The sequence below is a fragment of the Peromyscus maniculatus genome, chromosome 14, assembly GCF_049852395.1.
Source record: "Peromyscus maniculatus bairdii isolate BWxNUB_F1_BW_parent chromosome 14, HU_Pman_BW_mat_3.1, whole genome shotgun sequence".
Taxonomy (NCBI): domain Eukaryota; kingdom Metazoa; phylum Chordata; class Mammalia; order Rodentia; family Cricetidae; genus Peromyscus; species Peromyscus maniculatus.
The window spans coordinates 26,669,640-26,741,728 of NC_134865.1; positions in this window are offsets into that span (position 1 = coordinate 26,669,640).

The window sequence follows — 72,089 nt, forward strand, 5'->3', positions numbered from 1 at the left end:
ACAAATGGATACCTAGTTTCACCTAACCAAAAGGCTAAGTATACCGTTAGAATCTGGGGCCTATAGCAAAGATTGCCCTCTTTGCAGCCTGCTTACCTGATATTTCCATGAGCAAATTTGAAAATTGTTTTTATTTATAGCTTTCTTTGTCCTATTACTATAAAAAAATTCATAAAATTATTGCCACATTGAATATGGAATCTGGGGTAATTGGTGTCCATTTTCCTGGCCATTGGTCACTTATATTTGTCTCCAGAACAAACTATCTCTCATTCTCTCTGAGGTAAGAGTTGTATTTTTGTGTTGACAACAGAATTGCCTAGTGGCTTCACAAGAGCAAGGGTTATTTCAAGAAGAAGAGCCTAAGAAATGGAATGATCTCTCACTCATAGAAGGTACTTTCTAGACATAGGATCAGTGTCCTGGAATGAAACGGTAATTGCACTGTAGGGTCTACATTGAGGCTGACAGCTAGCTATGAGATCACACTCCTGAATTTTGTCATTTTTACTTCCCTTTAACTCTTAGAAACACTTGTAATTTTAAATGAATTTTGTTTCCACCCCCATTGAAAATCAATGAAGAGATGCATTGATCAATCCAATGGTTCAGCTGGATTACTCTGTTATATATCATTCCAGTAATAGTGTTCCTAGAGAAAGCATTGAGTTAGCATTTTTTTTTCTTTTTATCTTGAAACTGGAGCAAATTGACAGGAATGTAGGGAGAGAGTTCAACAGCCAGGATTGCCATGGTCCAACTTTTAGGTGGTGCTAACAAGAACCACATCCTGCCTGGTCCCGTGTGCAGTGATGTTCACACACACACACACACACACACACACACACACACACACACACACACACACACACGGTGCATGCATCATATGGTTGCTCATACAGAGACATGTCAATTCTTTTTATAGATCTTCCAGTAGAAAAAACTTAGTTGAAGTTTCTAAACTATAAACTAACTGTCTTCTTAGGACACCCCTACATCTTTTTCTTGAAAGTTGGTAGCTAAATTCTCATTCATTTTCCAAAACTTGAAAATCTAGGTTAGTTTAAGGAAAATGTGAAGTTATTAAACCTGTGAAGTTATTAAACCTTGTGATGTTGAATAAAAGTATTAATATTTTAAAAAATAAGTGCATCTTGCCTGATTATCTGTAGTAGGACAGGCCCATAAGGTCAAGGAAATTGGCTCAAACCAGTTGCCAAGGCATGCACATAACATACTTTCTTATGAGCCAACCTGGAATCTGCCTGAGGACCTAGTATCAGGTGCTATCAGAGTTCTTGGTCACTGTCAGAGTTCATGATCATTCCTCATTGACTGGGCACGATCAGGAACTCTGACAGTGACCAGGAATTCTGACAGTGCCTGCTGCTAGGCCCTCAGGCAGATTCCAGTTTGGCTCATAAAGAAGTATGTTATGTGCACGCCTTGGCAACTGGTTTGAGCCAATTTCCTCGATCCTATGGGCCTGTCCTACTGCAGTTATTTTTGCCTTTAGAAAGTTAATTCGGTTCTTCATGACAGGAATATGTACTATAACCTATCTTTTGCCGTATCTAAAGTGGCTATGAATCTCATAGGATATTCAACATTTTAAATACACATTTCACATAATTGGAGCACATGGAATAGAAACTGAAACTGCTAAATTTTTTTTTAATTTATGCATTATCCATTATAGGAAATAAATCCCAGGTCAAAATGAAATTGGAGAAGGTATTGTATTAAAATTAGGGAATCTGCTGTGATATGAGGACAATATGTTTTAATAAAGCTCAAAGGATGACATGAAAAATCCAGTAGCCTAGAAAGTGTGTAAGAAAGTGAGAAACATCTTTCATTACTCATTATCATTAGAAAGAACTTTTCTAAATAAATGTTAATCCTCTGGAAAATGGGATGATTATTTGAAACTACCCAATACAAAGTAAATAAACATATCTTTCACTCTGTTTCCCTTGCAGGGCAGAACATCTTGGCTATTTTTAGGTAAAGGGTTTTGAAGTCTTGGGTGCTGGTTACTCTGACCTTCGTCAATGTTCTCTGTTGCCTTTATCTGGTAACTACATAGGAAAAGAGCTGTTCAAGTCTTCCTGAGACTCACTATGTCCCATATGATCAAGAGGAGAAAAGGTATCAGATATATTTTGATACACACAAACATATCTTAGAGTTATTTAAGAAAAAATTCAAAAATTTCTAAATGTAAAATGTAGGTTACTAATTTAGCAACTGATATTGAGATGAAAAATGTCCCAAAGTGAAGACAGAGCTGACAAATAGATCATGTTTGTTATTCAATTGTATTTGCCTGATTTTACAATGCAAGGCTGGCAGACTCAGATATGTCCTTTCAAGTCTTAAGCATAATGGGCTACCATAAGGGTGTTTGTGTTTATTAATTACTTAAAGTTACTGAAATTATCATTGAATTGAGTAACTGAGTGTCCAAATTGGAGCTACTTCATACTTAGCATCATTTTTACTAGTTAAATGGGACCTTCTGAAAATGATTTACAAATCAATTTGATTCAAAATGATGCAGTAACATTACTTTGGTCTGCTGCTGAGACACCAGTAGTCTCTGAACTTCATGAATGAAGTTGATTTAACATATTTGAAAAGGGGCTTTGATGCTAAATATCCAATAGTCAAATCTTTCCCTTTTAGTTACATTCTGATATTAGATTTCTCTTTTCACTCATTTTTGCTTTCTGTTGCTTAAACAATGGAAATATTGGGCATTGTGAGTAAAGTTTCACTGGAAATTCTTGTTATGATGTGTTTGGTGTCTATGAATTCATTCATTGTAGCTTCTACCTATGTGTTTGTGTAGATCAGCTTCTGTATCTGCCAGAGAACTCAAGAACATAACACAGTTGCAATAAGGTAGACTTCTGTGGTGCTTGCCTTTAAAATACTTGTCTCTAAAACGTAGATATTTTGTTGTTGCTTATATCTTCAGTTATCTCCTTGATTGCTTACTCTACAGGACACCCACAGATATTTGGCAGCAGTGAACTTGTAAGCATTTAAAATGAGCACAGCTATTAAAATTGTCTGTTATGAGGATATATATATATATATATATATATATATATATATATATATATATTATGTGAACTCCAGATGTGAATATATGTAAGCATATTAATAAATTCAGTGGCTGATGTTGTACAGTACAAGAACAAAAAGCTAAATCAGTGAAAATGAATAAAGGGTCTTGGCAACACCTAAAATATATTCAATATTTATAGACAAAACTCATATTTCCAATTACTCAAAAAGGAAAAGAATATTCATTCAGTAGTGGTATTCTAACAGTTGATTAATAACTTCATTGCAAAAAGACAGAGCTGTATCTTCTCCTTATAGCCTATGCCAAAATGAATGCTTAAATGTAAGAAAAAAATCAAAGAAATTGAAGAAAATGTGGTTGAACATACCCTGTGAATTCATTCTTGAGAGATAGCATTTAAACAAGGCATTATGACAATAGCTGGTAGAGTTTACAGTAAAAGACAATCTTACTAAAAAACATCATGAAATAAAAAATACAAAAATGAAGAGAAATTAATAAAATAGATGAAAAATGAAGGCTAAGTTTCTTAAAGTGATGAGTAATTCTTAACACTTCTTTAAAATTATAACCTGTACTGGAAAAGGGGCAAAAATGTTTAAAGAAGTTTACATAAATAAGTAACTAGATAAGTAAATGAAATAAAATGCCCAAAGGCCAATAATCTTAGGTTAAGAAGTCCAATTTGATTGCAGATCAAAGAAATAAAAATTAAAACAATGAAGTACCATTAAAGTACCATTTTTGTCACCAAATTTACATTTTTAAACACAAGAGTATGTTAGTGGCTTACATTTCTTATAATTTCCCTGGTGGGCAATTTGCTCTGATGGTTAAAACAATTCATTTCAATGAACATAGGCATCTATTATGTTCAGTATACATAACTCGTATTAATATTATCTTATTTTTTCCTGGATTGTGGTACACAAATAAGTTCATAAGTAAACTAAGTATTCCCTTTTAAAAATGAAAAGAATTAGTGTGTGTGTGTGTGTGTGTGTGTGTGTGTGTGTGTGTGTGTGTGTGTTACAGTGCACATGTGGAGGTCAGAGAACAAGTCTGGAGTCAGTTTTTGCTTTCCACCTTTACATGGGGTCTGGGAATTGAATCCAGGTTGACAGGCTCATGCAGGAAGTTCTTTAACCCACTGAGATATCTTGCTGGCACCCAAACATTCTTGATTAAGACTGTGAGGGTGCTTCAGGAACAATGTGTCTGATGTTAATATGCTCATACAGACATAAAAACATGTCTGACGGGGACCTAGGGAGAGCAAAATGAAAGTGTCTTACTTATTAAAAGCCACAAGATTGTTTCATTGGTTCAAATGTGATTGAAGTCTGATGATTTTCTGTTACCTTGCTTGTCTGCAGCTGTTGCACTTTCTAATTCTATCTAGATTACACGTGTCTGTCTTGCTTCTGGCAAACAAGTCCTAATCATTTAATATCCAGTTCCTGGATCTTCTTGTCTAAGACACATGTTCTCCACCAATGTGGAACCGACTGGCCATCTTCCTGATCTGTTTTCACTCACATGTGACTCTTTTCATAGAGGGCTGGCAGTATCAAATTCACCCCAGCAATCAGGAGAGAATCTGCCAGATGGCAAATGAATATTGGCTGAAAGAGTCAATAACATAAAAATATGTCAGCTTCACATTTAGGCATTTCGATATTCACAGGAGGATCACTAGAATGTAAGAAATAACGAGCAGGCAGTTTGTAAGTTGTTAGCATTTTTTTCTTTGGTATTTTCTTTTACAGTATCAGAAACATTATAGATTAGTTATAAATCCAAGAGCATGAATAAATAACTAAATAAATTCACAAATAAATATAATTCCCCAAGAGAAGAAGCCCATAGAAAAAGCCCACAGGCACATACTTTATAGTAGATTGTTATGAAAGCAATTACAAAGCATATGCATTAAGCAGAGGAGCTTGTCAAGAGGTGAAAGATGGGAAACAAATGAAGAACTAATGGTCGCTTTATAGATACATTTTACATAGGTATAGACTGGTGAATACTTGGCCTGGGTCTCTGAACACTGTCTGAGAGCCTAAGGCAAAGGCCAGCACCCCCAAAAGTTCATGGTTTAAAGCGGCTCACCTTAAAGATCAGCCTCAAGGGTAAAGGTGTGAGTGAAAACAAATGTCACCTTATTGTGGGATAATGCTTTTGTACACTGGTTTAATAAAACACTGATTGGCCAGTAGTCAGGCAGGAAGTATAGGTGGGAAAAGCAGACAAGGAGAATTCTGGAAGAGGAAGGCTGAGTCAAGAGACACCAGTCCACTATCCAGGGAGCAGCATGTAATGGCACACAGGTAAAGCCACAGAACATGTGGCAACATATAGATTAACAGAAATGGGCCAAGTTTAAGTGTAAGAGCTAGTCAGTAGTAAGCCTGAGCTAACAGCCAAGCAGTTTTAATTAATATAAGCCTCTGTGTGTTTACTTCCGTCTGAGTGGCTATGGACCCGGTGGGACACAGGAAAACTTTAGCTACATCACCACCTCCAACATCACTCACACCTAGCAGCCTACCATGCTGTGCACATATTACAGTATCAAACAAAGCATCAGATTAGACCCCAGCACTGTTGATCAAAAGGAATGTAGCTTGTTATTCTTACCCTTACTACATCTTGTTTCATACTTTAGTGTGTTTGGTTTATGTTGCCTCTGAATACTCTTTGCTATCATTAGCTTCTATAATATGTGGATTCCTCCTAAGTCATTTTCTCTCGGTTCATTGTGGGTTTCACTGCCTTTAGCTTCAACTATTTCTGCTGGCAGATCTCCTACCATGCTCCCTGTGGCTCCTTAATGAGGGTCCTGTATTTTCTGACTGGTTCTAAAATTACCTTGTGATTTTCAGCTCCCCCACAATGTGCCTAGGAAGGAGTCTAAAAAGGGTCTACTACTCTTTATCCTTCCACAGTTACAGATTGGAGTCCACTGTCTGAAAATTAAGAGAACCCAACAGTTCTGAAGATTTTCCACTCATGTCCTTGTCCTTTACGGCCCTTGTCTATTCTATTGTGCCCTTCTGAAATGACAAACTGGTTAAGCATCAGTCATTTTCACTGTCTTCTACTGTTTCTATTTGGCTTTCCTATTCTTTGTTTCTTTGGGATGGGGCAGGGGCTGCATTAGTCAGAATGTAGTCAGAATAATAAAACCCACAGCAGGTGATTCAATTGATGGAATTAAGTACAAATGTAATTGAAAGGCAAAAAGGGATGATGAGACAAATACCAGCTGATTTGAATACATACTGAAAAGTTGGAAGAGGTTGACTTGTCTTTACAAATATTTAAGGAAAATTGTTTTCCCTCCATCCAGCTCAGGTTTGTGGTGGTTTGGATGAGAAATGTCCCCCCCCAGTCTCCAGTGTCTGAACACTGGATGCCCAGCTGGTGGTGCTGTTTGGGGAGGTTAACAACATAGGGCCTTGCTGGAGGAAGTGCGTCACTAGGGGTGGGCTTTGAGAGCTTACAGCTTGCTCTTTCTCCATTTGTTTTCTCTGCTTTGTGTTAGAAGATTTCTGCTTCCTGTATCTGCCAACACGCTTCCACGCTTGTCATTTGCTGCTGTGCTCCCCTATGATGGACTCTTATCCCCCTGGGACCCTAAGCCCAAAGAAACTCTTCCTTCTGCAAGAAGTTGCTTCTGGTCATGGTGTTTTTTTTACAGAAACAGAAAAGTAACCAGTAGAAGGTTTAAAGCTGGTAATATTCTTTAAAGTCCACTTAACCACAAAGACTTTATTTCTTATTCTCTTTTATTTAATCCATGTGATATAAACCCATCACTTACAGCCTCGGCAGTGAAATGACAGGAAACTCACCCTATGGTCAGTGGCTGGGAGCAACACTAATTGATATTTTTTCTGTTCTCTTCATGTGTGATGATAGTTTGGTGACCAGGATGTTTATATATGGATTGGTTCTTAGTTTTACATTTCATTTTACTTGTGTATATATGGTGGTGGTGGTGGGGCAGATGTATGTGTGTGCATGTATGTAGAGGTTGTATGTCAAAATTGTCTTTCCTCAGCAACTTTCTGCTTATCTTTTGTTTTTGTTTGTTTTGAGACAGGGTCTCTTTGTTTTGTTGTTTGTTTTGAGACAGGGTCTCTCACTGAACTGGTAGCTTAGATTTGGCTTGAATGCCTGGCCAATGAGCTCTAAGAGTCCACCTATCTCTGCCTCCTTAGACTGGGGTTACAGCCATGCACTTCTACATCTGGCTTTTTTTTTTTTTTTTTTTTTTTTGCATGGGTCCTGAGATTTGAATCAGGCACTTATGCTTATATAGGAGACACCTATCTGACTAAACTGTCTTGCCAGTGCACAGCTTCTGACTTCTAGTCTGATGGCAGCAGTAAGACTCCAAGTTTTCCTTGTGGCCATAAAGCACAAGGGGCCCAGTTTGCCTATATAAGAACCAGTAAGGCTTTAGCCTGCATGACATTTTCTAACCTGCTGTTGGTCAAACTAAACTGTTCAACGAACCCTGATGTCACTATGGTTGCAAGTATTTGTTGAAGAACAATCCAAACAATTGAGACAGACTGAGTTCATTTAAGATTTTTATTGGACTGTTGGTCTAGAAAATTATACTTTTACTATTTTTTTATAGTGAGTGCTGTACAGCTGTCAATCAAAGTAAAAATGCCCAGGATTTACTAGAATCCTCCCCCCCCAAACTTAACTCCTAAGATCATGATGTTATTTAATATTGGTTTCTGTGCTATATAAGTGACATACCAAGAATATCTTTGAAGACATTTAATCAGATATTCTGAATATTTTCATTAGAAATTGGACTGAGTCTATAAAATGTTGCTTCCTAAAAGGATACCGACATCAAGCTTCCTTGTTAGAGAGCTGTAGTGATCATTTCATTTACTTTCATTAAATACCTGCCTAAGTTCTAGTTAGGTAAGTGATGGCACTTTTTCTACTTCCACACTGAGAATTAACTTGCTTTTGTTTAGTTCACAGATAGGTAAGTCTTTCAGAACAGCACGTGGTCCTGGAAGCTCTATATTAATTACCATTCACATCACTGTGAGAATTTGTCTGACAGAAGCAACTTAAGGATGGACTGTTCTCTTCATTGTTTAGAGAGATTTCAGTCTTTCCTTGTGGAAAAGGCACTGCTGGGTGACTCCATAAATTCCAGTCTGTCATAGTGGGGAAGGCATGGGAAGATGTCACAGAAGTGTCATAGTGGGGACAATATAGCAGGTGGCATCACAGAGGCAAGGCACATGTTAGGGAGGTGAAGCAGATGGCTCCACAGAGGTGCTATAGTGGGGAAGGCATGGCAGATGGCTCCATGGGGTAGGATTTTCACATTTTTACAGGAAGTGCAGCAGCAGCAGTAGCAGCCGTGAACGGATCCAAGCAGGTTGCCACTTTTGAAGAACTACCTGTACCATTTGGTTTCCATTGATCTAATATGGCACCGGTAGTTGGGGAACCAAGTCTTCAGACATATATGAGTCTGTGGAAGACACAACATTAAAACCATGATAAGCACCAATAATACTCTACGGCCATCATTACCATTTTTTATTAAAGCTGTGAACAGAAGAACTTTCAGGAAAATTCTGACAATTAAAGTGATGACAGGGGGCAATCAACAGAGAGTTTTATCAAGTCTTCCCTTAGCATCTGGGAGTCATGTCTTCTGGGACCACATTTCCCCAGACAGACTCACTCTAACAGTCTTCCTGTGCTTCTCTACTACCACCATCTGCAAGGAATGTTTGCTGAAAAATTTTTTAAAAAGCAGTCTCCGTGATCTTTGGCTTACTGTGCTATAGTTTCTTGTGTAAAATGTTAGTTTTTGTTACTAATGTCCCTGGGAGTACCCAGTGACAGGCTCTGGTGACCTTGTCTCTTATAGAAATGGGCTCTTTAAAAGGTGCAGCCTGTATTCCATTCCTGGACCACAGTGAGATGCACTTTGATTCAGCTCTGTGCATTTCTTAGCTTTCTTAAATTTATAATAGAAGAACAGTTTCTGTCATGGGTTACTTGTTTCCAAAGCAGAAAATGAGGAGAATTAATATTTAATGCACTGAAGCACTTAGAGTTTAATGCTCATTTCCAGTCGTTCAAGCAGAGCCTGACACTCAGGCTTCATCATACTCCTGGAGTCACTGGAAACATGTTCCTGGGTTAGGTCCTTACCTTTTATCAGTGGCCACTATAAGAAATAAAGAGACAACTTGATTGTGGGCCCATTTCCGTGTTAGGGAGAAACCTGGTGCCAGGGAAACCCACAGGAATCCACAAGGATGACCCCAGCTAAGACTCCTAGCAATAGTCCAGAGGGTACCTGAGCTGGCCATCTACTGCAATCAAATTGGTGACTACACTAATTATCATCAGAGAGCCTTCATCCAGTAACTGATGGAAGCAGATGCAGAGATAAATAGCCAAGCACTGGGCAGAGTTCTGAGAGTCTTGCCGAAGAAACGGAGGAGGGATTGTATGAGCCGGCGGGGGGGGGGGGGGGGTGTCAGTTATGACAGGGGAACCCACAGAGACAGCTGACCTGAGCTCCTGGGAGCTCATGAACTCTAGACCAACAGCTAGGGTGCCTACATGGGACTGACCTAGGCCCTCTGCAAGTGTGTGACAGTTGTGTAGCATGGTCTGTTTGTAAGGCTCCTAGCAGAGAGATCGGAACCTGTCCCTGGCTCTTAGCCGGCTTTTGGGAACCTGTTCCCGGTGCTGGATTACCTTGTCCAGCTTTGATGCAAGGGGAGGAGCTCAGTCCTGCTTCAACTTGATGTGCCATGCTTTGCTCAAGCCCATGGGAGACCTGCCCCTCTCTGATTTCTGAATGGAGATGGAGGAGGAATGGGTGATGGGGTGGTAGATGGGAGGCAAGTAGAGGGAACAGGAGGAGAAAAGGGAGGAGAAACTGTGGTCTGTATGTAAAATAAATGAAAAAATGTTAATTAAATAAAAAGAAATAACCGTTAAAAATACAGTATAATGTTTGTTTAAAAAATACAGTATAATATTTGCTATAAACAAACATTTATCAACTAAAGTTAAAAACTGCAGTACTGATAAGTGATAAAGTAAATGCTTAGCCTGTGTAAAGCCTTGGGTTCAATCTCTTGCCTCCTGTCCACCAAAATGACAAAAATCTTGAAAGCATGTTTCTGTTGTCACATCTTCCAGTATCCTCTGTCGAAAACTCAACGTGAAGAGACTTTGCAGAAGGGAGTTGTGAGAGGTCCTTTAGGGACTGACTCTTTCCCTTTTCCCTTTCTATCAGGAACTAAACACAACATAGGACTTGATTACACTACTAGTGTTTACTCTTCTGGGATTCATATTTGTAGTATTTTTCTGTCCTGAGTTTTACCTGTGTTATTTAATTGGTTTTAATTCTTTTCTTTTTGTAGAAATTTACAGGAAACAAATTATTTAGAGTGGTCTTAAGCTACTTGAAAATTTTTTCTTATTTATATTAAGAATCCATTACATTACATATTTGTTGTCATCATCATCATCTAATAATGATCCTTAACATCAGAAGAGTAATCTGGAAAAACCTTAAGTATTACAGTACTAAGCATTAAGACATCAGCAAACATTCATAAAAGCAAAAGTTATATATCATGAAATTAAACCAGCAAGGAAGTTTTATTCAAGGTTATTGATTTTTATTCAAGGGTATGCAAAAATTCAGTTTAACTGCAAAGGAGAGAAGGCTCTAGGAAGGAGTGGTAAGAATAGACACTAGACTGACTGTGCTTATCAACTGTGTTTGCTTAGATGCAAAAATCATCTTCATGGTAATAAGTAGGCACCCACTCTCCTACACAAACCAGAGGATGGTATCTCCTCTGGTGACTGCTTTACAAAGGAGTATCTCCCAGGCTATTCAGAAAGATGTTAATAGTTTTTAGTTTTTTTTTTTTTTTTTTTTTTTTTTGTTGTTGTTGTTGTTCTGGTTTTTTTTTTTTTTTTTTTTTTTTTTTTTTTTTTTTTTTTTTTGAGATAGTATCTCCCTATATAGTCTATGCTGGCCTTAATGTCTAGCTTAAGCTAACTTTGAACTGCTGATGCTCCTGTCTCAGTCCCTAAAATGCTAAGATTATAGGTACCACTATGCCCAGTTATTAAAACTTGCAATAGCTTTTGAAAATTACATTTTAAGGGGACATAGAAATAACTGAATTTTCTAAAGTAAACAGTAAAAAAACAAGAGATCAGGCACCTAGAGTCTAAGAGAAACATGTCTATAGACTAGTTAAGCTGAGAAAAGCATCTAGATCCTTCTAATCATACTGCATGCCAACAGAGTGATCTTGGGAAGAGTAAAAAGAGTGCTATGACTTTTCTCTCCTCAACAAAAGCAAAAGCCTCAGTTGTGGTTCCACTGTGTGTCAAACTCCTTGCTATTTGAGTCGATTGCTTTTATCACATTTCAGGATCATTCAACACTGACACCACACTGAAAGATATTTAACATGAATTTTGTAAAGATTTAGGGTATATTATGACGGGAGAAAGAAGTGTTCAGTAAATCTATTTAAGAAAAAGTCAATGTTTTACAATTCAACATGACTTGCTTCTTGTACATAACAAACTGTCAAAAAATAAATTTCTCACTCAAACTAGGAGGAAATAAAAGGAAGATGGGAAAGTCAGCAGCAGCAGGATCCAGGCTGATTTATGTCTTCCTGAACAGTCAGTCACTTCAGGAGGCTGTATGGGCTGGCCATGACTCTATAGATATTGGGAGGATTTCACCTTGTGGGGAAGCCAGTGTGAAAACAGCAAGGCTTCAGGGGTGTAAACTACATAAACCTCAATGTCTGCATTCACCATTTGATGACATTTCTCTGGGCAGAAATGACTTCCAGAGCTACTTAAACAAAAGCCAGATGTGAATACTTTGGAAGGAGAAAAAATTTTAACAAAATTCAATGATGTTGAATTTCCCCATTAGAGAAATCCTAGAATCCAAGGTTACAATTGCTTCAGAGAGAACAGCAACAACTACAAAAAAAATGTCTGCATGTAACAAAGCTTTTCAGAGGGACCACTAATGTTAATATAATGATGTGCAGACTGGGTTAAAATGTGGAGCAGGTAGAAGACAATTTCCTTCTAGATAGATTGTTCAATCTAGGGAAACCAGAGTTGGAATTTATTATTATCATCATTATTATTATAATTATTATTATTTACTTAATTTCTTCAGACACTCCTAAGAAATGTCAAACAACAGACTATATGCCACAGACAGCAACATTAAACTCCTTCACTATGTCCAAGTATCAGATTTTATGTGACATAGGCTTATATTCATCTTTTAAAACATGGGCTAGAAATACAAATTAGGAAGAGAATTTTGTGTCATTCTCTTATGGGCAATGTCTACTTTAGGTTGAAGAAAGATTTTGCTCCTGCATAGTGTGTGTGTGTGTGTGTGTGTGTGTGTGTGTGTGTGTGTGTACACATTTAAGTGGTTAATAATACTACTTAGTAGTGTCTAGTCCTCAGTGGTGGAATAGGGCTTCTTAAACTTCCACTGGATTCCACTGGGTTCCCTGTGAAAGCAAAAGCCCATTTCATTGGCGTGGGGTCTTAACAGATAATTCTCAAAAGAAATAAAAATCACTAAGAAATATCTTTAAAAAATGTTCATCATCCCAGTTAGAGAAATTCTAATCAAAACATCATTGAGGTTTCCTGTTGCCCTACCCAATCCAAATGATAGAGGGCAACAAAACAAGGAACAACAAATGCTGGAGAGGATGCGAGGAAAAGGAAACCTCATTGTCTGTTGGTGAGACTGCAAACTGGTGCAGCCCTTGTATCATTCAGTGCAGAGAAACCCCCCAAAAAGCTAAAAATAAATCTATCATATAACCTGGCTATCACATGCCTCGGTATATGCCCAAAAGACTTAATATCCTATATGACAGATACTTTCTCAGCCATGTTCATTGTCATTCTGTTTTCAAAAACTGGGAAATAGAAAAACCTAAATGTCCTTCAGCTCATAAGTGGATGATGAAAGTGAGGTACCTATACACTATGGAATAGTATTTAGGTGTAAATAAAAGGAAATCATGAACTTTGTAGGGAAATGGCTGATAAAGATTATATTGAATGAAATAACCAGGAACCAGAAAGTCAAACATCTCTCATTGGAGACTTCTAGCTCCAAACCTCAAGATGTTCTCTTAAGGGATCATTGTCAAGGTAGGTTATAGGGAAAAAAATATAGTGAGGAATAGTGAGACACAAGTGACCTAAGAAGGGAAATGGGGAAAAAAAATGAAAGGGAGGACCCTTAAGGAGGGGTAGATAGGTAAATAAAGAGAATGTGGAGAAAAAAGGAAAATAGTAGTAAAGGATGTCTGAAAAGTCATAACAAGTAATATTATTACCCATCTACTTAAAGTTACATATAATACATATAACTCTGTACACACACACACACACACACCCACACCCACACACACACACATGCACATATACATCATTTAAATACAGTTTCCCCATCTTGGCTGACAATGATTCCTACAAGAGCCACACACTATCTAGCAAAAATCTCAATACTGGACATGAGAAGCCCCTCTGGAATTTTGATCTGGATTTTCCAAGAGTCTCCAAAACATTATACATTACTGCATTTTCCTCTCTGAGATGGAATGTAGCTAGAGTTTTTCCGGGTCCCGCCGAGTCCTGGCAGTCCCGTAGCCCACTTATAAAATAAATACACAGATGCTTATATTGTTTAAACTGCTCAGCCATTAGCTCAGGCCTATCATTGTCTAGCTCTTACTCTTATACTCAGCCCATTTCTGTTAATCTATATGTCACCACGTGTTCCGTGGCTTTACCTGCTGCCTTTACATGATGCTCTCTGGACGGCAGGCTGGTGTCTCTTCCTCTCTGTCTTTCTGTTTTCTTAATTTTCCTCTCTGCCAGTCCTGTTTATACTTCCTGCCTGGCTACTGGGCAATCAGTGTTTTATTTATCAATCAATCATTTACAGCAATGGAAAATAAGTCCCTACTGCTGAGGATACCATGCACTTCAGACCCAGGACCCAGACAACTGGAGATGGATCTTACTAGAAAGGCTCCTCCTTGAGGACTAGCCTTCATAGCACAGAAGGCACCATTCAAGCTTACAAGGGAGGGAAACAAACCATATTCCTACCCAGCCATGACACCTGCAAACCACAAAAATGACCAGCATAGCACAGTAATCCCAAGGTTCCAACAGTGGCATGCATACTTTGGTGTCTGCTCCACATAAGGGAAATGATGCCTAGTACTAAAAACCTAGCCAACTACCTAGAGCTAGAGAAGTCTCATTAACATGGCTGCCTAAACAGATTTGAATAATGAAGACACCAATAGACATGTGAACATGTTAGGTGGAAGGTTCACAAGGCCTCAATCCTTGACAAAGAATTACAGGTAACTAAGGAATCTTGAGAGTTTGAGAAATAGCCTTCCCCAGGAAGAGCACTCCAATCAGCTATCCAATATCAAATGGTCAGACTTGAACACATAAATACAGGTAACACTATATAGACTAAACAGGTTGTATTTATGTAAATGTATATATACATATGCATACATACATATAAATATATTTCTATGTCAAATATAAATAGATATAGAAGCCATGATTTTGAGAGAGAACAAGTACTGGGAGGAATAGGAGGGAGGAAAAGGAAGAAGGGAAATTACTTAATTATAATTTCAAAAATTATATAATACAGAAAAACCCATTTCAGATCATCACCAGGCTTTGAGAAGTCAAAATTCCCTCCATTTATGAATCATAAGTGAAGGACTGGGATGATTTTGTTCTCTATGATCTACTCAACATTGATTCTAATATTGCATTATTCTAATGTTTCTATATTCTTAATGTTTTCCTGATATTTTCATTGTGCTTTTTAAGTGGTTAGGATATTTAATTCACAGTACTCCCCTATTCTGAATACAGTATTTGCCTCAGGCTTGCTGAGAGATTCCTTCTGATCTAGGGATAAGGGTTCTTCTCAAAGTATTCTCAAGTTGTTAAACTTCATATTTCAAGGCAGACCCTTCCTTGTATGACAGCTTCAGACAACAATGTGGCCAAAGGCCTTTTTCAGGACATCTGTGTTTCTCCCCAATCTTTATCATCTAGCTGGCCTTCTATAAGTCAACAGCCAAAGCCTACTGAAGTATCTCTGGGATTAGCACAAATCTCTCCCATTCACCCATCTTATTATCTAATTCTCTAGTACTAAGTTCTTTAATAACCTTTTAAATTATAGAATCAGTGATATCAAAGTGAGAATGTCACAATTTCATTGAAAAATAACACAGGGGTTAGGAATAGAGTCAATAGACTCTACAAGAATGAATAAAGGGCTAGAAATAACTTGGTAAAAGTCTTTTTTCCTCTCTGTTTTTCATTCCATTTATTTTCAATACAACCAAGAAAGGGAAGCAAGGAACTAGATCTGTGAGTGTTTCACAATTCCTAATCTTGAGTTCATCACTCCCTTAGGAAGTAATCTTAGGACCTCCTTAAAGATTTTCATTAATTTATGTTTTTGTTTTTGGCTGATGGTAGAGTTCAAGGGAGCCAAAATAGTCATGTGATATTGCATATCTATAATCATATTAGCATCTCTACTATGTTTTTTTTTTTAACTTGAGGAAGTGAATATGAAGTCCTGACTAAAAGATGAAAACATTGAGATTTCTATGATGTGTAGCCTCAGAAGCTGTGTTACTACTGATTTTGGGGAATTTGAGGTGATAAATGGTGCTTTCAAGTGACCCAGTTAGCTATAATGAAACAGTGGGGACGTTCTCTGGTATAAGTATGCGTTTGCATCACACAGCCGATGCTGAAGGAGGCCTCATGGCAACTCTTGTCCTTGTCTGGTAGTTTTAAATGGCCTACAGTCAGACTCATAGGCAAAGAGATTTGACTAGGGAGTGTGAAGCCATGAAATGAGGGGCTATTACACAAAAGCGAAATTAAGAAATAAGTAGCCCTTTCCCCTAAAGCTCTAAAACTTGGTCTCACCTTTTCTCCCTGTAAGTATGTGGATTTGGCTCACTGAAGCTGAAATCCAACTAGCTGCAGGAAAGAGCTTAGCAATGGTGCTATAAAACATTGCAGAGCCTCGAAGCAGCTCCTGAGTTAATAGAGGACAGATGTGGAATAGGCAATGTTTAGACACAGCTGATAATATCACATTCCCATTCCAAACTCAACAGGTAAGGAAAGACTTGCACACCACAGCTGTCATTCACTTGCAGTTTCTTTCTATCAATTACCACATCGTTTTTTAAGCATCTTCTATGTACCAGCAACATAAAGGATATGACTCCATAATGAGATTGTATTGTGGTTGGAAATGGAAGGATTATATTAAACAAATTAATGGAGAAAAATAAAATTTTAGGCATCAAGTATGAGATTGTAGTATGAAGACCCTGAGAAAGAAGAAGTCTTGGGATTTGGTTCTATCAGAGTGGTGCTAGTCTAGTCACGGAAGAGAATACAGTGATGTTTTGGGACCCTTGACTTCTCAGAAATCATATTTATAACAGGGTAAAATGCATATTTCTTATGCCTGATTTTCTTGGGAAGAAGACTGATTAATATATTTTCCCTTTATTTATTTGACAAATAAAAATTATAGGGAGAACAAGGAATAGGAGACCATGGTAAATGAAGACCACATGAGAAAAGGAAGAAACAAAGTGCTAAAGAGGCCTACAGAAACCCACAAAGATACCCCCACTAAAGACTGGCAATGGTCGAGAGACAGCCGGGACTGACCTACTCTGGTGATGGGATGGTCAAACACCCCATCCAAGGACTGAGGAATCTGGATGCAGACATCCACAGCTAGGCCCCGGATGGAGCACCGGGAGTCTAATTAGCGAGAAAGAGGAGGGTTTATATGAGCGAGAATTGTTAAAATCAAGGTTGGATAAAGCACAGGGACAAATAGCCAAAAGAATGGAAACGTATGAACTATGAACCAAAGGCTGAGGGGCCTCCAACTGGATCAGTGAATAGCTATAATGAATAGCTCTGAATAGGTGAGACAGTTGATTGACTTGATCTGTTTGGGAGGCATCTAGGCAGTGGTAACATGTCCTGGGCTCAATGCATGAGTTAGCTGTTTGAAACCTGGGACTTATGCAGGGACGCTTGGCTCAATCTGGGAGGAGGAGACTAGACCTGCCTGGACTGAGTCTACCAGGTTGATCTCAGTCCTCAGGGGAGGCTTTGCCCTGGAGGAGGTGGGAATGGGGGGTGGGCTGGGAGGAAGGGGAAGGGGGCAGGAAGGGGGAGAACAAGGGAATCTGTGGCTGTTATGTAGAACTGAAAAGTATTGTAAAATAAAATAAAACAAAAAAAATATGTAACTTACTGCATATAACATGTTGTTTTGAAATACGCATATATTTGGCATAGCTAAATCCAGCTAATTTGCATGTGCTCCTCATTGTGAGAACACTTTAAAATCTCTCAGTGTTTTTCCAGAATACCATGCCATAGATACCATATTTCACAATAGGGTCCTACAACTCCATTTCTCCTACATGACTGTTGAAATTTCTTAAAGTGGTTTATGTGAAAAAAATTAAGAATCAATGACTTTTAGTGTCTTCATTTTTAATGAAAAAATTTAAAGAAATCTTTGGGTAGAAAAATTGAAAAATCATTTCAATTTTATGAATAAAGAGGTACAATTTCCCATCTTACTATAAGCATTACCTGAGTGCTTCAGGAACCATCTATATAGTTATAGATTAAACTATAAAGCACAATATGATTACCCATATGTGCCCCTTTTGTATCAGTTTATCCTGTTTCTTTATATGCTTTTTTTTTTTCATTTCAATCAGTGGGTCCTGTACATAGTAATTCATGCTTGTTTGAATTTGGATAACAGGTTGATGGGTTGACTAAAAAAGCAATTGTATGTCTTGGTTATGCCTAAACTCTTGTGAAGACAGGTTTGTCCCCTGACTGGGCTTCTGGTCCTATGCCTTGTCCCTGGGTCGTACGGAGAGAAGGTAAGTTTGTATTGAATCATGGTAAACATTAAGCAGAGATATTTAGTTTCATTGTTCACAACCTTCTTATTGATTCTTCTTTCTTTTAAGTATTGTTCAATTGTTAGTCAATTTAAAGTGAAGTCAAGGGTATCTGGAAAAAGGAAAATCAATTACCTTTGATAACCCATGATATACAGAAATGTATGCTGGAAAGTTGTCCTGCGTATACATGTGTATATATATATTTTTCTGAAATGATGGTGCTATGGTCGCCATTTTAAAGCCCTTAGAAAACTTTGTTCCTTCTGTGTCTTTTACCATGGTGATTAACTTTTAAGCTAATGCCCAGGTAGTTACATTATGAAATTCCCAAAATATTTCCTTAGGGGAAATTGTGGCAGTGAGAAAGTTTAAGTTGTGTTTTGATACAGTTGGTTTTACTTCTTTAATTGTGGAATGTTTAACTAGCCCTGAATGTCAGAATAAAATATTTTCCTAAGAGGAACAAAAATTGAAAGCCCACTGGAAGTTGCCTGAAAGTATGGGACAAAGACTGCTAACAGTTAGAATAAAAATGTGTGGGCTTGATAAACTTAACCCTATGCTTTGTCATAGCTGTGCTTTCATTTGGCATGTTTCAAGTTACAGACTTCTGGGTCATCTTGAACATGGTATTTGCAAACTGTGTTTCTGTGGTGTTTTAACTTGCCTTGTCAATCTAGCTAAACCAAAGGAATTCCAGATTCCAAAACAGTGGAATCTGATTCCGCGAGAAAATCTAACTGCTTTGGAAAGGTTTCTTTGCACTGTCATGTAGCCACTCTAAAGAAAACTGGTCACATGATCCAGAGGTGAGCATGCTTTGGCATAGATGAAGCAATTACTATGTCAAATTAAGGCTCTGGAGAGTGAAAGCTCTTGGGAACAAAGATAACAAACTTGGGTACAAAACAATACAACTTTTTTTTTTTTTTTTTTTTTTTGACTGAACCAGTCTTTACTTTCTTTTTTTTTTTTTTATTATTATTATTATTATTATTTTACAACACCATTCAGTTCAACATAATAGCCACAGAATCCCCTGTTCTCCCCCTCTCGCCCACCCCTCCCCCCAGCCCACCCCCCATTCCCACCTCCTCCAGATCAAGGTCTCCCCCGAGGACCGGGGTTGACCTGGTAGACTCAGTCCAGGCAGGTCCATTCCCCCCTCCCAGACCGAGCCAAGTGTCCCTGCATAAGTCCCAGGATTCAAACAGCCAACTCATGCAACGAGCCCAGGACCTGGCACCAATGCACAGCTGCCTCCCAAACAGATCAAGCCAACTGACTGTCTCACCCGTTCAGGTGGCCTGATCCAGTTGGGGGCCCCTCAGCCTTTGGTTCATAGATCCTGTGCTTCCATTCATTTGGTTATTTGTCCCGGTGCTTTATCCAACCTTGGCTTCAACAATTCTCGCTCATATAAATCCTCTTCTTACTCACTAATTAGACTCCCAGTGCTCCACCAGGGGCCCAGCCGTGGATGTCTGCCTTCAGATTCCTCAGTCCTTGGATGGGGTTTATGGCACCAACGACATCACACGGTTTGCAGGCAAATGGATGGATCTAGAAAAAATCATCCTGAGTGAGGTAACCCAGACTCAGAAAGACAAATATGGTATGTACTCACTCATAGGAAGATGCTAGATGTGGAACAAGGATGACTAGACTGCTACTCACATCACCAGTGAGGCTACCTGGAAAACGGGACCCCAAAAAAAGACACGGAGAAATGGACAAGATCTACATGAATAGCCTGGTCATGAGTGGGAACAATGAAGGGCGACAGTCGAGGGAAAGAGTGGGAGATCCTAGCTGGATCAAGAAAAGAGAGGGAGAACAAGGAATAGGAGACCATGGTAAATGAAGACCACATGAGAAGGTGAGAAGGGGAGGAAGCAGAGAGCTAGGGAGGCCCACGGAGATCCACAAAGATACCCCCTCAAAAGACTGCTGGCAATGGTCGCGAGACGGCAGGAACTGACCTACTCTGGTGATGGGATGGCCAGACACCCAAATAGTGGTGCCATAAACAACTTTTAAATTATATTGATTTTGGTGGTTTCTCCAAATAGGAAGGGGTCAAATGATAGATGTGTGTGTATTGAATCACTTAGATATCAGTGCATTCTATTCCAAACAACAATACATGGGAAACAGTTCTATGAATTTAACCCAGAGCCTAGGTGTGCCTGTTTTGAGGTTTCCTTCTAGCCTTTTTTTAAAATTTTATTTTACAATATAATTTAATTCTACATATCAGCCACGGATTTCCTTGTTCTCCCCCTTCCCGCCTCCCTCCCCTTCCACCCAGCCCACCCCCCATTCCCATCTCCTCCAGGGCAAAGACTCCCCCAAGGATTGAGATCAACCTGGTAGATTCAGTCCAGGAAGGTCCAGTCCCCTCCTCCCAGGCTGAGCCAAGCATCCCTGCATAAGCCCCAGGTTTCAAACCCCCAACTGGGTCAGGCCCTCTGAATAGGTGAGACAGTTGATTGGCTTGATCTGTTTGGGAGGCATTCAGGCAGTGGGACCAGGTCTTGCGCTCCGTGCATGAGCTGGCTGTTTGAATCCTTCTAGCCTTTTTACATGGTAAATAGTTGAGGACATAGATGTTATTTAGTTTGGTGAGAAGATAAAATTATTTCTTTCCTTGAAAATTCACTTAGTTACACAGATCATACACATTAGTAGATGGTTTTATATAATTTGCATGATTCTGTATCTACTATGACTAATAAAAAACCATTTAGTAATGGGGTCCATGAACATTAGCTTACATGGTTGGAAGATACAGTGGCTTGAGTCACCAACATTTAATGTGGACCAGCAGATAAATATCAAATTAAGTCTTGGAGGAAGTTACATGAAATGTAGTAGTAACCCAGAAGGCCACAGTGGTAATGGGTGAAATGGCCATGCACATAATTTTTCCTGCAGGGGAAGTATACTTTTAAGATAGAGCCCTGAAACCACACGTTGTACCAAATGCTGTGTAGAGCAGTGATAGATACTGCAATGGCTGAACCAACTGCTAAGTAATAATGATGAGTAGCACATACAGCGTGGATACACTGAGTATAGGAATGGAGACAACTCAAGGTTTCACCACGTTATTCAGAATAGTGTAACATTTGAAACTCATGGGTTATTTCTGAGTTTTTCCATTTCATATTTTTGGAACATGGTTTGCTGCAGGTAAATAAATCCACTGAAAGTGAAATCATGAATAAAGGGGGCAGCTATATAAATAACATTTTCTAGAAATTTTGGATAGTAGGATAACATCTGTTTTACCTTGGATCGGTAAGATATATTGCCCCCTATCAAAAATGATTTGGCAGAAACATGCTGGGCTGTGGAGGTAAGGGCAGGGGGGAGTGGAAACCGTTTCATTTCCTGCGAATGGTTCATTTAGAACCTTGCTTCACATAACAAGAGTTAGCATTCAGATATGCAGCGATAACTTTCCCTCCTACTCCTGAATTCCATTCCTACCCCTGAAATCCATGAATTGGAATTTTGGTCTCTAGCTAGTGATACTTCTTTGGAAGGTTCTGGAAAATTTAGGGGATGGACCCTAGCAGGATAAAGTGGTGAACTCCTGTTGTGTCCTGTTCTCTCTCTCTCTCTCTCTCTCTCTCTCTCTCTCTCTCTCTCTCTCTCTCTCTCTCTCCCTCCACCATAACTAGGTCACTCTATCACATGCTTCCACTACCATCATGTTCTGCCTTCTCATGAGCCTAGAATCAAAGGGCCAAAGACCATAGTCTAATGGTCTGAAATCTCTGGAACCCTGAACAAATCAAATTCTTCCTCTTCTAAATTGACTTTCTTGGGTATCTGCCTGCAGTTGGGAATAGCTGACTCATTGATAAATAGCTTTACTCTGGAGTGGGAAAGTTATTGCCTGAATTTATTTAATATGGGTATTTTAAAGTGTGTTTTAAAATATGTGTATGTTCATACAAGAATGAATGATTGTGTATGGGTGATGCTTAGGCTCATAGAAACTTATCTGAGGGAGGTGTTAGGGAAAGCATGCTGAACAAGCCATGGGGAACAAGCCGGTAGCACTCCTCCACAGCCTCTGCATCAGATCCTGCCTCCAAGTTCCTTCCCTCACTTCCCTGGGTGACAGACTACAAGATGTAAATTGAAGTAAACCCTTTCCTCTCTACATTGCTTTTGCTCATGGTGTTTTATCGTAGCAATGGAAACCCTAGCTAGGACAATTGTTAATAAGTTTCCATACAGAATATACACAGAGTGGCTCTGTCACATGAAAAGGCTCGGTGAATGGTCTTTCATCTACCTGTGTTGCTTTCACGGTTTAAAACCACCCACTTCACCTAAGGGGTTGTTATGGCTTGGTAGATTAGCTAGTTTTTGTATTTTCTGTATTCCACCAAAAAACATCCCTTTTTCTAATTTGACCATAGTAAAACCCCTAGACAGTAGTTTTCAACCTTCCTAATGCTGTGACCCTTTAATATAGTTCCTCATGTTGTGGCTACTCTCAAACATACAATTATTTTTGTTGGTACTTCATACCTGTAATTTTGCTACTGCTATGAATTGTAATGTAAATAACTTTGGAGATAGAGGTTCGCCAAAAGGGTCACAACCCACAGATTGAAAACCCTTGCTCTAGAATGACATATCATTGTGAAAATACAGAGTTAGAATGGGAGATACTGGCCATATCTAAAACACTAACAATGTATCTCTTTAGTTTAGCTTTCCTTTTGTTATTATTTTAACTTCATATACGTAAAAGAAATGGCTGAATTTGAGATTTATGACTAGCTGACCTCTCCAAAGCAGATAAGCTAAGCAGGTCATCTTTCTGCCTGTTACACCTGGAGTAGATGCCTTCGTTTCTGATTAGCTATATGCTTCTCATTTCAAACAATGGTATCTTTCCCCTTACTGAAAATATTCAGTTGTTTTTCCTTTTGAAGACACATACACATATAGCCACACATAACCACAGACAGAAAGAAAGGCAGACAAACACATATCAGTGGGGTGGGGGAGGGAGGGAGAGGGAGAGGGAGAGGGAGAGGGAGAGGGAGAGGGAGAGGGAGAGAGAGAGAGTAAAATAAGGAGTTCTCTTATGAAGCTTGAGAGCTGGCTGGATTAAATGCATTAGTGATTAACTTTGAGTTACCAATAATACATTGATGACATATTAAGGGAAGAAATAAAAATACTTCCTCTTGTAACCAAGAGTGAGCTCAGATTTGAATTCCCTGCTTCACATTCCCTGTTTTCTGTGCTCTGTCTGTCTGTTGCATGAGTATAAATCTGTGTCTGTCTGAAGGCTGTCTGTGAATCTGTCCCTGTCTGTCTGTGTGTTTGTCTGTTGTGTTACTTTGTGTGACTCTGTGTCTGTCCCTCACAAAGGGCTCTGCTGTGCATGTATTCAGTGGCACAGAAAGTATCACATGGGGAAGGAATGTGAAATCTTTATGGAAATCTTTAACAGAGTTTTAGGAGGGATTAAGTCGTTGACTCCAACTGACCCAGATAACAAACAGTATTATAAACATCATTATTTATCAAGCAATATCCGAATGTCATGTTCAACATTTATGGTGGATATTTATTTTATAAGATTGCTTTCTACCTCTATTTTTGCTGCTTTCAGCAAATACTTATTAGAATACCTTGGGTCAGGGGCATAGGCGAATACATAATTTAAGATTATAGTGCATTAGCTTAGGTTGTAAAGCTGACTGTATGGGAAATCCAAGGTAAGGAAAGTTGGCTGTTATATTTTTCTCTCAGGTTAAACAAACAGGCTGAGTACACAGTAGGACAGCAGTCTTAATTCTTAAGTGACCTCAAGGTATATTATAAGCTCTATCTGTGGAGTCTAGAAAATGTTCCCTTTTCTTGGAATGTAAGAGATATTTTCATAATTTTTTATTGCCACAGGGGGCTACTTCACAATTGATGAGAAGTAAGGTATTTTACCTCACAGGAACCATAATTTAAACTTGTTTCAGTTTGTTTTATGCACACCATTCTAGTTCAAATACCTACCATACATAACATGGTTATAATTAGAGTATGGAAAAACAGTGGCTTATGTCTGTAATCCCAGTCCTTACAAGGCAGAGGCAGTATTGCTGTAAGTATAGCCTGATCTACCCTGTAGTTTTGACCAGCCAGGCCTGAATAGTAAGAACCTACCTTAAAAAAGTTAAGAAAAAAAAAATAGCTGGCACTATTTGACGATTTGAAATTGTGTAGCACCTGTTCTTTTCACAGGTCAGAGGACACATTCCACAAAAAGACAAACCACATTGATTTTTCAAGGGAAGCGAATGACACTACTTTCAACAATGCTATCTAACCCAATATTCATAATCACACCACTTAGTGAGTTGTCTGGAAGATCAAGATTCTGTCTAGTTTGCTGAATAGACCAAAGCAAAACGTATTTATAAACAAATAGGCAGTCCAGAAGTGTCTGTAACATGGGTTCAAATGTGTGTTTATTTTATGTTTTTGCCTTTAACTAAGGATAGTCCTTTACAGCAAAGACACATAGCTCTTCATTTACCCATCTGTGCCCAGAGATGGCACTGACACCTGTCTTGGACTGAAGCCCTGGGCTTCTTTTTCTTCTTTTTTTTTTTTTCAAACTTATTGTTACTATAATTATGTTTTGGAATATTGCAGATTTGAAATGCTATAAATCAAGATCAGCTAATTCATAACTGTCAGTAAAATCTCTTGCAAATATTTTTAATAACGTTGAAAACTCACAGGAAGTGTCTGATGATATGCACAGTTCTTTTGATGGCTCTTCAAATATTATGGAAACTTGATAAAAATGACAAGAAGATCCAGGCAGAACTGGGATTCATTTGAAAGTATAAAGAACATTGTGCTAGGAGTTATTCATGTGGTGATGTGGGGAAAAAAATGTTTCTTGTGATGACACATGGCTTAGTGGCCCTTCCCTCCCTCAGCAAAATGGAGCAGAAACCAGGGCAGCCCCAAGTGACAGAGATGGAGATGATTGCCAGGTGCCAAGGAGGAAACCTCTGAAGCAAATGCCACTGAGGAGAAGAAAGAAGAGAGCCACCAGCCTAGGCCACTTGGCTGCAGGAACTAGAAAATGGGGACCGAATGTAAATAAGAGCCTGTGCTTAATACAACCTCTGTACTTGGTATTTCAATAACGTGCGAGGGAGAATGGATGGCTGATGATGACATATTCACTCAGGGGTTAAAACCGGAGAAGCACAAGGGGAGGGATGAGACCCTTTCAGCAGGACCCTGTGTAATGAATCTAACCATGAGCAGATAGGGAGTTCTGGGTGACTGTGGTTCAGTCTTTAGCTAGGAGGGGGACTGATGAGAGGGACAGATGGTAAGAAAGGAAGTCAAACAAGCCCCAGGTTTCTTTTTCCAGGGAACTTTAAATTAAGTGGTGAAGGAAACCCTAACATCATGTTTCAAAGAACCACTTACACACACACACACACACACACACACACACACACACACACACACACACACACACACCAACTGAAGAAGAAAATGTGTTTGCTTGTATCTGGAAGTGGGAGTTTGTAGGCAGCTCTGAGCAGACTAATTGTTTATCTGTAGCCAGGTTAGACATCTTGAAAAGTGGCTTCCTTGGTATCATTATGGGAGAGACTAGTGCTCACAGAAAGGCTATGTGAGAAATGCAGGATGTCTGATACAGAAAAAACAGAAAACAAACTTTGCTAAGGAGAGGCTGTTTTATGGTTTTAAAATCTTTACAGCTTTTTGGAAGACTGGCAAATGTTTACATTGTGTATAGGGTTGAGAAAACTTAGGATCTATCCTCCATGCAAATTGTATAATACACAGCATTAATTCTGATCACCAGGATCACAGTAGATTTCCAGAATTATTCATCTTAAAGCAACAAGTTTGTACCATGTAACAACATCTGTTCATGTCTATATCCCTTCTCTACTGGTTCCTGGTAGCCACTATTTTACTCCTTGCTTCTAGACCTTTGAATCTGAAAAACAAAATAAAATAACTACATAATTCAGATCAAGAAGTATTTGTCTTTCAGTATCTGGCTTTATTAGTTAGCATAATGTCCTCTTGTTTCATCTGTTGTCATCAGTGGCAAGAAGTTTTTCCTTAAGGCTAAATAATATACACAAACCATACACATGTTTCCTTGTCTGTTCACATGTTGGTGAAAAAGTAGGTTGTTTTTTATCTTGGCTGTAGTAAAAAAAAGTCAATGAGCATGGGAATGCAGATGTCTCTGTGTAGTGCTAATTTTCTTCCTGATATATAGGCAGTAGCTATTTAGTGGATCATTAAGTAGTTCTATGAATGTTTAATAATATTAATTAAACTTGATGAAATTGATAAAGAAGTCTAGACAGATGATTAGGTAAAGAAAATGTAATAGTGTACATACACAAAGAAATATTATTCAGCACTAAGAAAGAAGAAATTTTGCCATTTTTTGACAGGGGTGGCAAAGGTAGAAACTTCTGGCTATGATTAAGTTCTGGAGACCCAAAGCACCGAGCAATGCTTGTCTCCAATAATGCATGGCACATTGGGATCTTCTGAAGCAGTCTTAAATATCCCTTTTATACACAGGCACTCTGCAGTTTCATGTAAATCTCAGAACAAGCCCTGTCATCACGGATGTCTCACACATTTACATTGAGGAAGTTATGGCTCAGGGTAGCTAAGGAATGTGGCTATCGTTAAACAGCTTCTGATGTTAAAGCTGGATCTCATCCAGGTCTGCCTGCCTACACACTCCCACCTCTAAATATACTCTTCAGGATTTGCGCCAACACTTTTCTGTTTCAATTCATTTTTCTTTTCTAATGTGTGAATGTGAAAAAGCAGTTCTTTGATTTATTATGTGACGATTTTCTTCTTGGCATAATTAAAAGCTCCTTGGGAGAGAGACCCTGCCTTGTTTGCATGAAGTAGAATTTTGTGGCTATGCTATAGGCTCTTCCTAGATAATTGTTTAAGCAAAAGCATTCCTAGCTATTTATTTATTATCTTTTGCTAAATATTAAACATAGTAGCATTTTATAGTCTAAGTTACTTAAGAAATAACTTGTCCTCCATGTGTTTTGGAGCAAGTAGAAGAAAACCTGGCCATCCAAATTGATGTTTCTTTCTATGCCTTTCAAGTTGTCATTGAGTTTCATCACTGTGATCCACATTCCTTATATTCGTTTCACAAGAAGAGTATGAGGTGTATTTTACCCACTATCTGTATGTCATTACATAAATTAAATCCTCACAAGAAAATAGAATCCACTTTGCTGTGTTGGGAAGTAAGCTATTTAGAATTTGTGAAGTGCACTCTACATAAATAACTCAGAACAGCTAATCACAAAGGACTTTTCAAATACTTAAGAAAATTACTCTCTTCCTATATGACTCCAATGATTCCCTATCTGTGTTGAAATGTGCTTAGAGATGTGATGTTCCCCTGACTAGTGTCAAAGTCAAAATTCCATTTTGCAAGGGATATACATCTTTGAATTTGAAATAGCTTTTGAAAAAATGTTTGAGGTTTTAATTTCATACTTGCCTAATTTTAATGTGGGTCAAGGAAATGGAATAGGAAATGCAAATGGTAGTTGTAATAATGCATCAGCATCTACGGAAGAGCACAAAAGTAACATTAACAAAGTGCTTTGCACCTATACATATGGAAGAGAAATAAGCATTTGAAGTAAAACTGCATTGCTTTGAAGCTAGGTGTTACATTGTTAATTGAACCTCACGACTCCTAATAATTGTTGCCTCATGTTCTTTCTTTCCTGCATTTATTTACTTTTCTCTACCAGAATTAGCTATTCTCGGCTTCTAACATCGTTCCTTTCCTTTCCAGGGTTCCTCTCCTGTTGCCTCACCAGGGGAATTGCTGGAAAGGTTTGCACGCATTTTGTAATTGTGCACATGTGGATGTAACGCAAGTGTCTCACCCTTTCTATTCTTTAAATTGCAGTCTCCTTCTTCTGTCCCATCCAAGTCTTCCAAAGACATTGACACTAATATATAGTGATGCTTTCATTGCACCCAATTATTAAGGAACGAGAGCTAACCTGAGGGAGGTGAGTGTGCTCTACAACAAGAGTGAGGCTGTTGTAGTCACAGCCCTTTTATTTGCTGCTTATCCTCAGTTTAATGAAGCTGATTGACTTATAAAAAGTGCTTGGTAAGAAAAGTGACTTCCAAGTAAATTAATGGCTCAATTATCTCACTGTGATTTGCTTACACAAATCTTGTCATGGATTTCAAGGTGATCCTGCTTTTCAGTAGCTGCTGGTTGATCAGAAATTATGTGTGTTTATGCCTACAAGATAGTCCCAACAGCCTTTAGGACACAGTTGCTATCAGGGTGGGATGCGTCGGGATAATAAGTACACAGTCCTATAGAAGGGGAATGCAGGTAGTGTTTATTGATTTCATAACAATATATCTCTGCCCTTCCTAGAGTTGAGTTGTCACTGTTCACTGGCTTTCTCCTCAGTGGGACTGTGGAACAGCTTCATTACTGCTTTATAGGCACCAAAGCTGCTTATTAAGATTAACTCCAGTGAAGGGCTTATCACATGTGTCTATGGCAATGGGAAAGGGCTGCCCTGGTAATTTTCACACTTGAATCCCTTAGCTAATGGTTTGAAAATACTTACAGAACCAATCACAGAAGAGATATGGGTGAACTTAGTTTCTTAGGTCTGTAACCTGAGCTACATAGGTGGCTGAGTCAGGAGGTTCATAAGTTCAAGGTCTACTTGAGTTACTGTGTGTATTCAAGGCCAGTGTGAGTAACTTAGGGAACCCCTGTCTAAAAGTAAGAAGAAGGTTAGCAATAGAACGCTTGCCTAGAGTAGGTGAGGCCCTAGGCTCAACCTCCAGGACTAGAAAGAACAAATAGTAAAAAAAGAAAATAAAGAAATAATAAAAACATAAAACAGTGGAAGAAAAACAGTGCTGATGATTCTAGTCACCATACCTACAATGGCTGTGTGCATGCAGGCTCCTGAGAATGGAGACTGGATGTACCAGAGTGTTGTTTTTAATCCTATGCTGGTGTCCAAAACAACATTTGTCAATCTTCCGCCCTCAGGTCTATACTCAAAAGAGTGCATTTTTCCATCAAGTCAGTCACCTAAGTTTACAGGTGCTTTTGGGTCAGGCTGAGATACTTAAACTGCTGTGGATCCTCAGGGCTGTCCAGCACTGTCACTGGAGTAGTCAACAGTCTCCAAACTTTTCTACTTTGGGAGACAGTCCTTTTCTTCAAAGGAGCTGGTGGGTCTAATTGTTCTTGGTAACTTCCTCTTGCCTACCTAATTTCTTAGCTAAGCTTTTGTTATAGACAGTTTCTTCTGGTTACTTCAAGATGAACACAGAAACATCCATTCAGTGGCCTTTTGTCATTGTGGCACCGCCTGTGTGGTTCTCTCTCTCCCCTCTTCCTTTTGAGTCACTGACCATTTCCAGGCATTCCTGGTGTCTTTATTTAATGAGGACTTTTCTTTGTGAAACATTTGCTGGTAAAGTAGAGAAACAATGTAGACCCTTCATTTGTTGCAGTGTGTAACTAGCCAATTAGTATACTTACCCAGTGTAAAATACTCATCATTTCTCCTCAGAAGCAAATCAGTAATCTCAAATAGTCTGAAAAGATTAATTTCAGAAGACAAGAGGCATGTGCTAAGCTTGGTTGAGACTTTATAGGAGAAAAGATAAAAAAATTTCTTGTAATATTTGAAAATTAGTTTCAAAATATTTTACCTCTTCATATGTTAAGAAATGACTATAATGATCCAATGTAACAATAGTACTTACTCATAATTTTCTTCTTACTTCCTGTTCCTCTAGACAGACACATATACACACTCCAAAACAATTATTAATTTTTATAAGTCCAAATGCTTAGTTATTTTGTGTCTTATAAGATTGGTCCATGCTTATAAAGAGCAAAACTGACTAGTGCTAGAAATTATGTGTGACACATACATCTGCAACTTATTAACAACACAGCTTTGGGCAAATTACTAATTTTCTCACCTGGAATTGAAAATTTGAGTGTTTTTTCTGTGTGATATGACTGACCATGCTTGTTATGAGGATTTTCTTTCTAGCATACTATAACTTTCATGGCTTGTTCTGAAAGATTGAGCTTTTATGGTGATGCTTCAAATCTCAGTGTTTCCAATTGTCACAGCTTGGGCATGGAGAAGGTATGTCATACCTTAATGAGTTGAAAAGTAGGTTGATTTGCCTTGAATCTAGGAAACAAGTCCATAAGAGCCTGAGGGTTTTACTTAATTAGCAATTCCCTTCTGGGACTTCCTATAAGTCTTGCCAAAGTCTAAGTTCTGTAAGTCCCTAGTATCACTTAGAGGATTTAAAGCAAATCACTTTTTTATAGCATCACTCTTCTATCCTGGCATCCAGTGTCTCCTCCAGTACTCTGTGCCCCAAGCTGATTATACTTACTCTATCTCATCTGATTTGCTATCCTTCTTCAACCTGCAGTCCCAAGATCCAATGTATTTGGCCTTTAATGACATATTGTGGGAAAATAATAAATAGCACATTAAGAGGCTAGAAGGATAGTGGAAATGATGCACAAGGTCATTCTTAAGCTACCAACAAGCTGTGAGAAAGACATACACAGAATTTTCTTTAGCAGAGAAACATGGAGACAGATCTAACACAGGACCAAGTCAGGTAGGGAAAGAGATGGCATTGGAAATGAGTCTCAAAATTTAAGCAAATTTCACAGAGCAAGGAGAGAGGCCACACTGTACTTAGGGAGAAGCACTCTCAAAGGTAGAAAGGCAAGAAAGCTTAGGCCATTGGGGAAACCATGGATAGGCAAATATGCAAAAGGGAGGATTGTTCAGGAATTGAAGGTGACCAATAGATGATATCATAGAAAGTGAGGAATAAGATGGACAAAGTCATTGTAGGCCATCCCATTGGACCTATTTATTGAATTTACATGTGGAAGGCAATACAATTGTATTTGTTTTGTAAAGAAATATCACTCTATCAATAGTGTGACAGATGGTAGCTACTGGAGGGAGTTTTCTGAAGTCAAGAAACCATTAAGATACACTACCTTAGTGCTGATAACAGATCCCAAGGGCCTAAAGGGTAAAAATTATACATATAATAGATGTTATGTGTTTCTCAAATAAGTGAATTAAATCACTCTTAGATATGTATGAGTGTATGGGGGAGGAAATAGTTTAGATTCATTCCTGACTAAATGGGTAGAGTGTTTTGTGCTTCAACAAAATTTAGTTTAGAGTTTTAAATAATGTTACTAATCAATACTCCATCAGGATCATAGAATAGAAGCTATAGAGGAAGGCTGGTTTAGATTCATATCTGTGTTGGTGTGTGTATGTGTGCTTATGTGAGCCTAGGTAAGCCATGTATTAATTATCAAAGTTCAAAGAATATGAAGGATTATACTAATAGAAGATAACTCACAGTTAAATAAGGATTTTCATCTATAAGGCATCTATTGATATAGATATTGTCGTTTACAACTGAGGGGCCAGGTCAAACATCAACAACTTAACTACAACAAGTATTTTGTTGTTGCTATATAGTAAAATATAAAGAGATTTCATCACAAACATAGAAGAGTCTACAAGATATTGTCTCAAAATAATTTCAGGTGAAAATGTATGGGTAAACATGCATAGGCAGGAGTCTTTTGTTTATAGAGAGTTTGTGAGAAATGAACTCATTAACATCATCTTCCACAATATTATAATTCACAATTTTTATAAAGAAAAAATTAGTTTTCTTTAGTCTTCCTCAAGAAGTATTTGGAGTTTGTTTGGGCTTGGAGTGAAACTGCTGATAAAGTAGATTTTAAAGGCTTGAAAGCTCAGAAAATAGAAGGTAAAAGACTGAGAGATCTCAGTATGATTTATAATGGGAGACAAAAGGTAGAGTGGAAATTAAAATTCTTCCAAGTTGTAGTGTATGATTTAAATAGAGTGCAATTTCCATGAACCAGAGGGGAAAATCAATATAACAAGGGATGGGAATGTAAAGAAATGCTTACCCAGCATGTGTGCCCTCCATTACCCTGACCCTCTCCTTTCTGAGGTTGAAAAAGTGATGGGAGTCATGAAGGAGCAGTGATTTCTCTCAGGAAAATGTTATGAGGATTAAGAGCTGCCTAGTAGTTCACACTAATAGACTGCTGTACATAAGCATTCAATATCCTCAGGCTTTATAAATGAAAAGAAATTTTAATATCAGCCTAAGGGACTTTCTTCAGTCAAATTTTACATTTTGGAACATGTAGAATTCAATATGCATGGATTGAATAAAAGCACATGCCATTGCATTTTGAATGTAAGAAAGCAAACAAGAACAATGTTCCCATGTCAGGAAGTCTTCCAGTTTATATTCTTTTTAAGTTACACTGCATTTGGCCCTGGTACTGCATGAATTTATCCCTAAACACTGTATTAGGGGGGGCGGTTTTCTATTACACTTTCAAGTATAAGGTTCAATCTACAGGTTTTAAGGGTCTTAAAATTAAACTTGTGACATTCCCCTTGTTAAAGCAAGTATTTCCTTCTTTTTAATCTCTAGAACTTATGTAACTATAGAATGATATATTGAAACTTCTCATTATTGCATAAATAATCTTGCTAATAGGAGAGGTACCTTTAATTCTTCTTAAATTATACAAAGACTATTCTGAGAACACTTGGAAAGATTGTTTCCTGGAGTGCCTGACAGTTCTCTTCAGAACTACTGCTTTGTAGAGAAAGTAGTAATTGTTAGACCTTTCTGCACAAAGCATACAATTTCTCAAATGTACCTTGCATTACTGTATTTTAAGAAATATTTCAATTTGGTTGCATAATTTCAGCATAATTTTGCTGTACCTGTGGTGTTGATAACATTGAAAAATAACTTGGTAAGCTGTTTGCTCTCCCACTGCTAAGATTTCATCACCAACTGCTAGTTTGTTAGAGATTATAGCTGCTAAAATGCTCTCCTGATTAATGTGCTAATTAATTAATGCAGCTGCTAAATTGTGATCTTGATTAAAATACACCACACAGAGAATACTGGAAAACCTCCTCGAATTAGTCAATCATTCCAGGTGCATCCCCACCCTAGGAAATGCTCAGATGCAGAATAAACAGACCTCTTGCTGCTCATTGGAATAAATGGAAGATCTGTTAGTCAAGTCCCCATTTATTCATTTTCATCCTAAAATGGGCTTCATGGTTAGAACTACAAGATGAAACAGACCTAAGACAATTTTGGGTTTTATGTTTTTCACTAGCAGATTGGGTTTCCCTAACAATAACATTAACTTTAGAACACAGTAACACCCATTATGTACATTGAGTTCAGACTCAGCTTTGTTGATTTTATGGATGTATGGAACAACAAAAATTCCTTCCTGGTGACTCCAATTGTGGTTTTATTTTGCTAAGATCCTGATTCTCAGGGTAGGCTTTTGCCTAATAGATATTGAGTAGTCATTTATCACAGACAAGACACTACAGGTAAAAAACAAAGATATTTTATATTCTCTTTAAAACTTCACCTTATTATTCTTGGAAGAATAATGGGTTTATTAACAATAGGGAGAACATAGGATTGACTACTACTAGGTAACGAATGAATCAACATCAAATTAGTGGGACAGATACTAAGAACCTCGGGATATAGAAGGTGAATAAGTACATGTGTCTGTAATATTATCCTTTCCAGTGGAAATTGAAATAGAGTTGGAATGATGGAGAAACTTATATAGATGGGTGGCCTGCTGTTTAGCATGTAGAAGTCTTATGAATAAACAGATGTGTAACTACCTGAAAAGGAACATTGGAAAATGAATCAAGTTTAGTTAGGTAAATAAGACTGAGACTAGGTTGATAAAAACTCTAGAAAGGGTCTGAGAATGAGAGGTAATGTTGACAAGTTGACATGGGGCCTTGAATGGTGGTCAATAAATAGGCCAAGGAATCACTACTCCTCTAAATAGAGAAAATATCTTCAAAGTATCATTCTGTCTGAAGTAACACAGATGATTGGATGAGACAACTTTAGGGAAGAATACTTACATAAGCAAACTTTCTTACTAGTCCATGGATGTTATTTGTGATACAGAAAACAGCTAATCCAGGAATCCAAGGTGGATCAAGAGGATGTCAGTCAATTTCTCAATGTTGCTATAAAACTCATGAGAAAAGAAACTTAAAACAGGGAAAGTTTATCATCCTCATGCTTTTAGACCATGATTGGCTCTGTTGTTGCTGGTGTGTGGTAAGTGGAACATTATGGTGTCCAGGCAAAGATGCTCATTTCATGGTGGCCAAGGAGAGAGAGTGACACATGAATTAGACTGGGAATGAGCTATGTCATGCACAGGCCTGCTCCCAGTGCCTTACTTCCTCAAGCTAGCTGATGTATGCTAACATTTCATCTACTTCCCAATAATGTCATCAGATCGTGAATCTATTAATGGATCAATCTATTTATCAGACCAGAACCCTTATTACATATCAAACCTACCATTTCCCCCATGGTCTCACATTTTGAACATTCTGTTTTGAGGGCTGTGGAGCCTTTAGGAGGTAGGGGCCTAGTTGGATAAGTAGGCCACCAGAGGCAAAACTTTGGAGAGTATAGTTGCTTCTGAACTGCTTTCTGTTTCCTCATCTGCCATAAATCTCCAAGCCAGGGATGGAGGCATTCCTGTACCATGCCTTGCCTTCCAGGATGGACTCAAATCCATATGAACCCTCTCTTCCCTCAGGAGGATTGTTTTTTTCCTGTCAGCAGTGCAAGACTCAGCAATACCGCTCATTATCCCAAATGCTTTCACCAAGCCTTAAACACATGAGCCTTCTGCAGGACATACGGTTTTCAAACTATAGTAGAAGTTATCTTCAACATTGACCAAGAAGACATCTGGTAAAATGGGAACACAGGCTACACAGACTCTTATTTCTTTTGTAGTCAACAAATAATTGTAGTTATTATCCAATCGTGGGAAATTATGCATAAATTCTATAGGAAACTTCTAGAGAAGAATGGTCCCTTGTATCACTGTAAATCTTCAGGCAGTGAGAGCTTCAGTTTTAGCCCCAGTGTGGATTGAACTGAGTCTCCAAAAAGATACACTTAAATCCTAACTGCTGGGCCAATGAGTGTGGCTTTCTTTAGAAATAGGACTTCTGTAAAGGCCATGAAGTTTAGATCCATTCATTAAGAAGTAGTGACATACAGAGAAAGGTGCTGATGAGTATCACGTACCAATTTCCTTCAACTGAAACATTCCCTCTTGGAGGTATGATAGAGAAAATGTATGATTAAGTTGAAAAGAGTTTTAGTTTTAAAACCGCGGGAAGTAAGAGACCCTTTGTGGGGGAGGGGTATGGCACAGTCATATTGACCAGAACAAAAGGACAGGCCTCTGGTTGAACAAAGCCAGTCTCAACGGACTTTGTCTGGCTCCCAAAGACTGTCATCTATGCAAAGCACAGTTGTCCTTTCACATATTCATGTATGTAAATGAAACAAATGGAACTGTGGGTGACAGCACAGTCTAGAAGTCCTTTATAGATTTCAGGAAGGAGACCACCTTGTGGACAGTGAGCTAAACATGAGGTGACTAAGAAAAACTGTACCTCCATCTTAGTAGTGATATGAAGTAATTTCCTGCAGGCTGTAAGACAAGGATCTATGATGAGCTACAAGCTGGCCACATACAAGTAAGAAGAAAGAGATTATGGTTTAATTAATGGGTAGCCAATCCAGCTAAGGTCAGTGGCTGGCAAACCAAGCAAAGGTCAAAACAAAAGTGAACAGGGCTGCACAACACATGACCATTTCCCTAAGTATGGTCATCAGCCTGGTTGGACTAGAGAGAAGCATAGGACATATGAGCCCCTTTGTCTTGACTTACTATTATGCCCAAAGAAAAAACCTATCTCAATAGAAATTGCTTCAGTTTGTGTTCAGTTTTCTGTTATAAGCCTCATGAAAAGTCCCTGGACTAGAAGCTTGAAGATGTTCCCTGTTCTGAGACCTCTCCCACCCTGGGGACTCTTCTTAACAGAGTTTCCTCTCTTTTTTTCTGCATGTTTACTCCTAATTGATGTGAGACCACAAACTAGAGATCCAAGATCCACTGACTTGGGACAGTTTTGATGCCTGTTGACCTGCCAGTACCCAGAGTTAAACATCACCCAAGCCAAGAGAGGCTTTGTTGCCCTCAAAGGTCTATTTAAGAGGGAGGAGGGAAATAATGAAACACATCTTGCTCAGCAATCCCCTGATGGTTATGATTACAAGGCTTCTCAGCAAGGTTGTATAAACAATGTTTGGGGAGGAGAGACTATTCCACTGAGCTGTTGGCAAGTCATGCAGGGAGCTCCAGAGATGTATCTCTCATGAGTCATCATACATGGTGGAGTGGGCATTTCAGTGCCGCAGCTGCTTTTGAGTCATACATTCTCCTTATAAATAACCTCATCTATATACTTGTAAGTAACCACAATAAATGCTTGTTCACCAAGTTGGACTTGCATTTCTCCCATCTGTTGTTGGTACCTTATCTGAGGTGAAGAGACATCTGCTTATTTCTTCTCAGGAAAAGTCACACAGTATAGAAGTAGAGATTGGAGTTACACATGTATATGTCAAGGGATGCCAAAGATTTCCAGCAAATTCCAGAAGGCTAGAGAGCCAAGGAAGAATTCTCCCTTACAGGTTTCAGAGAGAGCATGATCCAGTACACACCTGATCTTAGACATCTAAGACTCCAGAACTATGAAACAATGTATATTTATTTTAAGACACTCAATTTGTGATATTCTGTTTCAGTAGCTATGGGAAAGTAACATACTCAAACAGTGAAATTAACAAATACTTTTTGATGAGCTTTTATTATGTGGCAAAGGTTAAGTAAAGTGGTCTATTTGCATGGATTGTCTCAGTCTTCAAAGCAACACTATGTGATAAGTATATGTAGTATTGGTGTTATCTTTACATAAACATTTACATATATGTATGTATATGTATCTATACAAGCATAGACACTTGTGTAGGAGAGAGAGATTGAAAGACTGAAGCTATAGTCGGCTTCTTAATAGTTCTGAGTTTGTATGCACCATGCAATAAATCCTAAAATGTAAAATGAAGTCATCAACTTCCATACATTTTTAGTCTAGATAATACAAACACTGATTCAGCAGGACATGCCTTAAAAGGCCAGCTTCTATCTGTCTTGCTGCCTTGTATCCTGCTATATTAATAAACCAGACTTGGAGCTGGCATTTGATTAGATCACACTGTGTATACTAATGCTATGCTCTTTGTATTGACACAAGTTATTTTTTTTATTGACTCTTTGGATGCCAGGAGAAAACATATATTAAAGTATGGTAAAATACTCAGTATAAGAGAGTACCTGAGCCGGGCGGTGGTGGCGCACACCTTTAATCCCAGACTCAGGAGGCAGAGGCAGGCGGATCTCTGTGAGTTCGAGGCCAGCCTGGGCTACCAAGTGAGTTCCAGGAAAGGAGCAAAGCTATACAGAGAAACCCTGTCTCAAAAAAAACCAAAAAAAAAAAAAAGAGAGAGAGAGAGAGAGAGAGAGAGAGAGAGAGAGAGAGAGAGAGAGAGAGTACCTGGGCATCACTAAAGAGCCTTTCTTTGATTTTGGTGCATACTCAACCTAAAGAAGAGTTCTAACAATGTAGAATAGTAGGGTTTCTAAATAAAATTAGAAAGTATCATTGTCATCCTTTTGGTTTGTATGAAACCCTGTGTGTTGTATTTTAATCCTATATTTATGATTTCTTTTTAACTGAAGAATCAGTTCTTCATTCTACTAGTTCTCCACTTGGTCCACTCCAAGGATTTAAGCACAGGTGAAGTGATGTCTGCATGACTCATCCTAATTTGATAAGCAGGGTTTTTCAGTGCTGAAGTAGTTCATCAGGGACTGATTTGGATTAGAAAGGAATGGTTGCTGGACATTGCCACCCACAAATTTGATCCTGGCTTAGCCTGAGTTTATGGCTGAGGTGTGGGTCGAAAAACTCTTAAATGTGATTTATCAACAGTCCTATAAATCTCTATAGGGTCTGTGCTAATTCAATCAGCACTCTCTGTACTGAAAAGAATTTAAGCACCATTTTCCAAGGGTACCCATGATATTCATGGATCAATATAACAGGTCACTTCAAAGTTAAAAAATATTTCTAAAGCCAGTAGCTAATATATTCTTGATTTAAACTACAGGGTTATTTACTATGTAATGTATAATACAACTTGGAATTCATTTATCACCTATCTTCTATGATGTAATTTCTGTCATTGGTTTATTTTAATGAGAAGTTGCCTTCTCAGCATTATAAAGTCTATTCATTATTATCAGAGCTTCATTACACAGCAAGGTCAGGGCTCCCTGTGAGGCAGCAAAGGACCTGCAACTAAGATAACATCAGCTATGTGATAAAATAAATTGGTTGGGTTTGTAGCTTCCTGACTTCCATCAGTTGTTAGGGAAGTTCAGCTTTTTTCTTGGAAAGGACAAGACAAAGCTGTTTCATTAGGAAGATTGAGCCCGTTTTAGTAGGTGTTCGCATATTATTTCAATGAATACATTTTAGAAAATAAGCATTCCTTTGGCCACTTGAATTTGATCCCATTGCATTTGATCATTTTACCATTTTGCATTTGTGTAAATCATTTTTCCATTTCATAGCACCTTTTTCAATAAGCCCTCCAGAAACTGTGTAAAATAAATAGGTCAAAGAAATGTTTTTATTATGATGTGGAGAGAAAAGGAATCTTAGAAATCTTTTGACTGACTTTTTCTAGTAAAATAACCTGGAGGTTCAATGACAATTTACATAATGGCTTTTACTCAAAACCAAGGTGGCTCTTCTTGACATGGAGAGAGAAGTTGGTTCTTTGGGATCATTCTCTTCTATCATATGTCTTCTATTGACCTATGGACCAATGGGAAGTGATGCTTAGTATAGTGACACAGAAGAAGGGAACATACTCTTGTGAGAATGTGTATTAGTGGAGATAGGCCAGACTATACTATAATATTTACCATTTCAAATTTCATGTCAGAACATCAACTGTTGTGTGTTTTTGTCTAGTGGGATATTGATCAGCATCCCTTTTCAATCACTCTACATCCTTGCTGAAGGGAAAACCTACGTCTGAATTTCTGGTGGTCTAGAAGAGAGAAAAACAAGTCAGCTCATAAGCATCTCTTAAAGACTAATCAAATGTGACTAAAGCAATTCTTGTCCACACTATCTGCCAAAAGCAACCATGGAACTGTTATCTGAGAATTATAAGATGAATTTGCTGATTTTGATGAATAGACATTATATTAGGATATTTTTCATAGCTTAGGGTGGCATAGGAAAGTAATAGTATTCTCAGCTACAAAGACAGCTTTTTACACAATTAGCTGATTTAAGACCTCAGAGCAAATTATAAGTAAACTAGCTACCCCTGCAAATGAATGCACAAGGACAAATTCCCAAGTGTCTGTTTGTTGAACCAAGGTCAGGCATGAAGCAACTTTAGTAGACATAACTCCCTGCAGCAACTGACTCTCTATATGAACTCAATTTTATGATACAAGACTCAATATTCAGTAAACTAACTCTTTATTGTGTAGGTCCTGAATTTCAATGCCACTATCCATCAGGAAATTCTGAGTGCTCACCCTAAGTGCTTTCTAACTTTGCTATACACACTACACATCAGGGAACTTTGCTGACAGCCATGTATTGCCATGGTTACTCACTCATTGGCCAGTTCACATGGCCTTCCTATCCTGAGAGAATGGCTCTGACCCTCAAAACCTAACTCATATATTGTCCAGAGTTTTTCTGTTGAGGAAAGATGTGTAAAAGAGAGCTGTAGCTGTGTAAAGATATGTAACTGTGTGGAGACAGAGAATTTTTTTCAAGAGAAAGATTTTCAGGGAGGTTTTTCAGAAGAAGATTTTTCAAAGTAAGTAAAACAGGTGTGTTTCTTTCCTTATCCCTCAGATAGAAAAGTTTAGCCTTTGCCTAAATTTGTGGATTTTTTTTTGCAAATCCTGCGTGTCTTGGAGCAGGGGATCTCCAAAAGACTATGTTAGAAAAAGGCTGAGACTATGCAAGGCCAGTCAATGAGTCTGAGTATCCAGTAATTATTGAAGTCCTATTGGACTGAGGAGCCTAAATTAGGCATGGGAGAAAGTGTTGAAGTAAAACTTGAAAGCATAAAATGATGGGAAGGAAGCAAATGAAAAGAGAATGTTAGAGTTCACATCAGTTTCTTACAGTGGGGCATTTTCCAAGTCTTTAATTACAGAGGAGACTTAAAAAAACAAGAAGAGAAACTCTGAAGAGTTATCCAGATCTGAATTCCTAATGAAAGCAATAGAAACAAAATTAAAATGAAATGAGATATTTAAAATATGGAGGACAAATAACTATCAATTTAAATTTGTAAGTTGAAGAAATACCCTTTAAGAAGATAAATAAAGGCATTTTTCAGATACAAATGCCAAGAGAATTTGATGAGAGCAAGGGATCTGAATTAAAAATGAGAGGAATATTTTCATATGAAGAAAAATAAGAAAACACTGGAGGAAATGAATATGTGGGTAAATGTAATCAAATGATAGTACCAATAGTGTTTAGTAAGTTTTAAGCAAAAAGATGAAAAGAACTGAAATAATACAAAAAGTGGGAAGTAGGAGAATGAAATTAAATCCTTTTGCATCTAAAATTGTCAGAGAAACCATAAAATTCTAACAAGGAAAGTTGTTCTAACTCTTGATATGACCATAACAACATCTCCACTCTATCAATCTGTCTACCACTCTGTTAGTTTTGGGTATTTTTTTTAAGAAACAATAAAAGAAAATAGAAAATACAGAGAAACCATAGATAAGATAGTTGACTTGACCACTAAGGAAAGACTAAGTATGTATTTTAAACAGAAACAAATGGTTCGGCTAAAAGGTGAGTCTTGTTAGTTTGTGAAAAACATAATGTCCATAGCATTGCATTTAAAGAAAAGATTCATTGGAAATCACATAAGAATACTGTAATGAACTTCACTGATGAAATGCTGCTGTGAAAGACTTGTGTCAGATATGTGCTCAGCTATTATCTCAATATATCCAGAACTACCAAGCCACACAGAGGCTTCCTTGGTCAGAATTCTAGCTTAGGAATTAGTCAGAAAATAACTAGAAACTTCTGAAGTATTTGAGGAAAAGCACTATAATTCCAAAAAGTATTAAACTGTGGATCTGAAATCCTCAAATCAGAAGTTAACTAGAACTTTTATATAATTAAAAAAGAAAAGTTGACATATATGAACTTTGGAATGCATAAGTGAAAACCAGTTTTCCATTGATATCTTAAAGATGTGCTGTTCACACATAGTCCTTTATTTTCTTCTGACTATGACTTTGAAGTAGGGAGGGAAACATGTTTTTATAGATGTAGAAAATTCAATAAATTGATGTTAACATTTAAAATATTTTACCCAATTTCACAAAAGCATACAGACTAATTCTAGTGAAATGCAGAATAAAGCCAGTAAGGTGCCTAAGAAAAAAGCCCCAAGAATACTTTATAATTTTAACAACATGCAAGAAACACACCCCAAAGGAAGGGTGATAATTTGGACTATATTAAGTTTAAGAAGAAAAATGAAATGCAACTTAAAAATAAAAATGCAACCCACAGAATCAGAGCAACTATTTTCAATGCATATTTTATTCATAGCATCTAGAATATATAAAATTTCCTGAAAACTAGTGAGAAAAGGGAATGCAACCATGTAGAAACACTAATGAAACATTTGTGCAAACATTTCATAAACATCCGAATAATCATAAACATCCAAGAATGCTTCAGTATTGCTAGTAAACTTTTTTAAAAAATTAAAAAGAAACAAACAACAGCATACCCTCACCAGTGTGGCTTAAATCTAAAAGATGGGCAGCTATAATTCTGACGGAAATACAGGAAGTTGCTGATGGCATGTAAATTGGTGTAACCCACTCCAAAGACTACTGGACAGTATCTGTGTGGTTACTGCCAAGTGAATTTGTTATGAGATGTGCTTCATATGTCTGAGCAGTAATTTTATTTCATGCTAAAATATAGATATACTCACTAAAAGATATATTAAAGAATATTTGTAGCAACATTATTTATTATAATCCCCAACTAGAAACAACTCAAATACTGATCAAGAGTAGAGTAGGTTTACAATGTGGTCTATAGATACCATCTACTAATGAGAAGGAGTAAGATCACTGATTAATTCTATGTCATAGATACATAGAATAAGCATAAGGTGATGAAACAAAATCTGGACACAATAAGAATTCCTCCCATTTGAATCCCTCCATGCACATAAAGTCCTAAAATAGCAGAGTTGATAAGTGGGGATGAGAACCAACATGGATTGTTGCTCTGCTTGGGGAAGGATGTGTATTGATTCATTGATGTAATGGAAGCCATAGTTTGGGGTGTTTTATTACTTTATATTTTTAAAAACAATTTGATATTACTTTAATTATGTGTATGTATTTTTGTTTGTACATATGAGTGTAGGCACTCACAGATCCCAGAACAGGGAATCAGAGACCCTGGAGCTGGAGTTATAGGTGGCTGTGAGGTGCCTCATGTGCAAGATGGGAACTGGACTTGATTACCTTACTCCTTGAGCTGTGAATTGGTTATTGAGATGTGAAAACATTTTATTGGGCAATATATTTGTATATGTTTTACCCCGGTGAAGTCTCCAGGTCAATATTTTGATTCAGGGCAATAGCATTTTAAAAGCCATTTGAAGCTAATGGGCATCCAAAGTATGTGATTTCTGATTCCCTTGTTAATCTTACTATTTCCCTTTCTTCTCTGAACATAGGCTTCTACTTTCTATTTCCATACATTTGGATAATCCAGAAAATCTGCTCATTCCTTTTCTCTGGATGATGTGTCTTTTTAGGAAGCATCTAGACCCATGCTCCTGGCTGTGTACAGAAAGAGAAAAATCAGACATAAAAGTGAAAAAGATAGCAAACTTCTTTCTACTTTGCAACCTTCAAGACAACTTTTAAAGCAAGAGTTTTCTGCAAGTCATAGAGAGGAAAACTAACAAGAGCAATAATACCAGTGTTTCCAGACAGTCTTGAGTAAGTTTCGGTAGAGGGAACAGATTGTATGGGAAGATGGGTGAAGAGCGCCAGAGTGTTCTGCAGGCTGTGGCAGAGAAAGCACAGAACTGCAAAGACAATTCTCTCCTCTTTTCTTCTAAGTTTATCATGCTATTCAGAGTGGTTTGGGGGAAGAAATGCCCTATTTCTATATGTGAGATGAAATTAACATCTAGCGGATCACTGCTGTTACAGTCACTTGGCAAATGCTTTCCAGGAGGACAGCGCCAGAATGCACAGACAAAGGGCCCACTGAGCCAGGGAGGAGTGAACCTTAAGAGTAGATAGAGTGGAAGAACTTCCCTTCACCATACAGTCATGGATATGGCTGCATTTCTGCCTTTGGACTCTTTCTTCTAAGTGTTTGAAAAAAAGGAAATTTCATCTTGGGTTGCATGTTTCATTCTTACAGTTTGGGACATGGCTAAGGTGGCCAGGAGCCTACTTTTCTCTGTCTGATTCACTATCAAAAGTGTGCAAGTTTGGCTTAATCAATGACTACCCTAAGTTAACCTTATTTACTTTAGATTGGTACAGAAGACACACTGATCTCTTTACTGAACCAAGAAGGGAATGAGGTGTGTTTTAATGCTGCAAAGTCTTTCCAAAAAAAGAATATGAAGAATTTTTTACTTAGTTAATGCATCTAGGTGTGCTCTGACATATAATGACTATATGACCGAAACTATATATATACACACACACAGACACATACACACAGGACTATGAATGTATACATATGTATTGGCATTTGTCATCAAAGGGAATCTGCTTATATATCAAATCTGTATAAGCTTTATAACATGAAGGATATTTTAAAATGTAAAGATGGAAAAATCTATGAAAATTGAATAGCAAGCTGGAACAGGAGGCTCCCAGAAGCCCAATATTATTGCATTAATTTATGAAAGTCTACTTATTTGTATATCTGTTAACTTGTTTGATCCAATAAGCAATTTGAGTTACACCTCAATGGGCTGAATCTTTCAAAAATATTGAATGCTCTCAGATGAGATTTTCCTAGTATTGCAGGAATTTGCTTTATTTATTTATTGATTTTTCATCAGAAATAAACATAAAACTCCTCCTGTGTTGACTATTTGTGCAGAAACCAAATCGTTTGAGACCGCAAAGTGCCTTCCCTCTCAAACTTTTATTCTCCGCTAATTCCTCACTGGCCACAGCCGAGCTGTGCATTTGGCTCTTGCTGTATGGCTATTGGGTACCAGTACCACTCACTAAGCAGTATCATGGAAAAATCACTCAGGCTGTGCATGCTCATTTCCTTTGGGACTGAGAGCACATCCAACATTCAGTGCTGCCTGTTGTCATGCAGAAGAAAGGCATGTCAGCATCCCTGGCTGACAGCTGTGGTTTGGCTCTTTTTAAAATCATTAACTGCTTTCTCTTCTTTTTTTTCCCCCATGAGCTGACTGGCCACCTTGATCATGAAGGAAATTTATGTTCAAGAAGTTAGGAAACTTTATTAGGACCAGAGTGCTTTGTGTTCTATGGTGATGTGAATGGAAAATATCTCAATGCTTGACAGGCACACACATGCATTAATGCACACACAGGCTCAAACTGCATGCTTATGAAAACACATGTAAAATGCCGTTGGGCACATGATTCTCAATGTTTCTGAGATTCCTTTGGTCTCTGTCTGAAGGCACAGTGTGTATATCACAGCAGTGAAAATGGCAGCTGGAGCTCATTTCATGTCTTAAAACAGTAATCATGCTGCACAGAAAAGAAAGCCTTAGACACTCAAGCTCTCCCAGAGCTCCTCCTAGCTAGATGCTTCCTCACCCCATGCCAGAACAGAGATATCACCTCACTGCGCAGGTGCAGCATCTTCTTCTGTGCCCTTGCAGAGAAGTCTTGACAGTTGTTGAGACACTAGCAATGTCCATCTCGCTACATCTTTAGATGAAACTACTCTTTTGGCATGTATTTCCCAATTTTATGGTAAAAAGTGTATCTTCCTGCTATTTGAAAAAACCATGGATCTCACTTTGTGAATTCCCTGTTCATGTTTTTGTGTTCACTAGTAAATAAGGCTACGTCATTTTAGACTTATTTCATTCTTTTATTTATGTCCTTGGCCTCCCCATCCTCTCCCTCTTCTTTCCTTCTTTCTTTTTCCTAAGGTAAGCATGAGCACATTGCACTGGATATACTTCTTCACAATAATATTTAAAAGAAATGCTTATGGTCTGAAAAGACTTTCTGTTGATTTTGATGTACAATCTGGAGTGAGTATGGTGTTTGTTCATGTGGTTATGAGTATGGTATGTATGTTTGTGAGCTAGCAAGAGTGCCTGTGCACATGTACAGAGGCCCAAGGTGAGTGGTGATTTCTATCACCCTCTTCTTTAATTTTTTGAGAGAGGGTCACTTACTAAACCTGGAGCTAAGCTGTTGGCCAGCAAGCTCCAGTGGTCCATCTGCCTCTCATTGCCCGGGGGTTATAGCTGCGTGGGGGGCCAAGCCTGAAGTCAAGTGTTGATGTTTGCACAAGCACTCTCACAGAACCTTCTCCCCAGCCCCAATGGTTAACCTTCCTTAGTCACAAAATACTTTCTCAAGGATAGTGAACTAGTGTTTTCTGTAAGATTCTGGGTTTCCTATTCCTATATGAATTCTAATGGCTCTTATAATAGAAGATACTTTTGCCATTTTCTAATGCTTTGATTTATGCTGAATTAATCTAGTATACAGATTCATGAGAGTCTCCATTAATGGATAGATCAAAAGCTGACATTTATATTTCACAAGATAAAATGGAACAAACAAAGGCAAATTTCAGACCAAGGCTTCCTTCTTGGATGCAATGTCTACCATAGTCTACTGTGGTCCAAATTTACTTATGAGTGAAAACAACAGAAGAAAACTCAGACTTATCTTCCTGAGTTTGATTTCTCAAGCACAAAATGTGGTCTTTCCTACAATATTGTTTTTCCTTCTAAATTTTTAAACTGAAAGAGTTGGGTCATGTAGTGATCCTGGATACTCTTTACTCTCTCTTCTCCAATAGCAACAGGTTATTTAATTATGGTGCATTATCACAGCTAGGAGGTTGACATCAGTTAAATTTACAAGCTTAGCTTCATTTGAATTTTACTAGTTGCCCTCCTTCTATGTAGAGTGCCTGTTTCTATATAGAGACACTGTTTCTGCCATGTGGTTGGTCCTCAAACACTGTGATTTTGGTATATAACTAATCTTAACTATCTCCTATCACAAAGGGAGGGCCTCTTCCAGCTCTTGGTTTGTGATGGCTCAGTATAATAAATGATGTGTCCAGTGAGGAAGAACACAGGTTAAACTCCCAGGCATTTATAAGAAAACACTCTGGGGTCAGTTTGTGGCAGAGCCTGGCCTTGACTCCCTATGGAACTCCTCCTATGATGACTGTGTTCCAACTGATTGTTTGTTGAGAACCATATAGGCAATGCTTCTGACATTCCTCTGTATATTCAAATATCAGTGTGGAAGGCAGCTGGACTTGGCAGATCTCACCACAAGTATAGGGTGGAGCCCATAATCCCATACTCTAATGCATTTCTGATGGCATTGATACTGCTGACCCATGATAACTAACTTACAGAGCACAAGTCTCAGATACACTTGGAAAAGTCTTGATCCTGTACGTTTACCCCAAGATTCTTGTTAAAGGGGCTCCAGTGGAGCTTAGGAATCTAATTTTATCTAATTCCCTTGGCAATTTTGGAAATAAATTACTTTTGCTAAATACTGGCTATCTTTCATACTGACTAATTCCTTTTAAACACACGGATATCATTTACCTTACTGTTATAATTTAAACATTTAGTACCATCAGTTTTGCTAGTATCAATATTTAATATTTTGTGAGACTTTCTGTTTTCTATTTTTTTTATCAGTGTTTTATTTTGCTTGGCATTTTTTTTTCTTTTTGAAGGTCAAAAATGCAGAAGGAAAATCAGGCACTTGCTGACAGTTTAGCCCGACTCCCAGAGCTTTATGGAATTAGAATGATGTCAGTGCCATACCACTGAACCCGCTGAGATTTCATCAATGTTTTGAAAAGTCTTCCTCAACAGCTCTTTCTCTGATCTAAATAAATAACACGTTGGATTTGCAGCAGGAATTTCTTATCATCTCTGAATTTGCTCTTCCAGGGTCCAGATAAAAAGTAGTGCTTAATCCCCTGAAGGAGTAGACAGTTCTGTGAGCTGACTGTATTGATAAAAGAGAATCATGGCCAGAGAGGAATTGCAGGGATCAACTATAAATGTTCAGGTTATATGAATTGTCAAATAACATGGGAATTTGAAAATATCATTATAAGCAACTTGTGCAACCTCCCTCCCTGATGTTTTAAATTAGCCATGACTTACTTTGTAATGTCTTGGAAATCCGAAAATTTTCAGAGTTCAAATCAAAAATTTCCCATTTGGCAGGAACACAACAGCCATTCAAAATCATTTATAACCATTTGCAGTTTTAGTTATGTCTTTAAAAAAACTGGGGGGTGTAGCACTAATCTTAAAAGGTCTTATTAATAAAATCAAACCTGGGGCCAGGTGTTGGGGTGAACGCTGGAAGATCAGAGGAGCAGAACAAGCCACAGCCACCTCACCTCGCCAATTCCTCAGCTGATCCTGTTTTCTTAGACTGGATGCCTCTGAGTCCTCATCCAGATGGATCTCAGCTGAACTGCTGCTCAAAAGCCCAAAAACTTAACAGGCTCTAGTTCCTGGTCCTCACGCCTTATATACCTTTCTGCTTCCTGCCATCACTTCCTGGGATTAAAGGCATGTGTCACCATGCCTGGCTGTTTCCAGTGTGGCTTTGAACTCACAGAGATCGGGATGGATCTCTGCCTTCGGAATACTAGGATTAAAAGTGTGTGTGCCACCATTTTCTGGCTTCTGTATCTGGTGGCTATTCTGTTCTCTGACCCCAGATAAGTTTATTAGGGTGCACAATATTTTGGGGAACACATCACCACAGTGAGGGGAATGAATTTATTAATTACCATTTTGTGGATGAGGCTACTAAGGTATTAAGATGTTCAAAGTTCTGCTTCTACCAACATTTGCACCTTTTGTTCTCACCCAAAGACTAAATCACCTCTGTTGTACCTGCTCTTATGGTTTTGGATTATTCTAAAGAAGAACAATTTGCAGCAGTTGGCTTAAACTATGTAGAATTGGCTGGGCGGTGGTGGCACACACCTTTAATCCCAGCACTTGGGAGGCAGAGCCAGGCGGATCTTTGTGAGTTCAAGGCCAGCCTGGGCTACCAAGTGAGTTCCAGGACAGGCGCAAAGCTACGCAGAGAAACCCTGTCTTGAAAAAACAACAACAAAAAAAAAAACAAAAAAAAAAACTATGTAGAATAGTTAGGGTGAGCTTAGCTGTCATGCTTTCTAAGATTTACAGTCAAAGTTCCTATTTGGTGGGGCTTCTGTTCTTCTTATGTCAATTTTTCAACCCTTTGTTCATTTTCTTCAAATAATTCATATTTCATAACTCTGGGTTTTGAAGAGTTTACATTGTCAGAAATCCAGTTAAGGAGGGAGGAGACACTGCAAGTCTACCTGATGTATCCACTCCACGTTGTGAGCTGCAGCTGGCGAGTCACCCATCACTCTGCTCTTTAGGAAGATATGTAGCAAAATAACAGTGCCCTATGCCTTGGGAGACGTTTCTTAGATACAGACACACATGTGTAAATATCCCTACAGCCCTGTCCTTTCTGTATAACCAGGCAAGGCTACTGGTCCTCATTCAGAAAGATGAAGAGGCTTGCTCTGCAGAGAGGCAGAGCAGAGCTTAGAAGGCTCCTTTCCCAGATAGCATCTTTTCACAGAAGAGATAATACATAGTGAGACAAGGTAATCACCTTCTTCTTGAACTGAGCACAAGTTTCTCCAATGTCATAATTTATATAATCATGTCTCAATGTGTGATGCTCAATCAGTATTGATGACAACATCACCCAAATCCCTGGCTTTAAAAATGAGAACTCTTGTGTACCGGCCAGTAACTGAAAGAGAGCTTTGGGGTGTAGTCATAGATTCCATGTTCTTATAAGCTCTCCTAGTGGCTTCCTTGTTTTCTAAAACCCGAGACACAGCATATGGGGGAGAGCTTTGCCTTGTGTCTATTATGGAGCTAATCTTTTGCTCATAGAAACTGAGGCTTGTATGTAACTCCAAGACTGCTATTTCAGCACATAGTGAATTGTTTCCCAGTATGTTTTCAATTGCTTTTTTACTAAACTAGCTTATATCTAGCAAAACTATTTGAATAACATCATAAGTATCCAGATACCAAGATTTGATATTCCTCAAATCACCTCACTTGACCTGTTGATCCAGGTGGGTGGGTGGTCTCCCTTAATGGAAACTTCAGTGTTCAAGTTAAACACCTGGAACTTCCCTTAGATTTTTCCCCGACCCCCAGACTTTCAGGCAGTGGCTAATGGTGACAGGATATCTGTGTTTATTGTAGAGGTTATAGCAGTTTTTCTTGACCAGGCAATTTCCTCTAACTATCCACATCTTGACAACCTTTTTATTTCATGTGTTAAATCTGGAATTACCCTTTAATTGCATCAACACTGTGGGGCGTATAGAGACCAGTCCTAAGCTGACCCAGAATTAATGTTTGGTTTGGTTAGAAGTCTCCATTGCTTCCATTGCTCTATGTAACTTGCTCTCCTAATGTCCATGATCCTGTTGGAGTTACCTGGGGAAGTCTAGGATATTAACAAACAAACAAACAAAACAATGTTGAACATGAAACAGGCTACCAAGCAATGTTTTAATTATTTATTTTATACATGTATGCATGCCTATGTATATTTATATGCACCCTGTGTGTACAGGTGCCCATGGAGGTCAGAAAGAGATGCCAGATCCTTTGGAACTGAAATTACAGGACATTGTGAGTGGTCTAATGTGGATTCTGGGAATAAAACCTGGGTTTTCTGCAAGAACTCTATGCATTTGTAACCACCAAGTAATCTCTCCAGACCCTCACACAACACTTTAGTATCTTTGTCATGAAAAATCAGTGTCAAAGTAAGTTCACTTGTTTAGGTTTATTCAAGGAGTGAAGGTAAGGCTTTTTTTTTTTTTCATAAAGAAAATTCTTAAAGTACCAGATTCCTTGTTTGTGAAATACGCTAAGCCTGTGACTGTCTTCTGTTTTGCAGTCTTCCAAGATCCTTACACACAGAGCTCCTGTGGGCTCCATTACTATTACTGTACACAAAACAATGAGGGGGTGTCACAGAGGACATCTGTACACGTCATGCTTATACCTTCACAGAGCTGAACAGATTCTCACTACCTTGGCACAAAGAAAGGAGGAAGGAAAAGAAAGCAGTGTGGAAGGAAAGCTGTCAAAGATTGTGAACTTCTCCTTTATGAAACAGAGGAATTGTATTAGATTATCTTCAGCAAGCTTTTAGTTTTAAGGCTGTGTGTCTCAAGGAAACTTGCAGGGTGGGTTATAGGAGAGACGAAGAGATGAAGGAAAAAGAAGAGAAGAAGGAGGCAAGAAAGGAGGGAAAAGGAATTGGACGGGGGAGATAAGAGGGGAGAAAAGAAGAGGGAAAAAGGAGAATAGCGGAAGAGGAGACACATGTAGTTGAGTGAACACCTATCTCATCAATGACCTGGGAGATGATCCTGTGATGCTGAGAAGGGAATATTCTATTTGCTATTTGGAGGGATTAAATAAACAAGCAAATAACTAAATAAATCACAAAAATTTGTAACTAGTTGCCTCACAGTTGAAAGTGATTTAATATCCACTTGACACTTGGTTGGTTTCATGAATTATTCATGAATCCCTTTGGGTACTACCTGTGGCTGATGGAGCTGTATGGCATCACTGATAATGGCAGAGTCATGCTTGGCTTATAGAAGCCAGTGTGTGAGGACTGCAAAAGATAGCTCTGATAGACCAAGACGTTATTCCACTTCATTAAAAGGCCTCTGAGCTATAAATAACCACCGTACAGATGGATGGTGAGAAACTCGTCCTTGTCACATTCTCTGTTAATAGCTATGAAAATAAACTTTGAGCCTGCAGTCATACAGGTTTACACATAATAAGAATACTTGGACTTTGTCTCTGCTAAAATAAAAATCATCAGGCCGTGCTTTATTTTACAGAATCTGCCCTATAAATACCCTGCAAAAAGACAAATGAATATGGATATGTAACAGGATTTTACAAGAAATCAATATGCACATATTTGCTGCCTGAGTTTGACTTTTAAAATGGAAAGCTGTTACACTACAGAGGCTAAGGCTCAGATTTATTTCTGTGTGTTAAGGAATGGCTGGGAAGAATATTTTGACATTCTGAGAGCCAGACAGATCACTGGAGGGCGCTCTAACTTCATGACAAAGCTGAAATTAAATCTGTCCTTTGTTCTCAGATTTCACCTACAGCTGATGGACTGCCCCCTCCCTTCATAAAAAATCAATAATAAATACAAAAGGTGTCTAGAGAAGAAAAATGTCTTTTTTAATGCTAGATGTGCTTACAAATAAAGACAGAATCACTATTTGGAACTGGCAATATTTAAACAATTCAGAAATGCAGGAAAATACACAGGGACAGTCTAGGTAGCTTTTGTAATTAAAAAAAGGACTTCTGAAAATATATTTCATAACCTCTCCTCACTCCTGTCCTTCGATGATAACAATGTCTGCTTTGTTCTTGGTACTCAAGAGCCCAACCGGATAGTCTGAATCATTTGGACCTTAGATATAGTTGGAGTTACAGGTTCCTGGTGGTGTAAGATGAGGTAGAGTCTCTACAGAGGTTTTTTTTTTTTTTTTTTTTTTTTTTTCCCGAGACAAGGTTTCTCTGTGTAGCTTTGCACTTTTTCCTGGAACTCACTCTGTAGCACAGGCTGGCCTCGAACTCACAGAGATCCACCTGCCTCTGCCTCTGGGATTAAAGGCGTGCCACCACTGCCCGGCAAGGTAGAGTCTCTACAGAGGTGTGATGGCATTTTTAGTTTCATCTTTTGCACCATCGCCCTCTGATTGTGTCTTATCAGCTTTGCAAGAGTCATTTAAGTTTGCACTGGAGAGTGGTTCTCCAGGGACCTATGCTGAGAGGTAGATACTGGAACTTGAGTCCCAGCTGACTTCAGAAATACTCATGAACCTTTGGACTCTATTATCCCATATTCCGGCAGATGTAAGAAATATAGGAAGGTTCAAGCCCACTCTAATTTGCATACCACAGCTATGGAGTCAGATCTTTTTATTTGGTATTTCACTAATGAACCATGGGCTCTTCTTATAGATATTTAACACTCAGTCCTGTCCCTTCCAAAAGAAAAGTTTGCTTTGCTGACTTTAACTTTAAAGCATTATACTCACGATCCTGGTGGAAAAGACTAAGATCAAGCAGAACCCTTCAAAGCACTATGTTCTACGGGGCCTGTGTTGCCCAGATGTGCAGGGATGGGCATTGGATTCAATTTGTTAGAACTAGTTTTGATTCTGAAAGTCTTATTTCCCACCTCTTCCAAAAGCTGATCTATATAAATAAAACATAATAAAATAAAATAAAAACTGTGACACTTATGTCACCTCTTCTTTTTTCTTTTTAGGTGAGAAATTGTTTCAGCAAGGAAGCTGTGATTGTGCTTGGTCCAAATCCTTGGAAAGATAATTAGTTAAATAGTTTTAGAGTGAAGAGTGTGGAAAGGAGAGATGTGGAAGTCATATGATAATTGTGTTTATAGCAATTAAGATTTTCCAATGTGAGATGTAATGGTTCCTTCTGAACAGTTTTAAGACATTGGGAAGCCATCTGGAGAAACCAACAGTGGCTCAATGTTGGACTAGAAATATCCCGCAGGAACTGCCAGCGCATGGGGAGTGCTGTCAAAAGGCTAGAGGCATTTAGTTACCTCTCCCTCCCACAGCCTGAACATAGCTAAAATACAATCTGCAAGAGTTCGGCTACGTAATTTCTTTGTGTTTTTTTTCCTTCAAGGTTTTATTTCTGTCTGATTCTAAATAAAGATATTTTTTTCTGGTGGGAGAAAATTACTTCGGAAAATAATACTCCACATTTTAGCCTCCTATGGACTACCTTGTGGTTTGAAAATAGTTGTGAAGCTATTGTTGGAGTTGTCTCTCCAACAATAGGCATTTTTCTGCATTGATTGACTTTATGACAGTTCTCCTTGGCATTCATTTTTTTTCCTTGAGCTTAGAACTCCACGTAAACTGTGTGAATATTTGAGACGTCTCTTTTGTCATCAAGAGCAATCTGGAGCATGTCATTTCACAACTGTGAATTTGCTTTTTCTTTTCTTCTTTTTTGACAATATTCAGATGACTTCCTGGCATTCTGATTGCTGTAGAGAGCAGCTGCCCTCAGCCATGGTGGAGATTTCCCCATCTATCCAACCATCCCCAGCTCCTCAGTTTCCTGTCCCCTGGACAGAGACTGCATGTTTTTTCCCCTCATTTTTAAATGAATACTTTGGGAATTTTATACAAGGTATTTTGATAATATTCATTCCCTTCCCCAACTCCTTCTAGATCCAGTCCTTTCCATGACCCATCCAACTTTCTTTCCTTTCAATTTTTTTAAACCTATCAATACCATTGTTGCTGTGCAAACACTCTTGGATCTGTAGCCTTCCACTGGAGCATGATCAACCCACCAGGGGCGGCACCCTTAAAGGAAACTGACTCTCCTCTCAGAAGCTCCTTAGTTAGTGGTGGGACTTCATGCCCACCTTTCCTCACCATGTGGGATTCAGCCTATCTGGAACTTGTACAGGTCTTATGCATGCAGAATAAGAATTCATAAGTACAACTGCCCTGCTGTGCCCAAAATACAGTGTTTCCTTGTAGTCATCCATTGCCTCTGGCTCTTGAGATTTTTTTTTCTAACTCAAAATCTTCCATAATAATCTGCCAGCCTTGGGAGGAGAAGGTGTGATACAGTTTGGGACTGAGCATTCTAGTCTCATATTCTCTGCACCTAGACCTGTGTTGTTCTCTGTGTTAGTCTATACTACATAAAGAAACATCCTCTGATGAGATTGAGAGATATATTAATCTATGGGTATAATGGTAAGCTATTAGGGATTGACTTAACAGTATGCCCATTTATTAGAGTAATAGTAGTAGGTCTATGACTAGTCTAGCCACAGATTTTTGGCTTGATAAGGTGCCAGATTTGGGTTTCAAGTTGTGGAGTGTGCTTTAAATTTAACCAGAAAGTTTTTGGTTACTAATGCTAAAGATATTTCAAAAAAAATATGGAAACATACTATATAATAGCTTGCTAAAATGTATACACTCCATAAAATAAGTTAAAATGGAGTTACATTGTAATGAGTCAACAAAATCCCCACTAGACAGCATAGGTACACACACACACACACACACACACACACACACACACACACACACACACACACACACAAGCCAAGTGATGATTTTAGACTTTCAAATTCTCCTCCTACAACAACCTGTTTTCTTCCTTGGGTAAAATCTACCAAATCTGACAAACAACATCTTGTTTTGTTTAGAAAAGGCCCAACTATGTCACAAGTGTTCTAACTGGCATGTCTGTTGTTCCTTCAAGTTGCTGCTACCAGACATAAGGTGTTTGACACACAATTAGTATCTGAAAAGTAGAATGTATAACTTGGGGGACGTTTAAAGGGAGACTCACCTTGGTCAGGAGTGATATATTGTGACCTTGAAATAGAGAAGTTGTTTATTTTTAAAAATAAAGACAATCTTTTTTTTTTCTTTTTAGATGCTGTAGTCATCCTTTGAGAGTAAGTGTCATGTTGGCTGACCAAGGACAATTTGTAGAAGTCAAATTTAGTGAACTGAAGGCAGACCACACTTCTGCACTCCAATCACAACAAAAAGAGATAAGGATCTATTCCTGGTGCATGAGCTGGCTTTCTGCATCCCGTTACCTGTGGTTGGATGCCTTGCTTACCCTTGGGGCCGCGGGAGGACTGGGTCCTGCCTCAACTGAATGTACAAGGCTCTGCTGTTCCCGTGCCACCCCCCCCCATGGGAGAACTTACCCTTTTGGAGGAGGGATGAGAGGGGGATCTGTGGTTGGTATGTAAAACAAAAAAGAAAAGAGATTGAACTTCATACTCTTGGGATATTCTTAGAATGCAATGGCTCATACTGACATCATAGTTATTTCTTTAACAACTCGGTTGGGTAAGACCACCCTTCCCCACAGCCTACAGTTCCTAAATCTGCTGCTTTTTACAATGTTAAATCAAAGTTAGGGGGAATGTAGCAGAAAGCAATCTGTGAAAGCACCTAATATTTCAGACTCATGGGGTAATTATTGCCTAAAAACACAGAGAATACCAGCTTCAGTGAGTTAGCTCTAGCCATGACCATTACTATTTCAGCTTTTGAAACCATTAATTGTTGAATTTCTAAGTTTGTTTTGACAAAGATAAAATGTATTTTTATTCATGCAAATGATGCCATCATACAAGTCTTCTGAAGGTAGGAGGAATTATTTTCTTCACTTTCACAAGATTCTCCCTTAGGCAGGAGACAGAGTTATTTCATTGACGGATAAATCGTACTCCACTGCACAAAGAAGCAAGGGACATTGCTACTCAAGGATTTGATTTAAACTTTTAATTCTGAAATTATTTGCAACAAAGTTTTGCCTGACTTCATGTGATGAATTCCTGTATATCTTCCTGGGAGCTTCTTCTATATTTATCATCCTTCAGAAATGCAGTACAATGATATAAAAAAAACTCAAGAAATTAATATTGGCATAATGCTATTAGGTAAAGCACAGATGGAACTTGAATTTGAACAGTTTTTCCATTAATGTCTTTTTTTTTTCCTGTCACAAGCTCCAAGTGAAAACCCCATATTGCATTCAGATGTCCAGTCTGCTTCATCTATGCTAATCTGTGCAAGTTTCTCAGTCTCCTCTTGTCTTTTACAATCATACTCATATTTTAATTCTAGAATTCATTCCTAAGAGCTGAATAATTTCTCAGTGGAAGAATAATCAATTCTCTAACAATATTGAGGAAAATAATACACAGTTATCACTTTATATGTGTTAAGGATTGGTTCCTGGATCCCTGAGGACATGCATGGATGTTCTATTTCTTTGTATAAAATGGGGTGGTGTTGGCAAGATACTTACCCATACCCTCCCAATACTCCCTCAGTCATTTCTAGATTGTTCACAACACCGAATACATTGTAAATTCTATGCACAAAGCTGCTGTATTTTGTTTCTTAGGAAAGTTTAAACATGTTGATACAGACACATTCCATCCCACCCAATATTGTCAATTCATAACAGATTAAATCTCCAGATGTTAAAAACTACAGATGGAGTCAATTGTATTTTCTTTGAAATATTTCAACTCATTGTAGCTTACTTTACTCATTTTAAAATGCTAAAATAAATGTCACAGTATTTATATATTTTCAAATATTTTTGGAAAATGTACAAATTGATTATTAGTTTGTAATGATGTGCCTTGAGTATATTTTTAAAAAATAAAGTAATTAATTTTTGAGTGGCTTTTGGATTTACATTCAGATGAATATTTGTACAGGAAATAAAACTAGTATGATTGTGACATCTTCTAAAGCTAACATGAGAAATCCCACTGTGTTACACAGTCCACTTAACCATTATTTTTAATTTTTAAGAATTATTTTAAAATTATTTTTGTTACTCTAACCAATTTTTAATTGTTTAGTTTTCAGAATCATGTGTTCAAATTCTGTATCTATCTGAATATACACATATTCTGCTTCTAACTTAAGCTCTTTAAAGGCCCTTTATAATCCTGATTATAATTTTATGTGATATATGACTATATATTATAAAATATACAATTTATCATATAATTGCATACAATATGTATGACAGTATATGCATGTTTATATGTACACACACACAAATAAGACAAACAAATCAGTTTCTAAATCACAGTACTGGTGGAATGCTTTAGCAAGTACACACTGATCATATATTCTTCATATGAGTTATTTTGTGCAACATGAATGTCCTATGTCATCATTTTGGGTGGAAAAGAAAGTTGCAATTTTTCAGAAGCAAAATGAATATGACTTTTCACCTGTCTCTCCACTGTACTATTTAGACCACTCTCTCTGCTCTTGGGGCAGCTTTCATGGGGCCTTTCTAAGTCCAGAGCGCTTTTCTCATTGAGCCCATCTTTCTTTCATCAAAGCCTAGAGCCTGGTTGCTCACTTGAGTCTGAAGAGTACTCTGCTGCTGTCTTAGAACTCTTGCTCCAGGTTATATCCTTTCATATCTCTGCAAGTACGGGGAATCTCTCCTCATCCTGTCTCTACCACAGCTAAGGGATCAGACTCTGCTCCTAGGCTTCATGCCAAGAGCTATTAGGGTGTTTCCCTCTAGAAGAAAGATTTTACAAAAGGGGAGCCAGAAGGCACTGGTTTGTAGCATCACTTTTCTTATTGTCTGCTGACATCCCTGTATAACCTCAGCTTTTGGTCCTGTTGCTTCTTAGGTGTGTTGGGAAATGGCTGAGATGAGGACAAGGTGTTTTTCTACACTGCTATGCTGACCGTGACTACCCTATTCCATTAGGCAATATGGCTTCTCATGCCACTACCATCACTACTAGGACACCCAGAAGAACAGACAGATTAAATGCAGCTTCAAGGTGAAGGATGGATTGCAAAGCCACAGGCTACAAAATAAAATCCTCTTGGGAGAAAACAGTCATATCTTCTTAGCCATGGCTAACTTTCCGTGACACCTTTAGCCTTTGTGATGCTCTTTATCTTTCTCTAGAAGGGAGGAATAAGCTCTAGATCAGACTCACTGACTGATTGCTTAAAACATATGATGGGTAACAGTGGGTTAGCTTACTTTTTGTCTTGTTGAAATGACTCAGATAATAACTGGGACAAAAATGTCTATTTTAAACTTTTAATTGTAATTTTACTTAACGTTCAGTTAGTACAGAAATTAGTTATGCCTGAAAATTTCCCTAGCAACTGTATACATTCATTTTTCTCTACTTTCCAAAATAATCTACACCTAAAGCAAATTTATATTTTTGGGTTTTTTTTCTGTTGTTGTTGTTTTTGTTTTTTGAAGCCTGTTTGTTCTATAGACCATGAGATGTGGTAACCAAGACAGAGGAGGTATTTTATAAATGTTCCTTGATTGAATTCTTGATTGCTTCTTCTGGCCTGGGAAGTGGTGCTGATCTTCAACTGCCTAGAAACTGGAATGATCTAGATGCACAAGGGTCCCAATCTGTGCATAGTAGAGTAGACGTGTACAGAGGATCTTTACTTCTTTCTCTTGTTTGGTTCATTTTTTTTGTGACATATTTTCCAATATGTTTTTTGAACCCCAATCATACTTAATTCTCATTCTTCCCAAGTCTACCCTCCCAGTCCTGCACTCTCCCTCCCAAAAGAAAAATAAATACACTAAGTCCAAGTTGTGTTGTTCATATACTCATTGGAGCATGTTCAAGCTTCTAGCAGTCAGCCCCTTAAAGATAACTGAATCCTTCCCCACACCCCAACAGAAGCCATCAACTGTGACGAGCTACACTTCAGCATCTTTATCACAATTTTTAAGGACTCTCTTCAATAACTTCCTCTCTAGACTGTTTCTTTATTTGCTTGTTTTTGTTTTAGAGGCAGAGAGATTGTCACAGAAGTCTTCAATGTCTCTCATTCTTAATTATGAATTTGCAGTCATTGATACCACTGCAAAAGAAGCTTCCTTGCCCATAACAGCCATAAGCAACATAGATCTTATAATTCCACATTTTTTCTGCTAGCAGCATGAACCCCTGACATCTATATGGCAGCAGGAATCATGGATGTCAGCATGGCCTCCTGCTGCAGCACAGACCATAGATACCAACTTCCCTGAGAGTACCAACAGCTACTACCATCTTGAATGGACTCAAGATCTTTACTTTTTAATGCTTCATTTTTTGCTAATGTTAAAAACAACACAACACAACAATAGCAAACCAACTCAGCTCTTTGCTGGAGATGGCTCAGTTGTTAAGAGTGTTTGCTATTCTTTCAGGGGACCTGAGTTTGATTCTCAGCACCCACAGAGTAGCGTACAACCATCTGTAACTCCAGTTCTGGGGACAGTGGTAACCCAACAATATCTTCTGGTCTCTACATACTCATACACATAAAAATATTCTGGTGATACATAGCTCTTCTTCATATTCAAATTTAAATTGTTTTCCCTTCCATTCTTTTGAATTTTGAAGTCCTCCCTGCCCCCAACCAAATGTTAGCTATCAGGAGAGGAAATAATACCTAAATTCTTCCTCATCTTCCAGCACCGTCACTAACTAAAGGAGTTTTATGAAAGGGTACATCTGCTCATCTCTGTATTGACGTTTTAGAATTGTTTCTTCAATGCAGTTGCAAGGCTTTGGAAGTTCTGTTTGTAGAGTTGGTGGTTGGGTAACATATTTGAAGTGAAGTTGTAAAGAGTCCATGAACAAAAGAGAAGAAAAAAAATGACAAAAGATATAGATGGAACCTCGGGGTGTTAAAATGCAATTTTAGCCTTCTTTTTCTGATAACAAGTTCCTGTGGTTGGGTTTCTCACCCCCTCCCCCCAGCATCTGAACAAAGCACATGAAAGACTGGGTTACTTGCAGGAAAAGTCTCCACTGTGTTTTTTTCTTCATTTTCTTTATCTTTCCTTCTTTTTCTTCGTATATTTCTTCTCCTATATAAGCAATGCAGCCATTCTTTTCCAAAGGTAGAGATCCTGCAGTAAATATCAGGTAGCATGTTTTTCTTCACATGCTGATTTGCGTCAATACTTCAAATTAGAAAAGAAAAAAATATGTGTTACTGAATCTTTTTGCCTTTTTGAAGCTTTGCTTGCAATAAAGAAACAGGTTTTGTAAGCATCAATGTCTGTCATTCAGAATCTCAAGCACAGCTGCCAGGGCCATCTTGCAGGGAAGCTGTGCTCAACCTGAAATTAATTTAAATATTTCATTCTATTACCATAGATTCCAACACTGGTAGCAATTTCTCTGTAATTAGTACTAATCCTATCCATGAAAATTCAGCTGCTCTATCCTTACAATCTGTGATTTTTTTTTGCGGGTGGTGACTAAAATCAGGAAGCTGCAAACTTTTCAAGTTTGCTTGAAAGAACATGTGTGACTGTTCAAGTTGAAAAGTCTCTGTCTCTCTGTCTGCCTCTCTGCCTCTCTGTCTCTGTCTCTCTTTCTCTGTGTGCATGTATGTGTATGAGTGTATGTGTGTGTATGTGTGCACATATGGTATGCAGGCAAATGTGTGTGTTTGAATCCATGTGGGCATAAATGTGTGTGCAAGTGCTTGTGTGTGTGTGTGCGCGCGCATGCGCGTGCATGTGGAGGCTCAAGGTTGATGCTGAGTGTCTTCCTCATTCTTTCATTGTTATACACTATAGCAGAGTCTCTTATGCAGAGCTTACTTAGTCAGCTAGTCTAGCTAGGTTGTTTGCTACAGAAATCCTCTGGGGATGGTTAGTGTAAATTGGTAACTTGATTAAAATCTAGGATTATCCTGATTATAGATTTCTGTCTTAGTTACTTTTCTATTGACATGATAAGATACCAGGATTAAGGCAATTTATAGAAAGAGAAAGAAGAATTTAACTGAGCTTATGATTGTAGAGGGTTAGAGTCTATGGCAGAATGAAGCCATGGCATGATGACAGGCAGATGGAGCAGTAGCTGAGAGCTTACATCTTGATCCACAAAAGGAAGCAGAGTTCACACTTGGAATGGCACAAGTCTTTTAAAAGCCAAGCCAGCTCCCAGTGACATACTTCCATTAACAGGGCCACACATCCTAATCCTTCCTAAACAGTTTCACTAATTTATGAGCCACTGGGGGCCATTCTTAAACAGACCAACATAGCATCTGAACATGCCTGTGAGGGATTTTCTTAATTGGGAAAGTCGAAGTGGGAAGACTTACCCTAAACCTGTGTGCCACTATTTCATAAACTAGGCCCCAGACTGAATGAAAAGGAGAGGGAGCCAAGCAGCATGCATACATCAATCCTGCTGTGGATATCTGTATGCTGTGAATGTGTTGCTCTGATTGGTTAATAAATAAAACACTGATTGGCCAGTAGTCAGGCAGAAAGTACAGTATAGGTGGGATAAGGAGAGAGGAGAATTCTGGGAAATGGAAGGCTGAGTCGGGAGACCCTCCCATCTGCTGCCACCATGAGAAGTAAGATCTAAAGATACCGATAAACCACAAGACATGTGGCAAGGTATAGATTTATAGAAATATGTTAATTTAAGATATAAGAACTAAATAGCAAGAAGCCTGCCATGACCATACAGTTTATAAATAATATAAGTCTCTGTGTGTTTACTTGGATCTGAGCAGCTGCAGGAGCCGGGTGGACACAGGAAAACTCCAGCTACACCATCCCTTGCTGTCTACTTCTCTATTGAAGATGCACTGTGACTAAATGTTTCAAACTCCTATATCATCCTTTGTTCTCTACTTCTTTACTAAAATTACAATATGATTAGCTTTCTGAAGCACTTTCCACTACAACTTCCTCTGAAATGAGCTGTGAGCTGAAATAAACTCTTTCCTCCTTGACTTAATTTTGTCAGAGCATTTTATCACAACAGAAAAGAAATTAAGACACATATCTATACCTGCTACATGCTAGGGTACAGGTGGGCCTCCATGCCTACCGGGCTTTTAGTAAGTTAAGGATAAAAATTCAATTCTTCACACTTGTCCAGCATGTGTTTTATCTATTGAGGTATCTCCCAAGAATTCAGATACTATAATCCAGTTTAATTAATTAAATAACCGTGTTTAGTGTTTAGTTTCTAAAAAAAATTTATAATATATGCGTGTGTGTGTGTGTGTGTGTGTGTGTGTGTGTGTGTGTGCCTGCGACTAGTGTGCTGTTGATCATGGATGCCAGAAGAGTGTGTCAGATCTCCTGGAGCTGAAGGATAAGTGATTATGAACTCAAGTCCTTTGAAAGAGCAGCTAGTGCTCCTGACTGCTGAGCCCTCCCTCCAACACCCAAGAATTTGTTTATTGCTGGGCACCTGTTATGTCACTGGAAACGAATGTAAGTCACTGACATTTTCCATTTCCCACTAACCTTTTAAAAAGCAGCCATTTTCCTAAATTGCATGACAATTTGGGCTCAACATGGCCCTTGCATTAAATCCATTAAATCCTTGTTAATGATTGCAATGTCAGAATAAATAACGAGTATACATTGGTTATTAATAACTAGTTTATTATTCAAACAAATATGTCTCCTCCTTAAAGCTAATTATAGAAAATTTCATATGGGAATGTATATCAGAAATGTTTGTATTGTTACAGGTTGAATATCTCTTATCAGAAATCCTTTGGACCAGAAACACCTCTGAAGTTTTGGAACTTTTCAGCTCTAAAAATATTTGCGTAGACTTCATTGGTAGACCACCTCTAGTCCACATCTGAAATCTGAAATCTTTACAAGACCTGAAACTTTCCAAGCAGCTGTTGTCATTCAAATGTTGTACATTTTGGAGCATTTCTGAGTTTGGAGTCTCAGACTAAGACTGTTAGACCTTTGTCAGGTAAGATTATAGGCATTATTAGAATCATGAAAATATCAAGACTGCAAAAATAGATTATGATTTCCTGGTAGAGCAAAACCCACTCTTTCTATTACTGTGATGAATGGATGAGCTGCCTGAGAAGACAATGTGGCTTTTCTTTCCCCAGTCTGTTCCTGGTGTATAGACATAAGTTTTAAGAAATTATTTTTGTAAATAATATCTTATTCTGAGAATAATTCCAGTTAAGTGATTTAAAGCCAGTGATCTTTATATCCTGTTTCTTATAGCTTGAAGATTTCATTAATGGTCACCAATAGTTTATGAATGAATCAGGTGTCTACATGTATGCGTGCATGTACTTGCTCACTCTCATACATTAACACAATAGAATTGACATCTCTTTTGGGAGAAAGTTTTTCTCCATTCTAACAAAGGGCTAAGTCACATCTTCTTTTTAGAAAGCTTGAGTGAGATGTGCTATCCCCTCCATAAGCCTGTTCTCACCCAGTTTTTAACAGAGAATAGACTGATGGATTCAATGATCCTCCTGAAAAGACCTTGGGAGAACAAACATGCTCAGAATAGCTATGGAGGTAATCATGGCACTCAGCTGCTTCCTGCTGTAAGGGCCATGGCCTTCTGATAAGATGGAATTTCTCAATGCTGTAAGCAAATTCCATCTTGGTCTTGATAGGGATAGGCATTGCCTACATATTCATGACATTGAAATCCCAATGCAAAATGTACCTCATCTCTTCTGATACTGGAGAGCTATACAGCTGTGGACATCTTTTACATTAACTTTGGAAAGGATTTGTCATACACATTGTTTAATTTCTCTTTACACTATTATTATTATTATATTTTGTACACACATATGTACATGTGTGATGTGTGCATGCTAGTGCAGATACACCTGTGTGGAGAACAGAAGACAAATTTTGAGAGTTAGTTCTCTCTTTCCACTGTGGATTCTTGGGATTGAACTGAGATCATCAGAATTTTGTGGCCAGAGATTTTACCAGATGAGCCATCTCACTTCCAGCCCAAACTTATGCTTTTTAATTACTTTTATTATCACATGATGTTGAAATTTGAGGATAATGCTTAATTGAGTTATAAAGGGCTGAAATTATGAAGTAATAAAAACAAATAAAACTATTTATTTTAATGATCTTTAATTTTGTTCCTAGAGATGAGAGAAAATAAAGATGTAGGACAAAGGTCACAGATTAGAGGGAGGTGGGTCATTCATCTTAGAATGTCTTTTTCCCATTCAGAAGTGGAATGAATCTGAACCATAGTGGACTCAACAATCATGACACTGTGTTTAGTTAAGATTTCAGGTGTCATTGAGAAGGCTGAGAAGAGGCACCACCTTTCTGAGCATCATTGTATTAATGAAGGCTGCAGTCACTAAAGGAAGAGTGTGAACAGGCTCCTAAAGATTGACATTGTTGTCATTCTTGAGGACCAGACAGTTTATCACAGAAAAGAAACAAACATTTAATAAAACCCAGAGCAACATAAGGGGCCCCATACTCATATGTGTTAGGATATTAGTACTAAAGGAACTCAGAAAAGAAACAGAAGAGATGTTCCTGGTGTGAAGTAACCCAGAGTATGCTCTTATAAAAGGTAACTCTTGCTTTGGGCTTGAAAATGTTTGTTAAGAAAGAGGGGGATAAGAAGACATATTGTTAGAAATAAAGAATCTGAATATTGAAGAATAATATGAAGATGAACTTAATGAACAGGTAAACATTAGTGCTAATAATAATAACAACAATAATGGTAAGTAACCAATATTTATTAGATGTTTCTTTATGGCCCAAAGCATTGTGTTAAGTCAATTATATGGATTAATTAATGAAATCTTTTTTTTCCAGATAGTAACATACTAGAAGATTTTATATTTCATTTCTTTTGATGGTAAAAGTAAAACATTCAGTGATTATTTTTTTGATGCATTGATATGGAGATACATGAATAACAAAGTAGGTGAAAGATAACTTGAATATCTGAGTGCTAAAAGTGGAATCTTTTGCAAGAAAAGAGTGAATTTACCTATGTTTATCAATACTTGATAGTTTGCTCAGGCTAGGCGTCAAGGAGACTTGATTTGAGAATTTGTCACGTTCTGTGGCACTAATTCTTTCAGAATGGCTGACTTTAAGTTACAAAACAAACTGTGAGCAACTGGTTCACAAAATCTCTGGAAACTTAACAACTGGTTCTTAGAAGCTAGTGTAAGCTGGCTCTTAACAACGCTAAGCTAACTACAGAGACAGAGAAAATGAAGAATGCCTTATTTGCATGGAATAGAAGAAAGTATTTCAAAAGTAGTGCAGAACTTGGGGTAGCAGTTCCTGATTATCAGAAATGTATAGGGATTAGCTCTACCTGTGCCTAAGCCAAACATCAGCTCCATGGAGACTGTGATGTTCCAGCTCCAGTAGCAGTAGGCAAATGTTTCTATTATTGACTTGCTTTGAGGAGAATGTGTTCTACTGTGGTGAGGATGGGTGTGTGGAGAGGTTCAGAACAATGAAAAGATGGTATGGCATAGAATCCAGGGTCTTGCAACAAGTTCACTCTGACCCATTAAGACAGGAAAGCTTGATAGTGCTGCCTTGGAGGACTTGTTTTCATCAAGGTATCTGCTGTGTGACCCTTCTAGGGGAAACATGAACATTTATGTATCCATATATGAAGCACTGATGATATACCAAAGACAGGATTCTATTCAAGCCTAGTTTAGTGACCTGGGAATTATCAGGGTTACTTACAGGCGCATGAGTAATTACGAGACAATTGCATCATGGAAAACACCAACCAAACATGCATGAGGACTCATGCAGGCTGGTTCCCTGGAGCTGCCTGTATAGCCTGACGGCAGTTGGGCTAGTTAGAGTCACCTCTTCCCAGCAATCAATTTTCTGAGTGTCCGTGTGAATCGTGTCGCCTTCCAAACTATGTGTTTGCTTGGCTTTCCAAGCCTTATAAATTTAGTTAACTTCTTATGTGTTAGGAGCCATCCTCTTGCCTACAGAAGGGAAGATTTAGATTTTAATTTGGAGGAAATAGTGATACACAGGGCCCTATGAAATATGCCATGAAAAATTGTTACCAATTTTTCCAGGTGGGAAGGTATATTGTTTACTTTTCTATTGCTGTGATAAAACATCACAACTAAGACAACTCATAGAAGAAAGAGTTTATTTAGAGCTTATAGTTCCAGAGGTTAGAATCCATAATGGTAGAGCTGAGGTAGCAAGTGGCAGGCATCTGGAGCAGCAGCTGAGAGCTCATATTACCTATCACAAACAAGAAACAGAGGGTTTGCAGAAAGACAGCCCCCAGTGACATACTTTGTCCAGTAATGCCACACCTCCTACCCTCAAACAAACACCAATTGAGTTCCAAGTACTCCAATAACTGACATGAGTGGTACCTCTCATTCAAACCACAACACAGGGTATGATACAGACCAAGGGACGTGATGTTGTGTTTTTCTTTTCTATATGTGTTATTATTTCAGATATACAAGTCACTTCCTGGATACTTACTTGTAAAAATGCTTGGGAAACTGGAGAACCTCAACCAGTATGAAGTCCCATCTTTATAGGTACAAAGTGAAATTTGTGTGCTTGTCATGTAAGTTCATAGTGTAGGCTTTTTTGATCCTATGAAATTGAGGTCAGGAAAAAGAGGGACATTTAAGACAGTAGGGAGTGATCATGTCATGTTTCAGATGGTGTCCTATGAAGTAGCTGAAACCAAAGTCTTCACCTGCAAAGAAAAGACTAGAAATAAAGAGAAATGGTGGTGATTACCAGCTTTGCTTCTTGGCTGGGAGAGCAGATGAGTAGCTCCGGCCAGAATGAGTGAGAAAGGGATCCAGCTGCTTCTGATGAAGCCCCTGCAGGTATCAGGGACACAGCAATCTTTATCTCGGTTGTGTCATTCTTTTGCATACTTGCTCTTTTGTTTAAGGCAAACTCTTTTGTCAGAATAGTCTTCACAAGACCCAACATGAGTACTTGTAATTATAACCATCTGATATTTGACAAAGAGGCAAAAAAGAAAGAAGCCAACCAAACCAACCAAACAAACAAAAACAAAACATACAAAGGGAAAAGACTGCATCTTCACCAAATGGTGTTGGAAAAATTGGATGTCCACATCAGTCGAAGGAAATTAGACCGGTAGCTCTCACTAAAAGTGGATCAAAGACTTCAACTTGAATCCTGAAACACAAAAGCTGCTAGAAGACAACATAGGCAGTACCCTACATGACAAAAGCATAAGAAAGGACCTTCTGAAAAGGACTCCATTTGCCGGAGAATTAAGGGCAACAATCAATAACTTGGGCTTCATGAAACTAAAAAGCTTCTGTAAAGTAAGAATACAACTGAGTGAAGAAGAAACATACAGAGCAGGAAAGATTCTGTGCCAACCATACATCTGACAGAGGATTAAGACTCATAATTAACAAAGAACTTGAAAATCAAAGAGTCAGGGAAGTATATGATGCAGATAAACAATGACTTGGGGATCAAAACAGAGTTCTTGGTTGAAGAAATAAAAAAAAAAAAGCCCAAGAACTACTTCAAAGAATATTGGTTGCTCTTAGCAATTAAGAAAATGTCAATTAAAGCAATTTTGAGATATGATCTCATCCCAGAAAGGATGGCAACAAGTGTTGGCAAGATTATGGAGAAAAGGGAACCCTCACTTACTGTTGGAGGAAATGCTAGTTGGTAGAGCCAGTCTGCAAATCAGTATGAAGAATCCTCAAAAGAACTAAAAATAAATCTATCATATAACCCAACTATATCACTCCTTGGCATAAGGACTAATATCTTACTCCACAGATACTTGCTTAGCAGTGTTCATTGCTACCCTGTACACAATAGCCAGGAAATGACAACAACCTAAATGTCTTCAATAGAGAGATAATGAAAATGACTCCCAAAACAATATAGCTACTGTGAATGTAGCCCCGGGTTGCCTCTCAGGGGTAAAGTGTGGGTCCCGATTCCTGAAGATACCACTTCAGGAATCAAGACAGATAGATGACTTGATCTGGGTCTGACCTGAAAGCTCTTTCCTTCTGTCTAGCTCCCATAGTTCCAGAAAATACAATGTAAGCTGGCAATAAAGGGAAGCAATGAAATAGTTCTTCCCAGCTGTAACACCTATGAAACATGAAAATGACCAACGACCAGTGTAATTGTGGCACTCACATGTTGGTGGTAACCACATGTTAATTAAAACAACTTTGAGATTCCATCTCACCTATCAGATTGACAGAAGGTGTCAAGGTTATGGAACTTAATGCCCACTGAACAGGAAGGGAATCATACCTGGTATGGAAAACCTAGCCAGTTTCCTGGAGATAGTGAGGTCATGAATATTAGAAAAGCATCTACTACCACCACTTTGTAAGATGGGAGTAATTCCTTACTACATTCTAATATTTACCCTCACACCCACAGATAAGTGTAGCTCCCACCCCTTGCCAAAGAAGCTTCTCTTTATAGCAGATGGAGAGCTTTGCAGAAAACCACAGCTGAACACAATGCAGATCAATGGATTGTGGGGAGCCCAGCTCCAACTGATACACCTACTATCACAGCTCCTGCATCAATGGCTCAGGGAACATCAGGGAAAAGAAAGCAGAAGGACCATAAGATCCAGAATACCAGGAAGTCTGTGGTAAAACATTGATTCTTAGAAATATCTGTATAAAGAAGACCAGCATAATGGCAATATCAAGGTTACATTAATGTGGAAGAGGGTCATTTTCATGTGGTTCCACCCATAAACTAGGAATTACAGGTGACTAATGACTGCAGGGGAAAGGAGAATTATGTTCTCTCAGAGATGAGCCCCCTTACTGGTGGTCTAGGGCAGAGTGGTCAGCTTCCATACACACAAATGACAAAAATGGACCCTGAAAGCTGTATTCACACATATATTCGCACATACATGCATGCACATATAGATGTATATGTAACAGTAAGAAACAAATAGAAAGAAGCTATCACCTTACAAGTGGAGAACCATGAGGGAGCTAAGGGTACTGTACCTGGGACAGGCTAGAGGGAGGAGAGAGAGGGGAAAGGAATATAATTTTAGTTCAATTAAAAACATACTTAAAAACTGAAATCTTCACCGATTACTGTACCCATTCTCATATTTTCCTCTATTTCTTCAGTTGTATACACTGTGTCTTTGGTTTCCACCATAGCTCTCCAAAAGGGTCTCCTGGAGACTGTAAAGCACTCTTGATAATCCATCAGTATGCTTTAGTTTCTGTTAGCTTGGTTTCCAGAGATACAGTTACCATTGTAAATAATAGCATCTTTCCAAGACTCTCTCCTTCTGTCCTCTGGGGATCAGTTCTACTTTGGCCACCTCCTGCCTCCTGCCTATAATCTTCTGGATGTTCTTCTCCTCAAGTCTTGTATGTTTCTTTGCCCTGGCCCCTCTTTTTCAAGTAAGGAAATGTTCACTTAGTTAGATGAATAATTACTGAGCATTTATTAGCTGCAGCTCAGCTGAGTGCTGGTAGGTGGCCACAGCATGGACTCTTCAGTGGTCCTGTTTGAGAGACACGGGGAAACCATTGTGCTCAATGAGACTTTCAAAGGCATTTCTATGACCTTTCATTATGCGTAAAATTCTCATTATTCATTCTTTATTACTTTTGGCTCAGGAATTTATGATCCTTGTTGAAATGCAAAAAATGTTCTCCAGAAGGCTTCCTTCTCACATAGAGTCAGCTACACCTTAAGTCAAAATTGAAAGAAAAAAAAAAAAAGAGTCAAATTATCTAACAGAACACAGGCCAGGAGGCATAAAATGCAGAACAGATACATTGTAATGAAGTAAGGGACAGAGGTGAGGGAACACTGGGTTATGTGAAGCGCTCCTGGAAGAAGTTAGCCAATCATTTGCCCCCGTGGGTTCCAAAGCAAAACTTCTAAGGTCTGCCTGTGTGCCTTGGTTAGAAAACCAGAAAATAATTCTGTAAATAATTTCCCAGGACTGAATAAGCTAAGTATTTTGAAAATATGAGTTCGCAGTGTACATCCTCTGGATACTGCTGACTGAATGAGTAAGAGTCGCTGGAGATCCTTTCCCCAGAGGAGCGCAGTCTAATTAAGAGTGATGATGAAGATAATCGCCATCCGAGCGGGTACTCTTGGAAAGCCCTGGGGCCAGCTCCTGTGCCTGTGGACTCTCCTTCACCTCTAGCGCAGTGATTTGAAGTGAGCACTCTTTGATACTTCGTAGTTCTGCTGGGCATTGCTACACTGAACTACACACTGTGTTGTAATGATGAGCTTTTCTCTCAGCACAGAGGGAGCTCTCGCCTATGGTGAAAACTGACACTAACTCAACACCCTCATATTTCTCACAAAATACTACTATTTTCACATGTGCTAGAATTTGGAGTTTGGAGAAGATAGTTTTTTGTTTTTTTTTTAAACTCTGAGTTTTTTAAAAATTAGAGAGCAAAGGTAACAGAAATTCCATGTTTACGGTATTATTGAAAGTCCCAGCTCCATAGCAATCTTTATTTTCAATTTTCCTTCTGTTTAAACTTTTCTTTAAACCTAAGATTTACCATTAGATGTTGCCAAGCTAAGGAGTGAGTCTTTGTTAGGTGAAATTCTTACTGTGATATTCCTACATAAGTCTACATATTCTAGCATTTGCCTTCTTGACTATGTGTCTATGAAATTAAATAGAAACTAGTCAGTGTTTATTAAAGTGGCAACAATTCTTGTGTGCAGTTTTTATATTAAAGAAGAATAGTATGTTCAGAGACTGTCAGTATGTAGGGTGCTCCTGAGCAATTACAAGGTTGTGTAAAGTTGAGTTTTGTAAGTATAGGAAGGGATGTTTGGCCAGGAAACACGAGATGGTGAGACTACACAAGGCACTGACACGTGGCTGTGAGCATGCATGTGACTCTGACACGTGGCCATGAGCATGTGACACACTTGCCCTTTGTTGTTTCAAGATGACCGCCGTTCTCACTTGCATTCCTTTCCCATTGTCTTCCTATGAGCCCATGTACCCAGAATTCCCTGCTGCAAACAGGGCAGCCTTCCCTCTCCATACTTTCTCCTTTCCTGTGTAAGTCTGTCTCCTGTGGGTGATGAACGGAACGCTCACAAGGTGCTTAGAAGGGGAGAGGTGATTGTTGGGAGCTTCACATCACCTCAGCAATAGTTACGGTTTTAGCTTCAACTAGTAAAAAATGTTTTTCATGCCATCAAGTTAGCAAGAGAGATGTTTTCAGGTTGGAATCTTTCTTGCTTCTTTTGATGCCAGATTCTAGATATTTAAAGGCAACAAAAGTATGCAATTTGTAGGTAAAAGAGAATGTAAAAGTTGTTTTTATTTTTTAAAATCTTCTGTGCAAGACAAACATACTTAAAAGACAGTTTGGTTTATCTGAGGATTATATCCAGCAGCTTCCCATTGCTGTAAAAGGTGTCTGAGGTAAATGACATAGAAAAGGGTAATTCATAGAAAGGGAGTAGTGACCTCTGTGGCTTTGGGCTAGTGGAGAGGTAGTCCAGCATGATGGGAGCACATAGCAGAGTCAAACTGTTCAGTTCATGGTCATGAAGCAAAAGAAAAAGGAAAGATCGTAATCCCACAATCTCCTTCCTGCCTCCAAAGACCTACGGACCATGACCTCATAGAAGCTCTAACTCCTCTCAATAGCATCACTCAGGGAACCAATCTGTTAACATAGGGACCCTTGGGGGACTCTCAAGATAAAAAAAAAAAATAAAAAATAAAAACACCAGCATTAGGTGTCTTTAACAAATTAATAGTGAAAATTCATGTCAAGAAAAAA